Genomic DNA, 51,066 nt, shown 5'->3' with positions numbered 1-51,066 from the left:
GAATTGGTGGCAGAGATTCCTATACCTCCCATACCAACCTGTATCATTTACTGGGTTCCCTGATAATCTGGACGACTGCTGACCACAGACAACCTGCATTGTCATATCACAACTGGCCGCAACTATAACATAGCCGGACCTTACAGCTACCCGATCCAATCTACCCGACCACTGCCTATGTAAGAGAGACCAGCAACAGGCACTGAGGGAAAGGCCGGCTAGTATTATGTAATAGGGACCAGCAACAGGCACTGAGGGAAAGGCCGGCTAGTATTATGTAATAGGGACCAGCAACAGGCACTGAGGGGAAAGGCCAGCTAGGACTGTAATAGGGACCAGCAATGGGCACTGAGGGGAAAGGCCAGCTAGGACTATGTAACAGGGACCAGCAACGGGCCCTGGAGGTGAAAGGCCAGCTAGGACTGTAATAGGGATCAGCAACAGGCTCTGAGGGGAAAGGCCAGGCAGGACTATGTAATAGGGACCAGCAACAGGCACTGAGGGGAAAGGCTAGCTAGCACTATGTAATAGGGACCAGCAACAGGCACTGAAGGGAAAGGCCAGCTAGGACTATGTAATAGGGATCAGCAACAGGCACTGAGGGGAAAGGCCAGCTAGGACTATGTAATAGGGAGCAGCAACGGGCACTGAGGGGAAAGGCCAGCTAGTACTATGTATTAGGGACCAGCAACGGGCACTGAGGGGAAAGGCCAGCAAGGACTATGTAATAGGGACCAGCAACGGGCACTGAGGGGAAAGGCCAGCTAGGACTATGTAATAGGGACCAGCAACGGGCACTGAGGGGAAAGGCCAGCTAGGACTATGTAATAGGGACTAGAAACAAGCACTGAGGGGAAAGGCCAGCTAGTACTATGTAATAGGGACTAGAAACAAGCACTGAGGGGAAAGGCCAGCTAGGACTATGTAATAGGGTCCAGCAACGGGCACTGAGGGGAAAGGCCAGCTAGGACTATGTAATAGGGTCCAGCAACGGGCACTGAGGGGAAAGGCCAGCTAGGACTATGTAATAGGGTCCAGCAACGGGCACTGAGGGGAAAGGCCAGCAAGGACTATGTAATAGAGACCAGCAACGGGCACTGAGGGGAAAGGCCAGCTAGGACTATGTTATAGGGAGCAGCAACAGGCACTGAGGGGAAAGGCCAGCTAGCACTATGTAATAGGGACTAGAAACAAGCACTGAGGGGAAAGGCCAGCTAGGACTATGTAATAGGGAGCAGCAATGGGCACTGAGGGGAAAGGCCAGCTAGGACTATGTAATAGGGACCAGCAACGGGCACTGAGGGGAAAGGCCAGCTAGGACTATGTTATAGGGAGCAGCAACAGGCACTGAGGGGAAAGGCCAGCTAGGACTATGTAATAGGGACTAGAAACAAGCACTGAGGGGAAAGGCCAGCTAGGACTATGTAATAGGGAGCAGCAATGGGCACTGAGGGGAAAGGCCAGCTAGGACTATGTAATAGGGACCAGCAACGGGCACTGAGGGGAAAGGCCAGCTAGGACTGTAATAGGGACCAGCAATGGGCACTGAGGGGAAAGGCCAGCTAGCACTATGTAACAGGGACCAGCAACAGGCACTGAGGGGAAAGGCCAGCAAGGACTATGTAATAGAGACCAGCAACGGGCACTGAGGGGAAAGGCCAGCTAGGACTATGTAACAGGGACCAGCAACGGGCACTGAGGGGAAAGGCCAGCTAGGACTGTAATAGGGACCAGCAATGGGCACTGAGGGGAAAGGCCAGCTAGCACTATGTAACAGGGACCAGCAACGGGCACTGAGGGGAAAGGCCAGCAAGGACTATGTAATAGAGACCAGCAACGGGCACTGAGGGGAAAGGCCAGCTAGGACTATGTAACAGGGACCAGCAACGGGCACTGAGGGGAAAGGCCAGCTAGGACTGTAATAGGGACCAGCAATGGGCACTGAGGGGAAAGGCCAGCAAGGACTATGTAATAGAGACCAGCAACGGGCACTGAGGGGAAAGGCCAGCTAGGACTATGTAACAGGGACCAGCAACGGGCACTGAGGGGAAAGGCCAGCTAGGACTGTAATAGGGACCAGCAATGGGCACTGAGGGGAAAGGCCAGCTAGGACTATGTTATAGGGACCAGCAACGGGCACTGAGGGGAAAGGCCAGCTAGGACTGTAATAGGGACCAGCAATGGGCACTGAGGGGAAAGGCCAGCTAGCACTATGTAACAGGGACCAGCAACAGGCACTGAGGGGAAAGGCCAGCAAGGACTATGTAATAGAGACCAGCAACGGGCACTGAGGGGAAAGGCCAGCTAGGACTATGTTATAGGGAGCAGCAACAGGCACTGAGGGGAAAGGCCAGCTAGGACTATGTAATAGGGTCCAGCAACGGGCACTGAGGGGAAAGGCCAGCAAGGACTATGTAATAGAGACCAGCAACGGGCACTGAGGGGAAAGGCCAGCTAGGACTATGTTATAGGGAGCAGCAACAGGCACTGAGGGGAAAGGCCAGCAAGGACTATGTAATAGGGACCAGCAACGGGCCCTGAGGGGAAAGGCCAGCTAGGACTATGTAATAGGGACCAGCAACGGGCACTGAGGGGAAAGGCCAGCTAGGACTGTAATAGGGAGCTTGCACGTTACTATTAGTTTTTTCCTCTTTTCTAGGTTCCAAGTTAATAAAACATAAGAAATGAAGTATGAGATGTCAGAGAGGCGGCTGCGGAGGTCACCCACATGGTTTATTCTGTACATAGGAGGACATAGGCCGGCTCAGTAGAGCAACTTGTTACTATACAAAATATCCAAACTTTTACAGTAAAGAAGAAATCTGTCCCCTTCTACCTGGACCTGTCTGCCACAAAGGTGCTGGCTGCTCTCCTAGAACCTGACAATATATAAAGTAACGACAAGATGGATCAGTCGCAGGACCCGTTCTTCCAGCCGTCGCGCCACCTCTCATCCACCTTCGAGCAGTCGAATTCCCCCTTGCTGAGCTTTCTGTTGACATCGTTGTGTATCATGCACATCCACTGCGACAGGTTGTGCCTGCTGCTGGTGTCAGGCTGGGTGCTCGTTAGCCTGGGAACACAATACATGCAGATACGGTGACTCTCTGGCTCAGAGCAAAGCAGAGATCATTCAATAACATTTCTGTTCAAACGCTTCCATTTCAGCATATGCTAAAAGTACAGGGCCTTATTCAGACTGGATCTCAAAGCACGTTGTTTTCTCTAATGGACAAAAAACATGCTGCACTGCAGGTGGGGCAGATGTAACACGTGCAGAGAGAGTTAGATGTGGGAGAGTTAGTTGTTTCTGTGCAGGGTAAATACTGGCTGCTTTATATTTACACTGCTATTTAGATTTCAGTTTGGACACACCTCATCAGCAACGGGCAACAGAGGGGGGCATTCACTACAACCTGCCCGTAACAGATGAACGCTTTCCTAAAAGTGCCCAGAGGACGACACTGATCATCTGTGGATGTACGGCACAGATCGTTCACCACAGCTGGCACATGTGGTTCTCAAAATGCCAGCATGAGGGGCTTGTTGTTGACCCACACTGCGCCAGTAAGAGGAAGATAATGAAACAAGCGTATTTGGTTGGCTTGTCCTAAATAGATGCCCACTTGGAGGTATTTGCCCTCCGTTACTCTTGCTGCCATGACATTTTCCTGTAGATACTAATCATCAAAAGAAGTTGACACATTGGGTGAAATGTAATAGGATGAGAGAATCAGAAAGTGAGAGATATGGTAAGAAATCTCCAGTTTTTTTTAAAGCGGCAATCATTTACACTACAATCCCAGTTTGATTTTGCAGTGTAAATGATTGCCGCTTTAAAAAAAAAGAGAGGAGATTTCTTACCATATCTCTCACTTTCTGATTCTCTCAACCTATTACATTTCACCCATAGGGTTACATTTACTAATCCTTCAAAAAATGAAGTAAGAGGATATTGCACAAATCAACCAATTACAATTTTGTACTGCATCAGAAGGAATACTTGACGAGTATTGTGCACAATTCCTCGAGTTCCTTCAGTAAGGTTCGGGAGACCTGGGTCCCTTACTTTGGTGTTCATTTTTCTTTATGTAACAATCCTTTATTTTATTTTTTACATAGGCAGAGTTCCTTCCTCATCTCCTCACCCCTACAGTACCTTCTGTTCTCATGCTCTTCTTTGGCTGTTATCCACCCTTCCTGCTCAAATGAATGACATTTTCCACCGGCTCGGGCCTGTGACACGTGTACGGTTAGCATTTTACGGCCTTTGCGTGCTGACTCGCTTGTCTTGATTTGTTATTCGGATTACAAAGGCTTTTAAAAAAATAAATATTTGTATCTTTTACTAATATTTAACCAATTATTACCAAACATCCACTGTTTAGGGGTGTTGGGTGGCATGGGGCTGTTACAGGGAAAAAGGGATTTTTGTAAGAACTTACCGTTCGAATCCCTTTCTCTGATATGGTCCTGGTGACACAGCTTCACATTGGGATGTAGGAGGGTCCGCAGGAGCCAGGCACCTATCCTAAAGCTTTTGGAGGGTAGGCTCCTCCCCTACTGCATCCCAGATTCCTCAGTTCAATCTTTCAAAGCCACTGGAATACATTAACTCAGTACAACGCCTGCACATATTATATGCACAATTTTAAATTTAACCTTTCAACCAATTATAACATGAAACATCATGAACACTGGCATACTTACTGAGCGTAAGGGAGGGATCGCTGTGTCACCAGGACCATATCAGAGAAAGGGATTCGAACGGTAAGTTCTTACAAAAATCCCTTTTTCTCTTTCAATGGTCCTGGTGACACAGCTTCACATTGGGACGTTCCAGAGCCGGTCCTTTTGGGTGGGTACGCTCAGGTCTGCAGTATTCATCACTGCTCGCCCGAATGATGCGTCCACCGACGCGAACTCATGGAACCTATCGAATTTGGCAAAATTATGAACAGATGACCAAGTGGCAGCGCTGCAAACCTGCTCAGCTGTTGCCCCATGTCGAACCGCCCAAGAGGTGCCAACCGACCTGGTGGTATGCGCATTAATCCTGGCCGGTACAGGCCTACCAACTTTAGTATATGCAAACGCAATAACAGAGCGCAACCACCTAACAATGGTCTGCTTAGAAGCAGGCCAACTAAGTTTGTGTATGTCATACAAAACCAGTAAAGTACCAGTCTTTCTGACACTCTTAACTCTGTCCACATAAACGCGCAAGACGCGCACAACATCCAAATTCCTCAATTTGTCCCTTTTCCTAACAACCCTCTGGGGGTTGAAACACAGGCAGAACAATCTCCTGATTTAGAAGAAAAGCAGAGACTACTTTTGGTAAAAATCTAGGGGTACTGTCCGAAAGGCAGCCCTATCATCATGACATATAAGGGAGGAAGACTTGTAGAACAAAGCAATCAACTCCGATATTTTTTTTTTTTTTTTTTTCTGACGCCACCGCCAACAAAAATACCAGCTTCCCTGAAAGGAAACTAAGGTCAACCGACCTTAACGGCTCAAAAGGCGCCTCTTTAAGGTACTCCAGAGCCAGAGATAATTCCCCTGGCGCTACTGGTTGGTTGTAGGGAGGTTTCAATAGATAAACCCCCTGCAGGAAGGTCTGTACTTCTGGTTCTAACGCAATCCTTCTTTGGAAAGAAAAATTGACACGGTCGAGATATGTACTCTGAGTGACTGAAGGCCTAACCCAGAGGAAAGGCCCTCCTGTAAAAAACTCCAACAATTTAGCCATTTTAAATCTCGATGTGCGTGACCTCTGTCTTACACACCACCAAATATAGGTCTTCCAGGCCCCAAAATAATTTACCGAAGACACTGACTTTCTGGCTTTCCTCATTGCGTTAACCACCGCCTCTGAGAATCCTATATTCCTCAAAATGGCGTTTTCAACAGCCAGACCGTCAAAATTAATCGAGCTGAATCCAGCTGGTTGAACGGTCCTTGTTTTAGAAGGTCTGACCTCAGAGGTAGACGCCACGAGTCCACAGAGAATCTCTGAAGCCTCGAGTACCAGGATCTCCCTGGCCAATCTGGGGCCACGAAAATTACTGGAATTGTCTGGGCCTGTATTGTTTTCAACTCTCTTGCCAGCATTGGAACTGGCGGAAAATCATAAAGAAGATTCCCCTCCCAGGGGATAGTCATGGCATCCACTGCTTCTGCCAGTGGATCCCACGTCCTGTCATACAACCTGGGTACCTGATGGATGAACCTGTATGCCTTCAGGTCCCTATCCGGGGTTTCCCCCTTATTGTAATCTAGTGGAATACTTGTGGATTCAGCCTCCATTTTCCTTCCATCAGTTTCTCCTTGCTCAGGAAGTCGGCCTCTATATTCTCCACTCCTGGTATGAAGATTGCTGATAATGCTAGAACATTCTGTTCCGCCCACAAGAAGATTCGGGACACCTCCCACATGGCCAGATTGCTGTGTGTGCCTCCCTGGTGATTCAGATACGCCACAGCTGTGACGTTGTCGGTCTGAATGCCTAAAAGGGAGCTCTTGTAATCTTTTCTCCCGCCAGAGAAAACCTCTTCCACACAGCCCTCAGTTCCAAGATGTTGATCAGTAAGGCAGACTGTAAAGTATCAGTCTTTCTGCTCTAAAGTCCACAAGCCCTGCAGACACAGGTCCACGACTACTGCCCCTCAGCCTCTGAGACTGGCGTCGGTAGTGACTACCAACCAGCTCCAGGACTGCAGGGACCGACTCCCCCGAAGGGAATCCACCTCCATCCACCATTTTAGGAAGGATCGAGTTTCTGAAAACAACACCATTTGTTCTGACCTCATGGTCTGAGTGTTCCCTGTCCACTGGGACACTCTAGAGTGGAACCTGGCGAACTGTAACGTCTCGAAAGACGCCATCATCTTCCCCAGCAGTTTGAGGCACCTCCATACTGCTGTGCTCTGAGACCCTAGGATCTCTTGTACCAAGGCAGCCAGATCCCTGGCCTATGCCTCTGGTAGAAACACCCAATGCAACTGGGTATCCAGACCAATCCCCAAGAATTGGAGTCTCTGTGACGGCACCAACTGAGACTTTTGTAAGTTTAAAAACCAGCCGTGAGCCTGCCAAAAACCCAATGGCTTTTGCCAAGTGACTCTTCAACATGTCTGCTGACTCCGCTCTGAACAGCAGGTCGTCCAAATATGGGATCACAGTGTTTCCCCTCAGTCGAAGCACAGCCGCCATTACAGACATTATCTTGGTGAATACCCTTGGCGCTGTGGCCAGGCCGAAGTGCAACACCTGGAATTGCAAGTGCATGGTCTCCTATCTCAATAGAGCCTGATGTCCTGGGTGAACAGGAACATGAAGGTATGCGTCCTGGACATCCATGAACGCCAAAAATTCTCCCTGGTCCAGGCTTCACAGCACTGACCGTAGAGACTCCATTTTGAAATGGTCTACCCACAAATGGATAATTAACGACTTTAAATTGAGAATCGGTCTGAAAGACCCGTCTGGTTTGGACACCCGACACAGAGTGGAATAAAAGCCTTTTTTCCATTCCGCTCTGGGGACCGGGATCACCACACCCTTCTCTAAAAGAGAATGAGCCGCTCCCAAGGGAGCTGTACGGAGCCGAGCCCCTTTTGGTATTGGCGTGGGAATGAATCTTCTTGGAAGAAGACCCTTGAAGGGAATTCTGTAACCCTGGGTTATAATTTCTAACACCCAAGAATCCCGGTCTAACAATGCCCATGCGTCTTTGAACAGTGTCAGATGTCCCCCCATCTTGACCACCGCCGGGCAAAACCCTTGGCAGTCATGCAGATGGTTTGTCCTCTCCTTTGTGTTTGGTTTCTTATGAAAGGAACCAAATTTAGACTTTAGGACCTTTCCCCTGAAGGGCTGCCCTCGGAAAGACGCACCTCCTCTAAGGGAGGGCCGCAAGACTGGCCTAAAAGCAGAAAACCTTGATGTCTGCTTGGCTGCAGGGACTGGCAGGAAAGTACTTTTGCCACCTGTGGTCTGCTTAATAATCTCTTCCAGTTCAGAAGCAAATAACAGCTTTCCTTTAAAAGCTATTGTCTCTAAGGCTTTCTTAGACACATTATCTGCCTCCCAAGCCTTAAGCCAGAGCACTCTCCTGGCATTTACAGACACTGTGGAAACTCTGGCAGCCATTTTGAGAGCTTCCTCTCAGACTCCAATACATGCTCTGCAGCCGTTTTTAAGCTTCTCTGCAAGCAATAACACACAAGGGTCAGCGTGTAAAATAGTGCACAAATTTCTGGCCCACACGATCATGGCCTTAGAGACCCAGGCTGAAACCATCAGAGGGCGTAGGGTGTATCCCACCCCTTAAAATAATGCTTTGAGGTTACCCTCCAGCTTTTTGTCTGCGGGGTCCTTAAACGCTGCTCCCCCTTGTACTGGTAGCACAGTGGCTCCACCTGAGGTCTTGATACACGTGCCACAGAATCATTTACCACTGGGACTTTTTTCCAGAGGTCAGCATGCGCCTCAGGCATGGGGTACAGGCTTAGAAATCTTTTAAGTATCTGAAGCCTTTTATCGGGGTTTTTCAGGCCCCTTTGCAGGGAGATATCAGATTCTTTACGCTGTCTCATAAAAAAAACAACCTTTGCAGGAGTTTATCCTTCACAGACAAATTTAATGCCTGTTTAACAGCAGTAATAAAATCCTCTACTCTTGAGGCTGAGGACTCTTCAGAAATATCACCCTGGTTTGTTCTGTGTACTCTCCTACCTCATCAGCAGCTAATAATGGCCCTGAATAAGACCTTTTTGGGGGTCCCCACAGAATAACCATAAAACTTGTGCAACAAGTAATTTAAACCTGCTGATTCCCATAGCAGTATCCTGCATGACCTGTAATCAGTCAGGATCTGTCTGGGTCCGAGGCAAAGAGCTAAAAGACTGCTGAGAGAATGGCAATGGTCTAGGGAAGTTACCAGCCATCACTCTGCCTGTCCAGTAATGCACCAAAGCATTTCTTTAGACCTGCCTAGGGCTTGGCCCATGCAAGTTCCGATGTACTACCCTCTGGGGTTCACTCCCCATGGGTTTCACAGCAGCGCATATAAATACATAAGCCCCCCACAGGGACAAATCTCAGTGTACAACCACTGCAAGCGCTCAATGCATTTAAGGCTCCCTCCCCCAAGACCACAGGCTGTTGCTCAGACCTGATGTTCTCAATTAACACAGTCCCAGCATTAAATGTACAAACATTATATACAGAACCAATATACTCAGTTCACTTAGCTTTCTGTAGTCTTCAGAATGGGGAAAGCGATGCCCAGGAAATCCAATCACTCTGTCAGGATCTGTAAGCCAGCTCAGCTCCGCTGCAAGCGTTCTGAATGGCGCCAAAACAGAGTGAGGGAAGGGACCAAGTCCCTGCTGCTGCGGGGTCTGTGACTTTTGGCGCCAACTACCCCCAGACAGCCGCTCCCATTGTAGGATCTCCTTGTTCCAGTATCTCCCCCTCAGCTGGGGACCACTCGGAACATGCCTGTAACAACACTGCTGTCCTCTCATATCAGGAGCTCAGTGTGTAAGCTCCGCAGAAAATGGCCGCCGCCATCACGGAGCGCCTGTCCCCCATGATCCCCACCTAGCGTGAAGCCGGTTTCAGAGCGCTCCGGAGCCCAGGCAGCTTCTTAAAAGAAGCTGTAAGCGCTGCACAGGGAGGCCAGACAGCGTCTCCCTCGTGCACAGTGAGCTGACAGGACTCGCTTCTGTCAGCTCCTGCTGCGCTAGCAGTGTGAGGATTCACTAATGAGAATCCTCACACTGTGCCTACCTAGCTAGTGTAAAAGTTAATAAAATAATAAAAACCCTAACTAGCTCTACTCCTTCGGCTGCTCCGGCAGCCCTTTAGAATAGCACCCACTCCAGTGGGCACCTAACACGAACTGAGGAATCTGGGATGCAGTAGGGGAGGAGCCTACCCTCCAAAAGCTTTAGGATAGGTGCCTGGCTCCTGCGGACCCTCCTACATCCCAATGTGAAGCTGTGTCACCAGGACCATTGAAAGAGAAAGGGGTGCAACCAATCCCCCTTGAAAAGAAGGCCCTTTTCTGTCGGTCTCCCTGAGATAATACTAACCTCCGCTTCCAACACCAGTACAGGATACAGACTGCACCTTCTGCAATCACAGTCACAATTTGGCAGCGTAGACAGAAGACAGCGGTAATGCAGCGTGAGCAGCCAGTAGACGCAGGCGTAGAACGTAATGTATCCGGTGAGCTGTCACTTCTCAGCAGCTCACCCACAGTTTGGGACGCACAGATCACACCGATATCAGATTCCCTGCAGTTCCGGCTTTTACTTTTAAAAGTCCATATACAGTATCAGGTAATGACGCTTTATTCTCTTACTACTAAACATGTCCAACTGCATTTATACAGCATTAACCCGTTTCTTTCCTGTGCAGTGTTATTCATTATGGGCCAAATTCCTTCTTAGCTGGACAAAACCATGTGCACTACAGGTGGGGCAGATGTTACTTGTGCAGAGAGAATTAGATTTGGGTGGGGTTTTTCTTCAAAGTGAGATCTATATTGCAGTGTAAAAATAAAGCAGTCAGTATTTACCCTGCACAGAAACAAAATAACTCACCCAAAGCTAAATCTCTCTGCACCTGTTACATCTGCCCCCCTGCAGTGCACATGGTTTTGTCCAGCTAAGAAGGAATTTGCCTCTAAGAGTGAACTAGAATAAGGCCCATTGTGCTGTGTATTAGTATACAGTGATCTATCCCACCTGTTACCGTGCTCCCTTGTGTCCTGCTGGCAATATTACAGTGTGTAAACTTTCTCAATAGTTATAATGAGAATCTCCATATGCAGCATGTCAACACTTAGGAAACATTGACAAAATGTCCCTGGTGGTCTATCAGTAACTTACCTGGTACGGCGCCTCCTGTGGAAGTGGGTGGAGGGTATGGCACAAGCTAACTGTAAAGGGTGCGTACACACTCTACAATCCCCACGGCCACCAATATCTGCACGGTGGGCCGGCATTGGCAAGTCCATACACACTTGCCGGTGCTCCCCCCCCCAATTCGGAAAGGTGACCCAGCATCGGTAACACAGGTGACCAACCTCCGATGCTCCCTGAATCACTTGCCACCCAAAAGATACATTGGAATATGTTTTACTTATTATTGGCTGGGGTTACTATGAGGACACTCAGTTAGATATAGTGTATATATATATAACCACAATCATCCGACATCATTGTAATGGTTATACCAGAGGTCATGTGAGCACTACAAATAGAACACACCACACACACCTCTCGCGCAGGTCCTCTGCACACTCCTCACACGGGTAAAACTTGGAGAATAGGTTAATGAAACTCTTCATCTCCAGCTGCTGTTTGGTACTGGGACTGTCTGGGTAATAAGCAGCCATTGTGTGCAGGAAGGACCATGTATTCCGGCCAAGCTCTTCCCGATCTAGGGGACACTCCGCGGGACGCTCTCTTTCCTCAATGTCTCCTTCCTGCAGGCAACAAAGGAGAAACAGACAAATCACACACTGCACAGTGAGCGCAGCACAAACAGCCTGAGGACAAATCACAGACTGCACAGTGAGCGCAGCACAAACAGCCTGAGGACAAATCATACACTGCACAGTGAGTGCAGCACAAACAGCCTAATAACAAATCATACACTGCACAGTGAGTGCAGCACAAACAGCCTAATAACAAATCATACACTGCACAGTGAGCGCAGCACAAACAGCCTAATAACAAATCACATACTGCACAGGGAGCGCAGCACAAACAGCCTGGAGACAAATCACATACTGCACAGTGAGCGCAGCACAAACAGCCTGGAGACAAATCACATACTGCACAGTGAGCGCAGTACAAACAGCCCAATAACAAATCATACACTGCACAGTGAGCGCAGCACAAACAGCCTAATAACAAATCATACACTGCACAGTGAGCGCAGCACAAACAGCCCAATAACAAGTCACACACTGCACAGTGAGCGCAGCACAAACAGCCTGAAGACAAATCACATACTGCACAGTGAGCGCAGTACAAACAGCCCAATAACAAATCACACACTGCACAGTGAGCGCAGCACAAACAGCCTGGAGACAAATCACATACTGCACAGTGAGCGCAGCACAAACAGCCTGGAGACAAATCACACACTGCACAGTGAGCGCAGTACAAACAGCCCAATAACAAATCATACACTGCACAGTGAGCGCAGCACAAACAGCCTAATAACAAATCATACACTGCACAGTGAGCGCAGCACAAACAGCCCAATAACAAATCATACACTGCACAGTGAGCGCAGCACAAACAGCCTGAAGACAAATCACATACTGCACAGTGAGCGCAGTACAAACAGCCCAATAACAAATCACACACTGCACAGTGAGCGCAGCACAAACAGCCCAATAACAAATCACACACTGCACAGTGAGCGCAGCACAAACAGCCTGGAGACAAATCACATACTGCACAGTGAGCGCAGTACAAACAGCCCAATAACAAATCATACACTGCACAGTGAGCGCAGCACAAACAGCCTAATAACAAATCATACACTGCACAGTGAGCGCAGCACAAACAGCCCAATAACAAGTCACACACTGCACAGTGAGCGCAGCACAAACAGCCTGAAGACAAATCATACACTGCACAGTGAGCGCAGCACAAACAGCCCAATAACAAATCACACACTGCACAGTGAGCGCAGCACAAACAGCCTGAAGACAAATCGCATACTGCACAGTGAGCGCAGCACAAACAGCCCAATAACAAATCACACACTGCACAGTGAGCGCAGCACAAACAGCCTAATAACAAATCATATACTACACAGTGAGCACAGCACAAATAGCCTGAAGACAACTCACACACTGCACAGTGAGCGCAGCACAAACAGCCCAATAACAAATCATACACTGCACAGTGAGCGCAGCACAAACAGCCTAATAACAAATCATATACTACACAGTGAGCGCAGCACAAACAGCCTAATAACAAATCACACACTGCACAGTGAGCGCAGCACAAACAGCCTAATAACAAATCACACACTGCACAGTGAGCGCAGCACAAACAGCCTAATAACAAATCATATACTACACAGTGAGCGCAGCACAAATAGCCTGAAGACAAATCACACACTGCACAGTGAGCGCAGCACAAACAGCCTAATAACAAATCATACACTACACAGTGAGCGCAGCACAAATAGCCTGAAGACAAATCACAGACTGCACAGTGAGCGCAGCACAAATAGCCTGAAGACAAATCACACACTGCACAGTGAGCGCAGCACAAATAGCCTGAAGACAAATCACACACTGCACAGTGAGCGCAGCACAAATAGCCTGAAGACAAATCACACACTGCACAGTAAGCGCAGAACAAACAGACTGAAGACATCACACACTGCACAGTGAGCGCAGCACAAACAGCCCAATAACAAATCACACACTGAACAGTGAGCGCAGTACAAACAGCCCAATAACAAATCACACACTGCACAGTGAGCGCAGCACAAACAGCCTAATAACAAATCATACACTACACAGTGAGCACAGCACAAACAGCCTAATAACAAATCATACACTACACAGTGAGTGCAGCACAAACAGCCCAATAACAAATCACACACACTGCACAGTGAGCACGAGACAATAGTCTAAAGACAAATCACACACTGCACAGTGAGCGCAGCACAAACAGCCCAATAACAAATCACACACTGCACAGTGAGCGCAGCACAAACAGCCCAATAACAAATCACACACTGCACAGTGAGCGCAGCACAAACAGCCCAATAACAAATCACACACTGCACAGTGAGCGCAGCACAAATAGCCTGAAGACAAATCATACACTGCACAGTGAGTGCAGCACAAACAGCCCAATAACAAATCACATACTGCACAGTGAGCATGAGACAATAGTCTAAAGACAAATCACATACTGCATGGTTCATTATCTTTTAGTCACATTAAAGCTGCAGTCACCATTTATATTGTTATGTTTTTTGATTTTATGTGCAATACATTCTCTTCGAAAAACCTTTTGGGTTTCACAACACGCCCGTAGATAGGGAGGGGGCCTCAGGTGCACACACCCAGGGATTCGGTGCCCTCAGGTGACACACGCCAGCAGATAGGGAGGGGCCTCAGGTGACACATGCCCAGAGACAGGAGGGGGGCCCCTCAGGTGACACATACCCAGAGACAGTAGGGGGGCCCCTCAGGTGACACATGCCCAGAGACAGGAGGGGGGCCCCTCAGGTGACACATACCCAGAGACAGTATCGGGGCCCCTCAGGTGACACATGCCCAGAGACAGGAGGGGGGCCCCTCAGGTGACACATGCCCAGAGACAGGAGGGGGGCCCCTCAGGTGACACATGCCAAGAGACAGGAGGGTGGCTCCTCAGGTGACACATACCCAGAGACAGGAGGGGGGCCCCTCAGGTGACACATGCCCAGAGACAGGAGAGGGGCCCTCAGGTGACACACGTCCAGAGACAGGCCCCTCAGGTGACACATGCCAAGAGACCAGAGAAGGGCCACTCAGATGACACATGCCTAGAGATCAGAAGAGGGCCACTCAGATGACAAATGCCTAGAGACCAGAGGAGGGCCACTCAGATGACACACGCCCAGAGACCGGAGGGGGGCCCCTCCAGTGACACACGCCCGGAAACAGGGGAGGCCGACGGTGACGCAAGCCCGGGGACAGTGGGGCCTCAGGTGATATACACGCCCGGGGACTCTTACCGGAATGGCCGCGTTTTGCTTCCTCTGCGTTCTTATCCAGCTTTTGAAGTCCATACATGCCCGGCAGGGCTTCCGCGGCTTCCCGTTCTCCGCCTGGCCGGCCCCCTCATCCTTCACCCCGGGAATAGGGAACGGAAACCCGCTGAGAGGATTGGGGGGATGCCGATCACTGGGCGCCGCCATCTTGCCGGAGTAATGCATGCTGGGAAGAGCGGTGCACACACTGACAGGCGCTGGGGCACCAGGTGGCGCTGTGCATGCACTGAAGGTGTGGTGGAAGGAGCAGGTGTGCTGGCACTAGTAGATACACATCATCTATTCTGTGTGCATGCCGTAATATGTGGTTGTTATTATTACATTAGGTGCTCATACCATACATAGCTATCAGTGTGGCCATGTATTAGCCACTGTGCCTATCCTTTCTAGTGCCTGACTGATACATATATGCAGGTTTCCAGATTATGGGGGAAATTTACTAACAAAATTCGTGAAACCTGCTGGCTGGTTTGGCTTGGGGCTGGTTCTTAAAATACGGGGGACCCCTAGTCATTTGTCCCCCGTATTTTGGGAACCAGCCCCGGACCTGGTTTTAAAAAATCGGGGAACCCCTATTTGTCGGGTTTCCTGATTTTTTTATTACCGGCCCTCTTTTAGCCTGGTGCTGGTTACGGCTGTGGGGGGACCCCACGCCGTTTGTAATTTTTCTTTATTTATTTTTTCTATTTTTTTTTTTACACCTTGCAGCCTGCAGGTGTGGTGACCGGAGTGCGAAGGAGGGGGGTTCCCCTCTTACCTTGTATCTTCGGAGCACTTCAGGTTCTTCCGATTTCCCGTGGTCCGTTGGGCAGGAGATTACACTTCAATGAAAGGGACACTGTTTGGTAAAGTAACTTAGGTTTATTCTTGGAGTACGGGCAACCTCTGGCCACTGACCCCCTCGACTGAGCAGTAGAGCAAGGATAAGGCACAATAGTTGGTACAGTAAACAATAGTTATGAATATGAACTTGAATTATTAGTATTTACTAGAGAAAACAATAAAGCGTGATAACTTATCACTAAGGCGTTCAACTGTCAATTAGGCTCGGTAATACCAACCACAAGTGACCTAGTCACACTACGCGTATGCCCACTAGGGCCTACAGACTCCACGTGTTCAAGGTACCGTGACGGCGTTCTGGGTAAAACACCCCCGCTTTAACGTTACTACTGGATTAACGAGTCGACACGGTACCGTTAACACTGAAGGCTACGTTCAACATGTACACATATATCAAACCGTACATCAGACACCACACCAATAACCATATCAGTAGGCAGTAATCTGGCTAACTGGTGCACCAGGGTAATTACTTAATTGAGGTGACGTCACCTTGCATGGGGCCCAGTCCTGGTCAACCTGTGCACAGGGGTCTGAGGAATGGCTGTCCTCCTGAGGGGTCCAGTGCGCGCAATGAGTTGCGATAGGCCTGTGTCTTCCTGATGGGACTTGTCACGTGGGGTAATTGGTCCTCTAACCTGGGGGCCCAGCAATCAGTTTGTGGTAGTGCAATACCGTGGTTGGGCCACAAGGTGGCGGCGTTGTCACACTGGTGGAGAATGATAGTTAACAGGGAGCTGTGAGTCGGCTGGATCCTACAACTCTTCTCTAGTAACTCTCTCCTCTGGTTAAGGCGATCTTGCCTGAGCTATGGAGTACCTCCGGGTACGGGCACAGGTGGGCACCTGAAATGGCTGCCGGCCGGTGTCTGTGGGTAACTGGGCTAGCTGCCCGAGGTGTCAGGTGTCTGAGTTCCTGGGAACTGACAGGGTGGCTGCCTGTGATGCCAGGCGCTGGGTGCGGGGAAGTGCCTGGGGTAGTAACTTGGGGGCAGGTGCTGGGTACAGATGGGCAGGGGGAAAGTCTGTTTGCAGAACGGGGGTACCTGTATGCAGCTCACTGATGCAGGCTCCCGCCCGTCACTCTCTGCCTTGCGCAGCCGGTGTCCTCCTCTTCAGGACGGCGATGCACCAGTGTGGGAGCCACAGCCGTGGCGTTGCCGCACTCGGTGGTTCCTCCGGCCCCCCTCTCTTGAGCCTGGCCAGCTGGACCGGCTCTCTCTCAGGCGCCGCCACTCTTCCTGCCGGCCGCCGGGTCTGGATGACGCGTCACCCGGCGCCGTCTTCCTCCGCACCTCACAGGGACCTTCCGTCCTCAGCGCCGCGCTCTCCTTCTCCTCCAGCCCAGGTCACTGCCACTCCGGGCTGTACAATGCTGGGGGAAAGGACACACGCCGCACTCTCCGGCGTCTTCACCCCAGGTCAGTCTCTCTCCTCTCCGCAGCCCACGTTCTGCCTCCGGCCTCCTCCTACTTCGCCGCTCCTCTCCTTCGGGGCTCTTCCCATCCAATCCCTGCTTGTCTGAGCCTGCCAGTCACTTTCTGAGGCACGAAACCCCAGGGCAATATTAACCCTTGGCGCCCTGCAATGGGGAGTGCGGAGTTTACACAGTCCTGGGGCACCACACAGGGTTCTGACTCATCCGTGCAGACTGCCTGTAGGAAATCGTATTAGCAGCCGTATATACAGCCAGCTAATACAAATTAATACGACATCGGAGGGTTACAAAGCAGTCGTATTTGACTGCTTTGTAAATTCCCCTCCGGAACACGACTTTGCATACGACGGGGGAAATTTACTAAAGGAAATTTTAAAAAAAATAGGTGTATTTGTATCCAGAAATACACTTATTTTGGACATTTACTATCCCGAAAATACGGCAATTCGTAGTTGTATTGATGTGCTATCAATACGAAAACGAATTGCCGTATTTTCGGGATAGTAAATGTCAAAAATAAGTGTATTCCTGGATACAAATACACCTATTTTTTACAAATTTCCTTTAGTAAATTTCCCCCGACGTATGCAGTCGTATTCATTCGTATCAAGAATACGAATAAAAAATTTTGTATTCGTATTCTTAGTAAATGTCCCCTATATATCATTATGCATGATCTGCAAAACATTGTGATAACACATATAGGGCTATTTCACACGCTCCGGCTCCTGCCGGGTGGCGAAATCCCGCACGGCCAAAAGCCGTGCACAGTAGTTGTTGATGGACACTATTGTGTCCATTCACACAGGACGGCCACGGCCCGGCCGTCCAGTTGCAGTCGGATCCCCCCACTGGAAGGGACGGCTGCCTGGCTGTGGCCATCCCCTCCATTGTAAACTGCTGTGTGCAGCACGGCTTCCTGGCCGTGCGGGATTTCGCTGTCCGGCAGGAGCCGGAGTGTGTGAAATAGCCCGAAGGGACGGCTGCTGGGTTGTGGCCATCCCTACCATTGTAAACTACTGTGTGCAGCACGGTTTCCTGGCCGTGCGGGATTTCGCCGCCCGGCAGGAGCCGGAGCGTGTGAAATAGCCCATACTGTATATATATTCAATTGATGCCGGATCAATTCCGAAATTCTTTTGCTGGAATGGATCCGGCATTCATTATTCAATGCAGCAGCCAAATCCGACGTCCGATTTGGCCGCTGATTGATGTGTGGGGACCACGTGAGCTTGGGAGCCGCCACGCTCACATGGTCCCCGCACATCAATCTCATCCTGCTCTCGCCCGGCCCAGCGGCGGTGGGTACGGGAGTCAGCGGGTGTGTACAGGAGGGTGCAGGCATGGGCAGGAGGGTGCGCGCAGCGGACAGGAGGACGGCGCTGTGTAAACTGCTGCTGCTCACCCGGCGCCATCCTCCCTGCCTCAATATGGCATTTTTTTTATGTCGGATTGAGATTGACGGAAACACAGCCAAAACCTTTGCGTTTTGGCTGTGTTTCCGGCAAAAGCAGGTGGATTAGCGGCTATTTCATCAATCTGGCTTTTTGGCAGGACAAAACATTTCGACATGCCAGAAAAAAACCCCCAGCTAGCATTGAATAGATCGGAACCCGTTTCAGTCTATTCATGTTGAAAACTGATGTCTTTTCGGCAAGACGGTAGTTTCGACACTCATTGAATATACCCCATAGGCGTCTAATAAACTGGGAACGCTCATATAAGTTTTTCCATGTGCCGACAATCCGCATATTATATCATTTACTGTCATGTTATACCAGGTTTGACTACCTGACCTCCTTCAGGTAGACAATGCTCTGTTCCTGGACTTCCCTGGTAATGTAAAGGTGGCCATACATCAGAAAGATATTGTACCCAATCATACAATCTCAATTGATTGTTAGAGGGATTGTATGCAGATTGAGTGCACATCCTGTGTACACAATCATACAGCAGATGGATTGTATGACTGATTGTAGGATGGATTGTGAGTAGGTTGTGTGTCCAAAAACCACCAAGGACTGCCGGGGATTTCAAGGGAAATAGTACACAATCATGAGCGCAATCGATCTTAAGATTGATCTTTCTGATGTATGGCCAGTTTAAGATTGCCAACACATGTGGTAACACCTTTCTTATCAATTAGATGTTAACCACAGGTGATGGCAATCCTACATTACCAGGGAAGTCCAGGAACAGTGGCGAGGGTCAGGTAGGCAACCATGTTATACATTACTTTTACTATAATATTCTGCATAATTATTATATCTTGCAGGTGGCGCTGTTATGGTGCTTTCGGGTGGCTGGACAGACTGACAGATACCGGCACACGTTAAGCCCCTGATGTTGTCAACGAGGCATTCTTTTTTTTCGTAAATAGTTTTTATTGACAGAAAAAAGTGGGTTCACATATCAACATAACTTACAAATTACCGTACAATCTTTTGCAAACATATACTGTAGTTAATACATTCTTCTAAAATTGTTCAAAATATTTTGTTTTAACGAATTTTAGTACATTAACAAACTAACTTGTAACCTGAAAATACAGATGTACCCAGAACTTATTTAAAAGGGTTGGCCCGTTGCTATGCTATGGTTGTATTATACCATGTTGTTAGGTGGAAATTTTGTCGCAGTAGTGCTTTAGTTTCTGGAGGTAGTGTTATAATATAGTTTAACCAGGTGTCAAATAATTTTTTGGTGCGCTTTTCTTTTTGCAGAGTAAAGGTCCATACACTCTGGGCGACTATGCCCAGCGTGTATGGACAGCGATGATGTCAATCATCGCTGCAGAGAAAGACGCTCAGTGCATACACACTGAGCGGCTTTCCCCCTGCCCGGCGCAGACGGAGGGGGGAGGACGGCGCTGCATAGCGCAGATCTATGCAAAGCTGTCCTCAATGCCGCTCATCTGCTGGAAAGACACTTGTGGCAAAAGAATATGGAAATAACTGGGCTGCTGCACAGTCTTTACCAAAGGTTACCACACCAATAGACAATTTGTACACGGAAAAGGTAAAGACTATTGCGCTGCCCTGAAAATCAGTCCGCGGGGGTGCCATGAATAGCGGGAGGGGGGGTTCCGCGAATTGCGGGAGGGGGCTTGGGTCCGCAAATCACAGGAGGGGGGGGGGGCACTGTGAATCGCTGGAGGGGGGGTCGCAGGGGGTGCCGCGAATTGCGGGAGGGGGGACGCGAATTGCGGGAGGGGGGGTCGTCGGGGGCCTGCGAATCGCGGGAGGGGGGGTCACGGAGGTCCCGCGAATCGGGGGAGGGGTGGTCGTGGGGGGTGCCGCGAATCACGTGGGGGGCGCCGTGAATCTCAGGAGGGGGGTCACAGGGGCCCTGCGAATCGCGGGAGTGGGGGGTCGCGAATCGTGGGAGGGGGGGTCGTGGGGGGCCCGCGAATCGCGGGGGGGGGGGGGTCACGGGGGTCCCGCCAATCGGGGGGGAGGGGAGGTCGTGGGGGGTGCCGCGAATCACGCGGGGGGGGCGCCGTGAATCGTGGGAGGGGGGTCACGGGGGCCCCGCAAATAGCGGAAGGGGGGGTCGCGGGTGTCGGGGGGGGGGTTTCTGGCAGAGGGGGGGTACGGGAGTAATGGTGGATGGTGGCTGTGGAGTAATGGTGGATGGTGGGCGTGTACTGTAGCCCTGCCTGGGCGGGGGGGAGGTGATATCAAGGGGGTGGGGTGTGTAGAACGTTATACACATAGAACACTTTTCCCTTGGGGGGGCGGGTTTGTGTATCCTGCTAGGCGGGAACGTTATATACACGGGATGAGTGACAGATTTGGCTAAATATATAAGAGATGGTATCTAAAATTGTTTTATTGCTGAAGCAGGTACCTGTAAAAATAAAAGCGTTTTAGGCAATGTTATACAGCTCTTTTGTATTTTGGTTCGTGCAAATATTCGATGTATAGCTGAAAAAGTGTACACGATTAAAATGAAATGAATAAAGGTATATGATATGAAATGGTAAGAATAAGATAGTAATCAGTTCATTTACAGGATTGCATTGAGATCTATAACTTTATTAAGGGCCTAGTTCAATAGTGATCGGAACGGGGGGGAGGCTGGATTATGTGCGTGCGCACGCACATATTTGCGCATGTGCAGACCCCTTGAGTTAACGGCTTCAGCTTGTAGTGTTGTTTCGTTAAGTTGTAGTGTTGTTTCGTTATGTTGTAGTGTTGTTACGTTAAGTTGTAGTGTTGTTTCGTTATGTTGTAGTGTTGTTTCGTTATGTTGTAGTGTTGTTACGTTAAGTTGTAGTGTTGTTTCGTTATGTTGTAGTGTTGTTTCGTTATGTTGTAGTGTTGTTACGTTAAGTTGTAGTGTTGTTTCGTTATGTTGTAGTGTTGTTTCGTTAAGTTGTAGTGTTGTTTCGTTAAGTTGTAGTGTTGTTTCATTAAGTTGTAGTGTTGTTTCGTTATGTTGTAGTGTTGTTTCGTTAAGTTGTAGTGTTGTTTCGTTATGTTGTAGTGTTGTTTCGTTATGTTGTAGTGTTGTTTCGTTAAGTTGTAGTGTTGTTTCGTTATGTTGTAGTGTTGTTTCGTTAAGTTGTAGTGTTGTTTCGTTATGTTGTAGTGTTGTTTCGTTAAGTTGTAGTGTTGTTACGTTAAGTTGTAGTGTTGTTTCGTTATGTTGTAGGGTTGTTTCGTTAAGTTGTAGTGTTGTTTCGTTATGTTGTAGTGTTGTTTCGTTATGTTGTAGTGTTGTTTCGTTAAGTTGTAGTGTTGTTTCGTTATGTTGTAGTGTTGTTTCGTTAAGTTGTAGTGTTGTTACGTTAAGTTGTAGTGTTGTTTCGTTATGTTGTAGTGTTGTTTCGTTATGTTGTAGGGTTGTTTCGTTATGTTGTAGTGTTTCGTTTGGTCTAGTAATTTTCTGATCTCTTCTTCCACTCATTTGTTAAATGTTGCTATGTGTGGACCTTTCACGTGAGTCGGATTTCATGACACCGCCGAAGAATTAAGCAGCGCTGTCACTTCCTGATGCTACCAGAGCATCAGATGCCACAAAGCGCATGCTAAACAGCTTTTTTCCAACTGCTGTTCGCATGCTAAATGACAAGAAATAAAATGGGAATTGTTATTTTAATGTTCTTTTGTGTAGGTACTTGTATGAAAATTTTGTTGACAGTGCATTGATCGCAGTGTATTATTAATAACAAATAAAGTATCTCCGCCCCCGAATGCTGCGGTTGTGGGAGAGGAGAGCTCCGCTGCCAGGGCGCCCCCACGCTGGATTAAACGCGGCTACACAGTGCCGCAAAGCCCGCCCGCCACCTCCTACCTTCTCCCCCAGCGTCGCGCCGCATGAAGCGCTATTTGGACGCCATGCCCAGCACCTCCGGCCGGCAAAAGAGAGAGAGAGAGCGGGCAGCCCCGGGATCCAAGATGGCGCCGGACGCCATACCCCGGAAGGCTCCCCCAGCTTCACCCTCCACAGCTGCAAAATCCACTGCTGCAAGCAGCAATCATTGCTCCCCTCTGGCTGCCATGGATGATCAGCACAGTGAGTACTCTCCCCCTGACGCCCCGCTGCCCCCGCTAACAGCCCCAGTCACCTATGGAGACATGGTGACGGTCATAAGAGCAGCCATAGGCCCCCTCCTGAAGGAGCAGACGGCTGATATTAACAGGCAGATCTCCCAGCTGCAGCAGAGGGCACAGATTACAGAGCAGACTGTTGGAGCTAATTTTGCAGACATTGCTGAGCTGAAAGAAACTGTGCAAAACGCCCATAAAGAAATTTCATACCTGCACAATAAAGTACAGGACTTGGAGAATCGCTCCCGCAGATGTAATCTGCGTATCATTGGACTCTCTGAGAAAGTGCAGGGCCAGGAACTATTTGACTTTATTAGAGTGACACTTCCAGAACTTCTGCAGATTGCTGACAAATGCGAGGATCTGGTCATAGAAAGGGCTCACAGGCTAGGCTCCATTAAACCACAAGATGGGGCTAAACCACGTGCAGTCATTTTCAAAACATTAAACTTTCTCCACAAAGAACTGATTTGGTCAGCCTCCAGGAAACAGAGGGACATCACGTGGCAAGACCGCAAAATTCTGATTTTCAAAGATTTCTCTGCGGAGCTCTCCAAAGCCCGGAGAGACTTTGCCCCTACCTGTGCTAAACTCATAAGAGATGGAGTGAAATTCGCCATGATATATCCAGCCAGGTTACGTATCTTTCAAGGCAATACCTTCAAAGACTTCAATTCCCACCTGGACGCTGAAGCCTACCTCACTGATTTAGAAGAAGAATCCAGACCGACCCACTCATGGGCTGACGATGTTTCCTGAATTCATCGGTTTAACACACCCACCACAAGTTACCCTGAAAGCTGTTATGTTCACAACATTTTCACAGCCGTGATTTTTTCCCCCTCCCTTTCTCCCATTATGATCACTGGTTGATCAATCCCCTTCCCCCCCTGATATCCCAAAACAGAAGTGCCCTCAATCACGACTACCGATGGTGACTCGCCTCTACCCCATTCCCTGCAACCCTTTCGCCTCCGCCAGCTCCCACTCCCGGTCTTCACAGACACTTTCCACCTGATGCAGGAAGGCTTCCCCCCAAGCAAGACAAGACCATCAGTTGCCTCTAGCAACAGAAAATGATCAACAGAAAGGTTGCAGTAATGTACCCTAAAAGCAGAACTACAAGGGGCCACCAATTATCCCATTGATACGAGGACACCCCCCAAAGATACTACTACCCCCCCCTTATACCTGACCCGACCTCCCCCTCCCCCTTTTTTACGCCTATGGCGGGCGTGGTATTTGCTACCGTTTACCAGTTATGTAAAAATGATAGCTGTGGTTATTACCCAACTGTTATGTTTGTGGGGCCGGCGCCCTGGTGGAGGTGCCTCTCCAGCTTCCCCCGTTTACTGACCAGAGCCTCCTGATGTTTGACAGGACTGCTTGGTCCCCTTATCTGGAAGTCTATATGACACTGTGTTCCCCCTCCCCTCACCCTCTCTCTCCTCCCCCCTTCCCCCCACTATTTTGCAGTTGCGAAGGTGTTACAGTAAAAACTTCACTGGTTAGAAATGTACCTAATATACAACGTCTGGTTCCGCCCACTCCAGCCTCGCACCAATGTCTACTTTGACGGTGGGTAGCTGGAATGTGGGCGGGATAAACTCGCCTCAGAAGAGGAAACGCATTTTAATGTATATTAACAAATTGCATGTCGATGTTATGTGCCTGCAGGAAACCCATCTTACACAACCAGAAACGGCCAAGCTCCGGATGCTCAACTGGCAGGTTCTTTCATCAGCCTCCTTCAATTCCAAATCCAGGGGTGTTGTGATTCTCGCGAGGAGACAGATCCCGATAACAGCCGAACCTCTACTCTCAGACCCACAAGGTAGATACACACTATGCAAAATAACACTGGCCCAAACCCAATACATAATACTCAATGTCTACGCCCCCAATGTCTACTCTAGAAAAAATTTTCTGGACATCATACATACACTCTCCCCCCACCTCCATCTCCCGATTATCCTCTGTGGTGATCTAAATTTAATATCCGACCCTGACATGGACAAACAATTCCCGACTAAGAAATCCCTCCCCAAACTGGGGGTCCCGGCCCTGGTGGAGAGACTTCAACTGATGGACATTTGGAGAATTTTCCATCCTGTGGACAGGGAATTTACCTGTCTCTCCGCCTCGGCCGGAACCCTCTGACGGATAGACTATATCCTCCTATCCTCCTCCCTTTTCAATAAGATAGAAACATCGGTCATTGAACCCATAGCCTTGTCAGACCATGCAGTTACATGGATCAAGATCCGCCTAAGCCCTGAGAAAAGCCCTATAGTCTCCTGGAGATGCCCATCACATCTTCCGGTTTCCCCCTCCTTAAAGAAAGTCATACAAGACACTTGGGACGATTATGACTCCCACAACCACTCAGTGGCACAGACTAACCCAGCCCTCTATTGGCAGGCTGCTAAAGCCACAGTGAGAGGCGCTATAATTTCACATACTTCCTTTCAGAAAAAAATCTATAGCCCGAGAATTTGCTCAAGCACAAGCTGATCTTTCTGCCAAATACATACTATATAAAAACAGCCCCTCTACTAATTCCAAATCAGAATACCAACAAGCCCAGTTAACATTTGAAGGCCTCTTTATCAAATCAGAAGCTCTCCACACGTTTGCCTCCAATGCTTGTTTTTACAAATACGGGAACAAATCCAGTAAGCTTCTCTCAAATCTGCTTAAGGGACACCAGGCCCCCTCGATAATACACCCTCTAAAATGCCCAGATGGTACCACTACCACTTCAAACGAGCAAATTGCTAAAACACTATGTTCCTTCTATTCCACACTATATGCAGCCCCACAACCAGATAATGTACAAGCCAGAATTTTCTGGGAAAACCTGACCATTCCCCAACTCTCTAACGATGAAGCAGACACCCTCTCCAGCTCAATCACCCTGGTTGAAGTTCAAAAGGCTATATCAGGCCTACACTCAGGGAAAGCCCCGGGCCCAGATGGCTTCACCCCAGACTATTATAAACTTCTATCCCCAAAAATCTCCCCTATCCTAGTAGAAGTGTATAACCAAATCATGGATACAAGAAGGTCCCCCACCCATTTCAACTTAGCCACCATTAAGGTACTCCCAAAGGCAGGTAGAGACCTAACAGACCCCAGGTCATACAGACCCATATCCCTATTGGATATAGATTACAAGATCCTAACCAAAATTCTAGCCGAGCGATTAAAAATATTAATGCCAACATTAATACACCCAGACCAAACTGGATTTATATCAGGTAGGAATCCGGTAACGAATATTAGAAAGGTGCTCGCCGCTCTTCAAGTCTCCCAGGGGACTATGTCGGACACCACTCTTGCAATCTTATCTTTAGATGCGGAAAAGGCGTTTGACATGGTCCTCTGGGACCACCTATTTGACACTCTCCACAGATTCGCTATCCCAGAAACTTTTATTAACTTAATACGATCCCTATATAAAGAATCATCCTCACGAATTATGTGTAACGGAACAATTTCTGAACCCTTCCCCATATCCAGAGGTACTAGACAAGGCTGCCCCTTATCTCCCCTCCTCTTTGCTCTAGCCCTAGAACCACTGGCCACAGCCTTACGACAAACCCCCACCTTTAGAGGCATTCAGAACGGAGAAAAAGACTTACGTGTCTCGCTCTTTGCCGATGACATGCTCCTTTTCCTTACCTCCCCGGAACATTCCCTACCAGAAGCCTTGGAAATTATTCAGCGTTTCAGTTCATTTTCAGGGTACAAAATAAACATTACAAAATCTGAGCTTATGATGCTAAGAGGCCCCCCCCGCTCTTCCCTGCAGGTTCAGACCTACACTCGATTAAAAGGCAAAACTCCCAGATAAAATACCTGGGAATACAAATTCCAAATCGTATAGACCGACTATACTCTAGTAATTTTGAACCACTGATGACATCCATGACAAATTCCATGGAGGCATGGGCAAACTTACCACTCTCCCTGCTGGGAAGAGCGGAGGTAACCAAGTCAGTCATAATTCCAAGACTGCTTTACGTCCTCCAGATGCTCCCCATGAAAATATCAAACCCGGATGTCAAAAAGATTAACTCCGGTATCTCCAAATTTCTATGGAACGGGAAAAAAGCTAAAATTGCCCTCCACAAACTCCACCTCCCTAAGGCCCTAGGCGGCCTCAACATACCCGATCTTAAACTCTACTCTAAAACACTGCTATGCAGATTTGCTCTGGGCTGGTTGACTGAATTAGGAACTTACTCCGACTACACCCTTGACTGCGCACTACTCGCCCCCTTTTCCCCCAGCGCCCTCCTACATACCCCGAAAACAAAACTACCAAAACATATTTCCCAAAATGCACTCTTCATGGATATTCACACGGCGTGGTGGTCTGTCTCCACAGCGTTGGGTCACACTCCCTCAATATCCCCTTGGATGCCCCTATGGGGTAATCCCATGCTACCCCCAGGCCTAGACTGCACAGGCTTTAGAAGATTGTTCCACAAAGGACTAAAAAGCATATCCCAGGTATTCGATCCTGGAGGACGACCATACTCCATTGCTGAGCTACAACTCAAATTCAACTTGCCACAATCCTCCTCATTCCCACTCCTCCAGCTCAGCCACTTTACTCGCTCCCTTCCCCCAATCAACACCAAGGGACCTGCCATGTTGCTGTTAACCGGAGCTACGGCCAAACTCCAAAAGGGTAAGTTCAAATCTAAAATGTTTTATGACCCATTAGTGACCCTGCCAGGAGCTAAAGTCCAGAAACAAATGGAGGACACGTGGGTAAAAGATATTAATTTATTAGAGAACATGCACAGCATATTTCAATACCACAACAAAACTATAAAAATACTGAAATCTTCTGTACTGCAGGAGGTTCACATAAAATGTATTCACAAGGCATATATATCCCAACATCAGCGCAGCTTCTTCGTCCCTGACGAGGATGGCACCTGCCTGAAATGCCGCACCCCGAAAGCCTCCTTGGTTCATAACTTTTGGTCCTGCAGGCACATAGCCAGGTTCTGGAACAAGATGGTGACATATATTAGACGACACTTCCACTTTCATGCTACCCTCGACCCCCTACCCCTGCTATTCGCCAACTTTGATCCATGGCCTATACCCTCCCCGGCCTCCAGGCTAATCCCCATCCTTACGCTTATGGTCACTGTGGCCAAAAAGATTATACTTAATGCCTGGATTAAACCTCATCTGCCCAAGGTATCGGATATGGAGACATTGCTACTGAAGTATTTATACAATGACAAATATGACCTTCAGAGGCACTCCACTCCCTCCTCCACCTCAAACTTCTTGGCGACATGGGGCCCATTCATAAACACCCGCCCTCACCACCAAAAAAACGAAATATGCAAACTCTTGGAAATCCCGGTGACATCATCTTAATTTCATCTTAATTTCAACCAGGTATAAGAAATTCCTCATATACTTTCCTTGGTTTACCCTAGAAGAGTTTAACTGGTAGCAACTGCATTCCACCCCCCCCTCCCCCCCCCTCTCTTTCCCTCTTCACTCCACCATTTATGTATAAGGAAAAATAGAAAAATTAGGATAAGAAGTGTATAGTTGTATGCCACCAGTTGCAAAGCTGAAAAATATAGTTCATATATACTTAGTGTTCCTTAAACTCCGTGGCAACTGGTATACTATTTGAGCCATATATCTGTAAGTTGTGCTTAACCTTTCACATGTTATGGTTCCCTCGGAAATGGGACAATCGCGAGTTTTATGCAAATGTTCAGCTGCAGCTGTTTTATTCTGACTGTAAATTCATTTCTTGTCCGAATAAACATATTTAAAAATAAAACAAAAAAAACAAATAAAGTATACTATTCAGAGTTCCCCACTATACATGAGGACCAAAGTGTAGCGTACCCCAGAACCTCTGTACATACAAGCAATACCTGCGAATCTCACCACAACCAACTGAACAAAACACAAATGTGACGTTCACAACACAATGTTCAAGCAACTATCCTGTATAAACATTGGCATACAGTATTCTACAATTAGACAATGATCTCATTAATATTCTACCAGACAAACCGAAAGTAATATACAGAAGAGCTGAGTGAGTTTCTGTTATAGTGTACTTGTTCTTCTGTATGTCACTTTTGGTTTGTCTGGTAGAATGTTGATGAGATCATTGTCTAATTGTAGGATATGCCAATGTTTATATAGGATAGTTGCTGGAATATTGTGTGTTCGGACCCGGGGGTCCGTGGGTGCGCGGACTGGTGCAGGTCCTGCGACCGCACGGACTCCCCGGGTATTTGTACCTGTGGTGCAGGGCGTGCGAGGGGACAAGAGCAGGCAGGGTCCGACGGCGTCTCCTGCTTCGTCTGTGCACCGGACGCCAGGGGTTACAGGCAACCTGTCCGGCGCACGACTTCCACCGGCAGACGGAGCTCCCGGCCAGTTGCCTAGCAAAGGCAGATGCCGGGTGGCTCGGCTCATGAGTCCTGGCTGTTTCTAAGAAGGGTTGCTGCAGGAGCCTGCTGAGTTCTCCTTTCTGCTGGAGCCTGTCATACTTGCAGATGCCCGGAGACGACCTTCTCTCATCTCCCACCTGGTGTCGTGAGTAGCCCGAGGCTACAGCCAGATTGCCTTGTTTATCGGTCATTTGCCCTAGTGGAGGTTGGGTATCGTTCCTCCATTTAGTTTGGTTGGGGTTGTAAACCCGTGAAGTTGTGCGGTACACAACTTCACCGTTTTGTTGTGTTCGGAACATCACATTTATATTTTGTTCAGTTGTTTTGTTCTGCTTGTATTTTAGCATTTCTTCTTGTGTCCTGGCCAGGGACACCAGGGACAATCCTAGGCTTCAGCTCTGGATGGGTGAAGCCTTTCAGGGGGGGCCCCTTTATTGGGGGGTCCCCACTCCCCCAGATACCCCATCCAGGGCTGACCAGCCACAATGAGCATGGTACGGCCAGGGAACATTATGTAAAAAGTGTCACCCAGCTGTGGAATGACACCGCAGGCTGTTAGAGCCTGGCGCTGATTCCAAAATGCGGGGGGGGAGTTTTTTTTCTCCCCCATATTTTTGGAACTAGGACTGGTCCGGGACTGGTTTCAGAAATACGGGTAACCCCTATGCTTTTTGTCGCCCATATTTTTGGAACCAGGAACCATTTTTTTTACACAAAATGCACATTGTCATGTCTCCTAAATCGCACATGTCCTCAAACTCGCACATTTTCACAACTAAAATTTGTACATTTTCATGACTACAATTCGCACATTTTCATGTCTAAAAATCGCACCATATTGCATTTTTTTGCCACAAATTCGCATCTCATTAAATAATCGAATTCTTTAAAAAAAAATATGCGATTTTGAGAAATGTGATAAGGTGCGATTTCGGAAGCGTACTAAAAAAATAGCATCCCATTAAATCTCACTCCAAAAGTCAACATACAATATTCAAAGGCAGCCAAGGGCACAACCAAGAGGCAATAATCAACGTATCAGAGAAAATTCACAGGAATACATAAAGTACCTTTGCTCAAACAAATACCCAAGAAGCAAGAACGTATCCTGTATTAGCATATTCTACAATTACACAATTATCTCATCAACATTCTACCAGACAAACCAAAATTAATATACAGAAGAGCTGTGTGAGTTTCTGTTTTAGGGGGTTATTCTGGTTGGTTTGCAAAAGCAAATTCCTTCTTTAATGGACAAAACCATGTGCACTGCAGGAGGGGCTGATGTAACATGTGCAGAGAGAGTTAGGGCCCCATACACTAGGGCGACTTGTCCTTAGGACAAGTCGCCCCCGACTTCCCCCTGAGCTTCCCCGGCTGCTCCCCGGGGGAGCTTGATTAGATTGGCACTTGATGTGCCATTTTTTACATGTGATAAATCGTCTCGATTTATCACATGTAAAAAACCCGGGGAGCAGGGGGGGGCAGGGCTACAGAGCAGGGCTGCTGGTGGGAGCAGGGGGGGGCTGGGGACGCTGCGGGGGACACAGGCGGCATAGAGCCGGGCAGAGGGAGCCGGGAGCTGTCAGTGCTAGAAAAAAAAGCCTATACAATGAATGGGCAGCCTGTGATTGGCTGAGCACTCTCTCAGCCAATTGCTGACTGGCTGAGAGAGCGCTCAGCCAATCACAGGCCGCCCATTCATTGTATGGGCTTTTTTTTTTTATTCAGTACTGACAGCTCCCGGCTCCCCCTGCCCGGCTCTATGCCGCCTGTGTCCCCCGCAGCGTCCCCAGCCCCCCCTGCTCCCTCCACCACCGCGCCGCCCCACTAGGTCCCAAGTCGGGTGGTCGGACGTGCAGCAGGTCCGACCACCCGACGCAGATCCGATGCGCACGGGACCGCGCATCGGATCTGAGGGGACATCAAAACTAGCCGATTTTGGTCCGATTTTGGGCAGATCCGACTGATCTGGCCGAAATCTGACCAAAATCGGCTAGTGTATGGGGCCTTTACATTTGGGTGGGGTGTGTTCAAACTGTAATCTAATTGCAGTGTAAGAATAAATCAGCCAGGATTTACTCTGTACGGAAACAAAGAATGTTGATGAGATCATTGTCTAATTGTAGAACATGCCAGCTTTTATATAGGTTACTTTCTATTTGTTTGAAGTTGCTGGAACATTGTGTTATGGACATCACGGGTGGTGTTAGGAAATGTTGAAGAGCAAAGTGTAATGTATTGCAAAGAATGTAATGGATCTCTCTAATGGATGGGATGTGACAGATAAAAGAATAACGCTGTATGCAGATGTATCGGTTGCCAGGGATTTTACTGTTCAATACATAATGAGATTTTAATTAAAAAAGGGGGTATGTTCCTGGGACTGGACCTTGCGAGACACAAGGTCCAGTCCCAGGAACATAGCCCCCTTCTTGTACCTGTCACATCCCATCCAATAGAGAGATTTCTGGTTCATTATTACGAATGCCCCGCCTTTGTCGGCCAGTTTTATCACCAGAGATTTATTCTCCTTTTAAGGCTTGTTTTTGTTGTTTCGTTAAGTTGTAGTGTTGTTTCGTTTGGTACGGTCATTTTCTGATCTCTTCTTCCAGAAATTTTATAATTGTTTCTATGTGTGGACCTTTCACGTAAGAATTAAGCAGCACTGACACTTCCTGACGCTCCAGAACTACCTCACTTTACATAAGGACCAAAGGTAGCATACCACGGAAACACAAGAGCTCTATAACATTGTTTACAATGCTTTTATTTTTTACAGGTACATGCTTCAGCAATAAAACAGTTTTAGACACCATTATACATTACATATATTTTAGCCAATATTTCTGAAAGCACTCCCTAATACGCCCACAAATCTTCATCTCTATATGGAGCAGCTTAAGGAATAGCGCAGTCATACATACTCTTTACCAAGTGTCTCTCCAGCCCCATCACAGGCCTGTGTCTCTCCAGCCACATCCCAGGCAAATGTATCACAAGCCTCAGCCGAGGCCAGTGTCTCTCCAGCCTCAGCCCAGGCCACAGTTTCTCCAGCCCCAGCCCAGGAAAGTGTCTCTCCAGCCTCAACCCAGGCGCAAGTGTCTCTCCAGCTTCAGCCCAGGTCAGTGTCTCTCCAGCTCCATCCCAGGCATGTGTCTCTACAGCCCCAGGCCAGTGTCTCTCCAGCTCCATCCCAGGCAATGGCTCTCCAGCTCCATCCCAGGCCAGTGTCTCTTCAGCTCCATTCCAGGCCAGTGTCTATCCAGCTCCATCCCAGGCCATTGTCTCTCCAGCCTCAACCCAGGCCAGTGTCTCTCCAGCTCCATCCCAGGCATGTGTCTCTCCAGCCCCAGGCCAGTGTCTCTCCAGCTCCATCCCAGGCAAATGGCTCTCCAGACCTATTCCAGGCAAGTGTCTCTCCAGCTCCAGCCCAGGCCAGTGTCTCTTCAGCTCCATCCCAGGCCAGTGTCTCTCCAGCTCCATCCCAGGCCAGTTTCTCTCCAGCTCCATCCCAGGCAAGTGCCTTTCCAGCTTCAGCCTAGGCCAGTGTCTCATCAGCACCATCCCAGTCAAGTGTCTCTCCAGACACTTTTTTGATATAAATAACATCATTGCAGCCTCCAGGATCTCCTGGAAGGGAATTTCCGAAAACAAATTCCATCTGCCATAGTCCAGGGGTTCTCAGGGTAATTTGGACTATTATTTTCTTCTCCAATAGCTCAATATATTTTTGTTTTTTAATTGATGTATGTGCATGTGTATATAGTGTCATGCTCAGTAGTGTTATCTATAACACCGAGTAACTATACTTCGACTATGGCCCTAATTTATATGTGTACTCTATGGCCGATTATCGCACAAGGGAGCCATTATCGGCAGACCAAGGATGTGCTGCGAATCTAATGCGCATTCATGAAGGTGCCACATTGTGTATTTCCCATCAGCTGCAAGCTTGTATGTGCTAAAACATGGGGCCTGATTCAGACCTGCGTATAGCAAGCAGGTAAATGTTGCCCCACCGTCCGAATCCCTGGGACACACTGCAAGCAGACGTCTACGCTTACACATCCGCTCCATCATGGAATGGTTACTCACCATCGATATATTTTTCCTCTGCTCGCATATAAAAGTCAGTTAGGATTTACTTTATGCTGCCCGGTCTTCTGTGAACCCGGGGTGGGTGCTGAGGTCATGTGACATCATCCACCCGCCCCCAAGCAGGCAGGGGCACGCCTATGCTCGCTGGGGTCGGGCCAGCATTCTTATGGGCGCACCCAATATTTTTGTGGGCGCGCCCATGAAACGCCAGGCGGACCCCAGGGCCCTTATCCCCCCGTCCGTCCATCATTATGCGGACACCCTGGCGAGTGTAAAACTCACCGAAGGCGTTCGCTCCGAGGGTGCGCACATGCACGACTATACGCATGCGCACTCTCCCACCATCGCAAAACTGGGCCGAATGATCTGAATCAGCCCCAAAGTGGGGATTGCAGGGAATATTGACTACATTGACACCCAACTATTGCAGCAATTAAAATTGCACCGCAGTGATGAATTGGCGATTGTCGGCGGCGTGTCACCGTATATTACCATGGCCCCGCGGAGCTCTCTACAGCACTGTGCATTCCAGCGTCAGGAGTATACCCCTGCAAGAGATCCGCCTCCTGTGGAGGTAGGCGGTGCGACGCACAATGCTGCATTGCACAGGCTATCTTCTGGTTGGCCCTGCAGCACGGATGGCCGCAAGACATCGCATGCAGCCCTTGGAAAAGACAATGTGCAACTTGGTCATATCATGGACACAAACGATGCAATCAGGTAGACTCCGCCCCACTGTAGTAATCCCGCCTTGCAAATTAATGTGTTTGCTGTGCAAAAATGTCTCAATCCATTAATAATACGCTCACCGTCAAATTATTATTTTCACTGGTCACCACTCATTGCAAGCACCACATAGCCAGGGACTTAATCGGCGACCGTTATGAAATCAGCCTGATAGAGGCGGGAGCTGACGTCCTGCACCCTCACCTAACAGGCTTCGGCACACCTGCCTTTTCCTTAGCACTGCCGGACACTCCCACCATTTTTTTCTGTCACGCCTTTTTCACATTTTTTTTGCTTAGCACTCCCGCTAAACAGCTAGTTACCACCCTCAGACAGCTACGGGGAAATTTACTAAGATGGGAGTTATATTTCAAATGGGATGTTGCTATAGGCAACCAATCAGAACTCCCATCTTAGTAAATCCCCCCCCCCTACTTCCTGTCAATCTCCTTGTGTTCGGCTAGCGGGGGAAGGGGGGGGAGTCGCCCGTATGCATGCGCAGTGTATCGATAATCGCCCGCTGTGCGGTTTTGCAGTACTGCGATCACGTCTGAATGATCAGGTTTTAAATATCTGTACCCGGTAATGTCCCTGTTGATCAATTTTCTTTTTTCATTGTAGCAGTTTTGCCGCCATCGATTCCTTACGTATGTATGTTTGTATGTGTCGCAGAGCATGTAGATTACAATGTTATTTGGACTGTAATATCTGCTCGGAAACTGTTGATAATGACACAATTTCTGTCCTCTCAGGTGTCGCGTCCTGGGAATTTACCTGAGGTAGTCACATCTACTGTACATACTGTACTTGAATGTGCTGTGTGGACATTGATGAACAGTATTGCAGTGTTTTCCCGCCCACTGTGCTCAACAGGTGACAATGACAATTGGCAGCCTCTGTGTGTGACAATCCATAACACATGTTTACATCCTTTATTAATGAGCGCTCTCTTCCTTGTTGTGTTTACGCATACCTCCCAACTGTCACGATTTTAGAGGGACAGTCCCGATTTTCGGGTCCTGTCCCGCTGTCCCACCCGCGGCAGGCATTGTCCCTGGGGGGGGGTGGCAGTTGGGAGACCCCCCAAACTAGTAGAATGCGCACAGCGTCTATTCTCGTATGAAAATGTATGAAAATGAGGCTGCGGCTAATTAGCATAAGCCGCGCCCTCATTTGCATACGCCCCACCCCTATTTCTTCAGGTTAAAAGTTGGGAGGTATGGTTTACGCCTTCCTCATAAACATTCAGAATTACTGCAGGAATATTGAATTATTTCTTGCATTATTATATACTACTAAGCCCGCTCGAAGCAAAAGCTGTGAAAGCTAGTCTGCTACCTTCTGTGTTTGTGCATGTGTGAGACAGAGATGTAGTTTCCCTCTCTCCCAGCAGATGGCAGTGTTTCAGAGACTCACGGACACTAGACATTTATATAGATGATTAGCAAATCCCCCCCCGGGGACGGATGCAGGAGTGGTGGTGGTGGTGGTGGTTGCGGGAGACTTGCCCACTCTTCCAGATGGTCTGGAGCGGAAGCCTAGACAAGTATGGGTACTTGTGTATTATCACGGCGTCCAATTAACATACGTACGCTAGTGTAGGGAAATCGCATCGCATCGCATGGGCCGTTTAAGTGGCATGCGATGCGATTTTTAAAATTAATTTATTCACTGCTCTTATGGCCCCAGGGGATCTCATCGCATCGCACCTCCCGCAAAATCGCATGTGATCGCATGCGATTTTATAGGGTGCGATGCCATGCCATTAGCTATACACTAGTATGACATGCAATTAGGTTTTTAGGACCCCCACACTTTCCACGTCACCCAGAAGCGTGGCGAGCGACGGTGGAACGCTTCCTCCCTGGGTTATAATTTTTGGCTATGTGCAAACCCCCAGAGCGAACGCCTTCGGCGAGTTATACACATGCGGCATGCCAGGGACATATGCAACATGATAGGTGGGGGGGAGGGTGCTGAGGACCTGATGTCAGTGCCCGCCCCTTATTTGGCAGAATGCAGCCATCTGAAAAATAGGCCTAGACTTACTTTTCAGACCGAAGGCTGGAAAAATCATCGATGGTGCGTGGCCATCGAACGATTTCTCCTCCGTGCGTCTGCATGCGAGCAGGTTTGTAAGCGTACCCGTCCGCTCGCATGCTAGTGCGTGCATTCAGCGTGGGGTCATTTTCCTGCTCGCGAGGCAGCGAATATACGCAGCCTAGCTAGCAGCTCTGAATCGGGCCCTTAGTAAATTGACCCCCTTGTGTCTGGAACACACCATGTTTCTATGCGAGGGGAGCAAATATATTTATATTGTTTCTGTGCAGGGTAAATACTGGCTGCTTTTGCATGTAGCTGTTTATTTTGACACTTCAATTTATATTTCAGTATGAACATACCCCACCCAAATCTAACTCTCTCTGCACCTGTTACATCTGCCCCCGCATCTTCCAAACCCTTGCAGTTCCTCTTCCCTTCCTCTTCTAGCACAGGTCTGCTCTGCATATCAGTGCTGAAATACAGACCACACTGTGCTAGAAGCACCACAGCAGAGAGCGACTCCCCAGGCAGAGGAACTGCAAGGGATTGAAAGATGCAGGGTGCTAGAATGAGCAGTACATCTGCCCCTCCTGCAGAGCAGTATGGTTTTGCCCATCTGCTTGCTTTTTTGCTTTGCTAACAAGTAGTTGTCATTCATTTTTTGGTGACGCCTCCACAAAACTTGGCCACATCATTTCACCCTACTGCCCAGGCTGTAAGTGCGCACATCTGACTCTGATCGGACCATGCGCTGATTAACAGATATAGGTGACGAAATGTCTGGATTTGCCTTGTAATTGCTGATTTAAAGATATGAGCATGCCGGAATTCCCGCTCAGCCGGCACCCCACGGGATGTTACCTAAGCCTCAAAGAATCCAGACAGCAGACAAAAATTACAAGTTGTTCTTTTTTATTATCCATATGGTATTTTTATATTGCTGTGCATCTAATACAGATAATATTATTAATATCATTATTGTTAGTCATTTATATAGTGCCAGTATTTTTATTTTGGCTTCGGAATTGCGCTGTTCTGGGCGTGCACCTTTAAAAAGGAGGTGTGGCCTGATATAAAGGGGTGTGGCCTTGACAGGTGTCCTCACACAGGGGTAGCCCAGCTTTCCCGGGGATGCTGGGATGGACTCGGAGTCTAGCGGCTGTACTGCCATATTCTCCTCCAGGACGTGAGCCGGGTGGTGCAAGAGAGCAGCACCCAGCTCCTGTTATTGCAGAGAAGCTGCCATTTTGGTGTCATTGCTCTCTGACTGTGACATCCAAGCGTACTCCGCACCCCACTTCCTAACACCAATGACTAGATGATATGTTCATGCACATCTCCACTGATTTTTGATCCAGGGTCTGTGAATGCTACAACAGTTGGGTGTGGTATACATTGCAGCATGATTGATCCGCTGTGTCCACTTGGGGGCATTGATGGGGCGGCAACAGGCAGCGTTCTTGAAAACGGGACAACCAATAACAGTCACGCCAAGTCCATCCAAATGGTCTGGGCCTGGGTGAGTGGTAAATGCTCCCATCCAATCTCTGTGCCCCTGGGATCCATAAAGACAAATCCAAACTAGAGATCACTAGACCCTGACTCCGTGTAGGAACAGCAGTCAGACGAAGGAGAAGCTTCTAGAATAAATAAAATAGTTCTTTCATTTGCTAACTAGTATACAGACTTTTATTATGTCTCTGCAGGCGGTAATATGTCAGGTTTGGGCTTCTTACATCCAATACAAAGTGCAATAGTTATCTCATGACTAATAAAAGATAATTGGCTAAGACACGAGGAAATGCAGGTGGGTTATTCAAGGTCATTATCCGGCTACCTTTCAGCTGACCCTCAATGGCTTCATGCAAAACCCCAGAGTGTGTGCATTGTACACAAGGAAGTGGATGCGGTTATTAAGCAGGTGGGTCTGATGAATACAAGGAAGCACAAGAGGCCAAATATCAGAGAAGCATTAGTGAAGGGATGCCGGGAGTATTACTCTTGGGTTGTAGATAACAAAAGAATACAACAAAAGCAGGTTTTGTGCAGACAAAGAGCAGAGGCCACAATCTGTCGTCAGGCAAGAATATTAGTATAATAACACCGCCAAATCAATCTGTTGTGAATTTTTTTTTTATTCAATATTCACGTAGCAATTAGTGTCTCCAAACCAATCCAAAGCATATCTGTAATTAGCAGCCATTGCATAATCTTCCGCACAGGGTAAATTAATTCCACCCAGCGATAGAGGCTGCTGCGGCAGTTCAAACAGTGTTTGGCTTATATACATTTGGTAAGAGCTGCTCTCAACATATGTATATCATGTGCAGTGGCGGCTCACTCTTTTGCGGGACCCGCCTCTGCTGCCGCAGCTGCCGCCGCGCTCCCTGCACCTTCCGGTCCCGGTCACCTGTCCGGCACGGGGCAAGTGCATGCGCAGTAACTTCATACTTACTGCACATGTGCTGGCCCAAGCCTCCATGGGCTGTCTTTGCTTTTACTTCCAATAAGAAGTCACTGCCAGTTACATTGAAGCCAGAGCAGTCTCACAGACTGCATCTGGCTTCACTTTAGGCAGAGACAGTGGTGGATTTTACCTGGGGGGGCTGCAGCCCATAGGTAAAAACTGCCACTTATTTTGTGTGGCGTTAATACAAATGGTAGCATTTGGATTGGGTATAGTAGTCATGGAAACTAAACCATTTTATATAAATGGCATCTTCCTTACGTTAGGGCATGCTTGCCTACTTTTGAAAACTAGTTTCAGGGAGATTATAGTTGGTAGTACAATTTTGCACAGCGCCCCTTTGAGGGGGCTTGTCCTGCTCCACCCAAAGGGCGTGTCTAGTTCCAAATATGGAGAGATTGTGAAAAGATATTGTGAACGAGGCACCTAAAAGCGTGTGTGTGTACTGCTACATCTGAGAGGAATCTTTTTAAATGACTTACAGTATATGCAAATGTAGATGAGCCCCAAAGCAGTTAGTAAGAGATACTATACGTGGTGAGTGCTGGGAAATGGTGCTGGTGATTCAGTGTAAATGTATCTGTCTCTCATTCCCTTTACCCCAAAATATGTAATAGTGTAATGTGGGCTAGGTGACATGAGGGAGATTGCTAGACTAATGAGGGAGAGAGGGAGATTGCTGCTATGTCAGGGAGTCTCCTGCAGAATGCAGGAGGGGATGCAACTATGATGTAACAGTGTAATGTGGGCTAGGTGACATGAGGGAGATTGCTTGACTAATGAGGGAGAGAGGTAGATTGCTGCTATGTCAGGGAGTCTCCTGCAGAATGCAGGAGGGGAGGTAACTATGATGTAACAGTGTAATGTGGGCTAGGTGACATGAGGGAGATTGCTAGACTAATGGGGGAGAGAGGGAGATTGCTGCTATGTCAGGGAGTCTCCTGCAGAATGCAGGAGGAGAGGTAACTATGATGTAACAGTGTAATGTGGGCTAGGTGACATGAGGAGATTGCTAGACTAATGAGGGAGAGAGGCAGATTGCTGCTATGTCAGGTAGTATCCTGCAGAATGCAGGAGGGGAGGTAACTATGGTGTAACAGTGTAATGTGGGCTAGGTGGCATGAGGGAGATTGCTAGACTAATGAGGGAGAGAGGCAGATTGCTGCTATGTCAGGGAGACTCCTGCAGAATGCAGGAGGGGAGATAACTATGGTGTAACAGTGTAATGTGGGCTAGGTGGCATGAGGGAGATTGCTAGACTAATGAGGGAGAAAGGCAGATTGCTGCTATGTCAGGGAGACTCCTGCAGAATGCAGGAGGGGAGGTAACTATGATGTAACAGTGTAATGTGGGCTAGGTGACATGAGGGAGATTGCTAGACTAATGAGGGAGAGAGGGAGATTGCTGCTATGTCAGGGAGTCTCCTGCAGAATGCAGGAGGGGAGGTAACTATGATGTAAGTGTAATGTGGGCTAGGTGACACGAGGGACATTGCTAGACTAATGAGGGAGAGAGGGAGATTGCTGCTATGTCAGGGAGTCTCCTGCAGAATGCAAAAGGGTAGGCAACTATGCGTTAGGGTCATATATTGGGGGAAATTTACTAAAGGAAATTTGTAAAAAAATAGGTGTATTTGTATCCAGAAATACACTTATTTTTGACATTTACTATCCCGAAAATACGGCAATTCGTATTCGTATTGATAGCACCTCAATACGACTACGAATTGCCATATTTTCGGGATAGTAAGGGGGAAATTTACTAAAGGAAATTTGTAAAAAATAGGTGTATTTGTATCCAGAAATACACTTATTTTTGACATTTACTATCCCGAAAATACGGCAATTCGTATTCGTATTGATAGCACATCAATACAACTACGAATTGCCGTATTTTCGGAATAGTAAATGTCAAAAATAAGTGTATTTCTGGATACAAATCCACCTATTTTTTTACAAATTTCCTTTAGTAAATTTCCCCCTAAATGTCAAAAATAAGTGTATTTCTGGATACAAATACACCTATTTTTTTACAAATTTCCTTTAGTAAATTTCCCCCTTACTTTCCCGAAAATATGGCAATTCATATTCGTATTGATGTGCTATCAATACAAATACGAATTGCCGTATTTTCGGGATAGTAAATGTCAAAAATAAGTGTATTTCTGGATACAAATACTGTACACCTATTATTTACAAATTTCCTTTAGTTAATTTCCCCCTTTGGGTCTAGTCCTCAGTTTCTCAGTACAACACACTGATACACGGACACAAAACGCAAATGAAGTAACAGATGTCATTGTATTACAATTACAAGGAAATATTCAGCAATTTCAATAGGGGAATTTATATATTTAGGTAGGGCTGATTTTACAGTCACTTCTGTTTCCTAACCCCGGGGATGCTGTAACTGTGTCATTTCACTGGACATCACAAATATGTACGGAAGATTACTATTGATTCATATAAAAATGACACAATCCTGTAACAAGTCCATAAATACTATTTGTTTAAGAGTTGTTACATTGAAGGACAAGTAAACCTGCTGTACGGGTATTCATTCATTTCTGGTACTCATTAACCCTTTGCAGTCCAATATTTTTTTTTTGCAATTCAAACAGTCTGGTTTAAATGTTTAAATTAATTCTATTTTTTTTAAATTGTATTCATAAATGGTCTACATTGAATGTTGAACGATGTTAATGTTGTTATTTTAAAGAAGCTTCACCAATGGATCAGCTACTAGCGCTAGGGCTGTTGAGCCCGACTAGACGTTGGACCTGAAAGGGTTAAAAGGTATGCGGTCCCTGGGCCGACAATGTCTAGGTCCCTAGTTCCAACACTAGTGGTTGAAAATGACTAGGGCGACACCTGGAAATAGTCAACACACCATAGGTCGTCATTGACAGCAATCGGCACAAGCTAAAGGTCGACACTCACAATGTTGAATTGAATTTTTTTGGGGGGTGTAGAGTAACATGGTTCATACTTTACTATCCAAGTGGGCCTAGAGTGATAATATAATAGTGTGCAAAGTGCATACTGTGTCCATGTCAACATACTGTATGTCGACATAGACACAAAAACGTGAAAAAACTCGCTTCGACCTTGAGAGTGTTGACTGTGTCCACCTTAAGCTTGTGTCGGCCTTCAATCATTGCTGACCTATGGTATGTCGACCATTTTCAGGTGTTAAACTAGTCACTGGCAACCATTAGTGGTCATTCTAGACATTGTCTACCCACTATATCGTAGCCTCATTAACAACAACAAGTTTTTCACTTGATCGGCAGCCAGGGAGCGTTCCGGGGCATTCTGGGGTGGACACGCGGTGTTTTATGGGCGTGCCTATATATATATTGTTTCCTAGGCAACACACTGCAGCGTTCACGCGATGTCACGCCCGGGAGGCTATACCGGAAGTGAGAAAGCCACACTCGGGTACCCGGCACAGATGCCGCTTCACTGGTGGTGGGGACCTTTCACGCTTCTCCTCCACTACTTAAGGTAGGAGTCTTACAGTATTTCTTTTTCTGCACCTTGACAAGGGGGTCTGTGTACCCCGAAAACATGGGGATCATCTAGCACTTCATTATGGGATAAACAGTCTCAGAACAGTCTCCTAGTGCTGCTGCTTCCTGAAACTGCATTACCTTATACGGAGGGCACCCGAGGATACATATTCAGTAGGAGTGAGTGCTGATCTGCCTCTCACATACAATATATATATATATATATATAGAGAGAGAGAGCGAGCGAGAGAGTAATGTGGATGATCCAGACCAGGCTTTGGCGCAGTGATATAAGTGTTTCCAGGGCAGAGTGATCTTGCTCTTGATGGTGGATTAGATGCCCAAGCAATAGGCTGGGGTGTGGGACCACTGGAGCATTTACAAGAGTCTGTTTATGCTGTGATTACACCAGACATTCGCAGAGAGTGCCAAACAAACCCTCTTCTCTCTCTCTCTCTCTCTCTCTCTCTCTCTATATATATTTTCGGGGCTACCCATTGAAATTACTAAAACAGAACAAAGCTAAGGTACTAAATATGGACAGAGATGCAGCACTGTTCAAATCTCGTGAAAAACAGCACGATGATAAAATAGTCTGGACACAAAATTACTCGAGCCACAGTGATGCCCTTATGAGAGCAGCAAGATCTAAGTGGGCAATAGTCACAACTGACAAGAATATGCCTGGATTGAGAAACAGCAAGATACTGCCCTCTTACAAACGTGGTAAAAATATTAAGGATCATGTTGTCCATAACGATATCTCAAAGTATACAAATGATCCCGCAACCATGAGATGGAAAAATGGCAACTTCAAGTGTCTAGGCTGTTTAACGTGCAGCAATCTGGAAACTGGCGATTCATTCTCACATCCCAGATCTGGCTCTAAAATCAAAATCAACTCCCCACTAACTTGCACAAGTAAATATTTAGTATATTACATCAAATGTCCATGCGGACTCCTCTTATTGCCATGCTAAGTCAAGTATCAGAGCGTCACTATTTGGCAAGGGATCGGATCAACCTGTGGCGAGACACTGGAAAGAAAAAGTGCACTCCATGTCTAGCATCCGCTATAAAATGATTGACTCTATCCCTGAGAATGCTCGAGGTGGAAATTGGGACTGTGCACTCTTGCAACTAGAGGCACGGTGGATATATCGGCTTCAAACCATGCAACCGCATGGATTAAACAAAATATCACTGCTTTCATGCTTCCTTTAATATGCCCTTCGTATATATATAAGCTGCAGTCTGTTGGTTCTGCTTAACCCTGATGTTTTTCAGCAATCACTTATTGCCCTTACATGTATTAGATTGCCTTCTCCGTGTACATTGATGTTTTTTCTTTACGTTACTCAGTTACCGTACTTAGCTCTAATCCTCTTTTCTTTGTTTATCACATCACCTTTGTGACGGTTCACAGGGTGATACCACGCCCCCTGGAGATGCTGGATACGCCGACGCTGGGTCGCGTCAATGACGTCATCGGATCTCCGCCAGGGGGAGTTGGCTACGGGATGGGTGCACTGGGTGTCTGTTCACTTCATTGTCTATATATGTAAGTATGTTTTATCTTTTTCTGTAGGTCTTAAATCCCAAAACGTTGACAGCTACTCATTTGAGTTTGGTGTATTCCTTTTGCTTATTGATTTAAGTCAACCGCTGTGTTCCACTGGTATATATATATATATATATTATATATATATAGCATCTGCTACTAAAAAGCCAAACCTGGAAGTAAAACATTATATTTACCTTGTTTTTTTGGAATTTCATGTAACAATACGTATTGTTTTAGAACATCTGCTTTGAGGGAAACCGTTGACCTGTATCTATTACTTACTGTATTACACGCCGCAGAGGTTTGGGAGATAAAGCCTGCCGCCTCTCAGCTTACCAGGAAACAGGGACATTGTTCCCCAGTAACATCATAGAAGTTCTCTTTAATTACAGCGTAACATTAACACTGCTGCACACTGCCAAATGATCCGCGGCGATGGCAGTGTGCAAGTATGCTGGTATTTAATTACAAAAGCCAATTGTTTGCTATAATAAATGAATAAGGTTCTTTCTACCAAGCAGATAGGGGCAGTGGCACCTGTAGCTTTCATTATAGGTGCTGAAATGAGCGCGGTGACATCTCCCGCAGCTCTGAGCTGATTAGTACATCTGTCATGTTCTGCTTTTATCCATCCGCAGACCTAGAAGAGACGCTCCTAAATTCACATATTATCTTCTGCGCAGAATGAGTGATGGTTGCTGGTGCGGGCGCGTTGTGGCGGCACCGTGGATACAAATAAAATACAGAGAAATGGTTCTTCTTTGATGTATATATCCTTGATCCCCCCCCCCCCCAAAACAAAAATAAAAAAATAAAACCAAAACAGTAACAGCTGAATAATATGGGTGTCAGTGTCACATCTGAGGTATGTGTTTGTTTATCAGCTGGTGTGTACTGGACGCTGGGTTCCCATAGGAACTTTGTCCACATGTGCGGATAACCTCAGGTGTGGCACCAAAGTCCGGCACCCAAAGGTGTGACCAATGACGGAGAAGGTTATTTATTGAACAGTATACAGATAATCGTAAATACTGTAGGAGTCCCCGACTCAGCAGGAAATTGGTAATAACTGATAAAGTCTTTAACTCAGGCGTGACCGAGTAGAGCAGGGATGGGGAACCTTTGGTCCTCCAGCTGTTGTTGAACTGCTATTTGGCCATACTAAAACTGTTGCAGGAAAAACAGAATTGATCGGTGCGCTACTAGCTGCAGCTGGTACTGGGGTTGTCAGGTCCCCAAATGTGTACAGGTAAAAAACAGAGAATAGTGTACCAGCGCAGGCTGAAAAAAGTTGTTGTAGTGAGAACGGTATCCTTTACATAATATTTTATTAGGTTAAATAGCTGTAATTATGGAATTCCATTAAACATTAAATAAATATTAAAATAGAAAATTAATACTGGACATTCAATATAAAACAATGTAGCGAAACATCACAATACAATTGGCAACTTTTTCAGCCTGCGCTGGTACACTATTCTCTGTTTAAAACTGTTGCAGGGCATGCTGGGATGTGTAGTTCAACAACATCTGGAGGGCTGAAGGCTTCTCATCCCTGGAGTAGAGTCCGGAATGGAACCAGTATGAAATGGAATCAGCGGAAGCTGAAGAAGAGACATCATCACTATTGTCCAATGTTGATCTTTAATGATTAGGTAAAAGGTGAGTATTGGAGAGGATTATGCAGGTAAGTATTGCTGATAGTCACAGAATACCTTACATACTAATACCGCAGACACAGAATCAGGTACTCCTGATGACGATGGTTACTGCTGTAGAGCACCGATGGTGGTTGATATCGGCAATATCGCTCTGAGAAATGTCTGGGAGAGAAGATGGTACTTATGATTATAAGCTTGTGTAGAACTGCAACAATGAAGAATAAAACAAGATGATGCAATCGATGACAGGCAATCAATGTTACCGATGCTGTCGATGGGATCAGCGATAGTGCAGCAGGATGGTGCAGCGCACACAGAGACAGCAGGTTACCAAAGGAGCTGTAGAGATATGTAGCTTACTCTGGAAACATCATTGTACTGGCCATTACCCAGGACTCAGCCCACTATACTTATAGGGAATGCATCAAGGGGATTGGTTGGAGTCTGTAATGTCAGTAACAGGAAGTCTGGGATTGGCTGAGAGTGATCATGCTAATGAATCCAAGATGGCCACGCCCATACCAGGAGAATGGAGGGAACTTTGGTTTGTATGCGGTGTGGCAGCAGCCTGCGGCAATGGCGGAGGGCAGTACTGTGGAACACAGGATGAGACAGCCGTAGATGACACAGGAGGGAGTGCCAGAGTATGGCAGAGAGTGCTACAGTATGGCGTATAGCCTCCGATTTCCAAGCATCAACACCTTTTGGCTAAAGAGGTCCTGATTGGCTGCTTCTCATCTTGAAGATAAGATAATAAGGGGTTAGTCAGACCTGATCACTGGGCTTCTAATTTGCTGAGCGCTGTGATCAGGTAAACGCCGCCCATCCAGAGTGAAATCCCGCCCAGTGCAAGCCTGCAAATCTCTTAGCACAGCTTGCTAAAATTATGCTGATTGTGATCAGCAGCTAATCCATACGCAAGCCGATCAGCATCTAATGATTTTCCCAGCGTGTGCAGTCTGTGCGTAGCCCAGGAATTACTAGGCGGCCCCTCTCAAGACAGGCCACACCCCCAAACACAGCACTGCATTCCCCGGTGGGCACTTCATACCCCTCTTCGACACTTTGTGACAGTAATGCTGTGTACACACGGTGAGATTTGACATCAGATTTTGACTATATAGTCAAAATCGCATGCAGATCGCACAGGTGTTTTACCTTGCGATCCCGATGCGCGCTCCGGGGACAGCACAAATCAAAACCCAGATAGACAGGGCAGCAATGACTATGTAGTGCAAATAGAATGTAGATAGCATGAATTGTATGTAGAAAGTACAGAGATAGCAAAGATTGCATAGCACTCGAATCTTAAGTCGAATAGCAAGGGAATCTCACCGTGTGTACACACCATAACAACGCTGCAGTATTTATAGTTAACACCCAGATGCAGCGGTTTTCCTAGGAACAAGTCCTGTCATTGTTTAACCAGGGATTACTACTGTAGGTATAAAACAATCACACTTAAACACCAGTACAGTAGAGCTTATAGCACAAATGACACAACTATACTGTGTATTCCTACCGCTTACTCACGTTATTTTAAAATGGTCTAATCTTTATTGACCTCATTGATCAGGAATGCCACATTGTGAAATCCTGAATGACGGATTGCCACTTACATGCAGGCTAGACAAAGGTTTGTTGTCTTCACACCAATCAATATACTGTACTGTGTGTAACTGTGGGAGGGGTCGGGGGTCGTGCCCCCGCGCTATCGCTCGCTGCGTGGACTCACCTCGCTGCGCTCCGTCTCTCACCTTCGGGCCTACGACGGTCCCGGTACCTTTCTCTTGCTCCACTAGTTTCCGGAAGCAACTGCACCTATAAGGGAAACAAGGGGGAAACCCCCTAAGGGGGGGAGGGGATGCTCATCACAGGCACTATTGGCCTCAGAATGGTTACACCCGCTTGTGGAACACGGCAGGTGTAACTGGGGTGGGGAAACGCTCTGGGGAGGGGAAGGAGCACAAACAACACGACAACAGATTCAATGCAATTTCTACTCACCGCCGTCACGCTTCTAATGCGGATACCGGCACCTGAAAATGAACTCACGTAACCTCCTGCTCCCCAGGGCAGGGCTATACACCAACGCGCCTGCGGCTTAACGCCCGCGCACCCTGTGGCCTGAAGCCGTCTTACGTAACTCGCGACCTAGCGCTGGATCCTTAGATGCCACAGCCTAGCTTCGCGCAACCTGTGACCTAGCGCCGGATCTTCCGATGCCACGGCCTAGCGTCACGCAACCTGGCGCCTAACGCCCGCGCAACCTGTGACCTAGCGCCGGATCTTCCGATGCCACGGCCTAGCGTCACACAACCTGGCGCCTAACGCCCACCCAACCTGTGACCTAGCGCCGGATCTTCCGATGCCACAGCCTAGCGTCACGCAACCTGGCGCCTAACGCCCGCGCAACCCGCGACCTAGCGCCGGATCTTCCGATGCCACGGCCTAGCGTCGCACAACCTGAAAAGAACACAATCTGCACAGGGCCACAATTGGTGAACCCAAGTACAGCATACAGTACATGGTGTCAAGTAAAACAGTACAATGTAAAGAGACAGCACTGCACCAACACCTAGCGAGGGCCTACCTCCCTCTGGCTGCTCCCAGCCATACCACAATAACCCTTGTGGCGATACCTGAATTCGCGGCCTGTCGATACAGGCCTGTTACTTCTTCGGGGGCCTTAGCCCTAGGAGGGTCTGGGCCTTGTACACAATCAAGGCCTCGCGCCCTGCAACACAGACAGGCCTAGTGCCCAGTAACACAATCGGGCCTGAGGGCCGACTATATAGGGGCCTAAGGCCTAGAGCACAACTGGGCCTAATGCCCGACACACACAAGGGGCCTAATGCCCAACGCCACCAACCTGAGGTCCCCACGGGCCTAGAGCCCGACTATGGTCCCGCAGGCCTGGTGCCTGAATTGGGCCCACGGGCCTATTGCCCGAACACCTGGTGGTCTAGGGAGGGGACCCGCATGTGGACTTACCCGTCCTAGGGCCTTCCGCTGGACCAAGAATGGTCCAGCCACGAGGGTGGTCCGTCTTCGCCGGAGGTGGGATGCTTCCCACCACCTCCGGGCTTCCTGCATTCTTCACTGGGGCAGCAGGGGCCGGGGCAAGCTCTTTTGCGTTGCACCCCGCCGCACCTGGGCTTCCTCCGTCTTCGCCGGCTGTCTCCGGCACTGTGTACTTCGCCCGGCGGGCGGCAGCGTGTAGCAGTCTTGCGCACACAGCTGCCGCCTCCCGGGGCTTCCACCGCTGCTTCTCCTCACGCTTGGGCTCTCCACGATCTTCCTCCTCCGTCGCCGAACTCTCCTCCTCGCTCCCGGCGCTGGCTACTTCAAACCAGCGCCCGGGGGCGGGGCGCCAGAGAGAGAGCCATGATTGGCTCTCCTTTGGCGCCACATTTGAATTCCTTTTGTTCGTGGGGATCAGCGGCGAAGGCTCGCCGCTGCCCCCACACCCGGCGTCATTGGAGGGTCTGCTTCCGGCTCCCTGGGGTGGCGCCAGGCCACCCCAGGCCAGGAAGCAGGTGCCAACCAGCAGCAGGGCCAATGACCGCACGAGTACACTGGCCCTGGCTGCAGGGGGCGGCGCCACCCGGCGGCGGCACTGCCCCTTCCGTCTCGGTGCTACTGCACCGGGGCGTACTTCTACATAACCAAGGGCATAGTATAACTATGGTAATATCGTTCCATGTTAATGCAGCACACCCAGGAGAGACATGCATACCTCCCAATATGGCTGACATATGAATCAGGGGCACAGGATGTGACCCCGGAAGAGTCAGGTGAGGAAAGGTCAAACACATCAGGCAGAGCATAGACAGGTTCTATATTGTGCACTTGAACTTATACATATGTTATATTATTCTGCACAGGACTGTGCTACAACAGCGTGCATCGCGATCTAGTACAGAAAGTACTTTATTGACTTGCAATATGCGATGCGCTGGAGCATGCGATCATCGCGCCGTGTGTGGGCACCAATACAGTATGGGGCAGGGAGTATCTCTCAAGTACATATTCATAGATTAAACCAACTACATCGATAATACTATACAGGATCCTCCAAAAGGCTCTGAATTAGATGTAATGGGGTAATGGTTCTCCCCAGAGTTATAGATGAATGAAATTAGGGGGTACATTTACTGAAGCTTCTATAAAATAAAATAAAAGGTGATCAATCAGATTCTGTCTCTCATTTTCTAGGATGCGATAGAGAAATGATAGACAGAATCACCTAATATGTGTATGCCAGTAAAATCATATATATGACAACGACTGTATCATACAGATGGAGATAGATAGAATCACCCACCGCCGGAAGGGGGTGCACGCGTATGAGATGCTCGCGCGCCCCTTTCCGATGGAGCTCACCGCCGCCTCCCCGTCTCTGCTATCTTGTATCGCACTGCACTGAACTGATCCAGTGCAATCATTGCTACATTAAATACAAGATGAAGACACAATATTTGTCTTCTTGCTATTTCAATCATTAACGAGTATTGACAACATCATAACAAACCGTTCTCTCCAGCCTTTGTGTAATAAGAGCAAATAAAAACCAGAAGACTGTACAACAGACTCATATAAAGCTTTATCTGCATTACTCACATACCCTAACTTTATCAATTTTGCCGATCTGTATCCGTCTGCTTCCATCACGTATCATACATCGGGGCATATTATTATCAGGGTCTGGACCCGATCATTATTAATCCTTATTGGTGATTATTATTGGCAGAAGTAATGAATGAAAGATCATCTGAATGTTGATCATCTGAATGAACCATTGCATGCAGGTACAGGGGGCGTTGCGATGTGCTCTGTGGACGTAGGTCTACATGGGCTCCATATAAGTGTGGCGTGTCCCCATGCATAGCTTCCTTCGGGGCATGGTGTGATCAACACAATTTATATTCTCCCTCTATGCCCACTGGGATGGTAAAGTATGAATAAGTCCGTTTAAAAAAAAACACGAAAAATGAATGTCCTTTTTCCATGTCACGTTCTCAACCCATTAGTTAGTGACATTATTTGACTCATGTTCCAACACATTCTCAACCCATTAGTTAATGACATTATTTGACTCATGTCATTGTGTTTATTGGAACTAATTTACTAATTACTGGCCATTAAAGCAAGGAAGCTTTATTACATCATTGATTAAATTGTTGTTTTTGTATTACTTCCAAAACTCAAAATAAATATATGTCTCCTACAAATCTGCTGGATTTGACTGTAAAAAAACACACATAATTGCCTGTATTATATGAAATGTGTGTATATTACAAAATAAGTGTGGTTTTAATAAATTAAAGATAAATGTGGGTTGTGAGAGTGAATAGGTTTTTGTCACAATGATTGTCAGTTATTATAGTGATTTAGTAGTCGCTATTCCTAATGATAGTGTCCACATGTAGACAGCAACAGTTTGTAAAGTGAATGTTATATATGTACATATATATGTACACAGGGCCGGTGCAAGGCACCGGAGCGTCCTAGGCGAGTCAGGGTGGGGGCGCCCCAGTGCCGGGGGTACCTGTTGCGCTGTCTGGAGAGCGGGCAGGGGGGTCCATGCTGGCATGTGACAGGAGCCTGCAGTGGTGTCCATGCCGCGCGAGTACCTTCGGCGCTGTGTATAAAGCTGGCGGCGGCACGGGGAATAAGAAATAACTAGCGCTATGCTGCGGCGCGGGAAGCGTATCTGTTTTGTAAACACTGGCCGCACACTGATTGGCTGAATCAGTGTTTTCAAACCCGGCAGGGCTTCCCGCGCTGCTGCATAGCCTGGCGGATAGCGCTAGTTATTTATTATTCACTGCAGGGACCCCCCACCGCCGCCAGCTTTATACACAGCGCCGCAGGTACCCGCGC

General features: G+C 47.8%; 1 protein-coding gene across 1 annotated transcript; it reads right to left on the bottom strand.

Moving 5' to 3' along the window:
* Positions 1 to 2,701: 2,701 nt before the first annotated feature.
* GFER (growth factor, augmenter of liver regeneration) lies at positions 2,702 to 15,015 on the bottom strand. The gene is made up of 3 exons (XM_083152613.1): positions 14,782 to 15,015; positions 11,298 to 11,506; positions 2,702 to 3,073 (listed from the first exon to the last, which is right to left on the bottom strand). The coding sequence occupies exons 1-3, from the start codon at positions 14,980 to 14,982 to the stop codon at positions 2,911 to 2,913; spliced, it is 573 nt and encodes a 190-aa protein (XP_083008739.1). The 5' UTR covers positions 14,983 to 15,015; the 3' UTR covers positions 2,702 to 2,910.
* Positions 15,016 to 51,066: the final 36,051 nt, after the last annotated feature.

Source organism: Crinia signifera, chromosome 7, assembly GCF_055691185.1.
Source record: "Crinia signifera chromosome 7, ASM5569118v1, whole genome shotgun sequence".
Taxonomy (NCBI): domain Eukaryota; kingdom Metazoa; phylum Chordata; class Amphibia; order Anura; family Myobatrachidae; genus Crinia; species Crinia signifera.
Note: the sequence above shows the minus strand (reverse complement) of the source record. Positions and strands in the feature narration are given on the sequence as shown.

Excerpts from the sequence above, each read along its gene's own strand:
- GFER (XM_083152613.1), bottom strand. The coding sequence starts at position 14,982 with ATGCATTACTCCGGCAAGATGGCGGCGCCCAGTGATCGGCATCCCCCC. Across the intron at positions 11,507-14,781 it reads AGCAAAACGCGGCCATTCCG|GAAGGAGACATTGAGGAAAG; the intron begins GTAAGAGTCCCC and ends TGTTGCCTGCAG. Across the intron at positions 3,074-11,297 it reads GCAGAGGACCTGCGCGAGAG|GCTAACGAGCACCCAGCCTG; the intron begins GTGTGTGTGGTG and ends TTGTGTTCCCAG.